The sequence below is a fragment of the Ovis canadensis genome, chromosome 9 (assembly GCF_042477335.2).
Source record: "Ovis canadensis isolate MfBH-ARS-UI-01 breed Bighorn chromosome 9, ARS-UI_OviCan_v2, whole genome shotgun sequence".
Taxonomy (NCBI): Eukaryota; Metazoa; Chordata; class Mammalia; order Artiodactyla; family Bovidae; genus Ovis; species Ovis canadensis.
Window position 1 is genome coordinate 99,953,739 of NC_091253.1, and position 70,604 is coordinate 100,024,342.

At 44.7% G+C, this 70,604-nt stretch overlaps 2 protein-coding genes and 2 long non-coding RNA genes across 9 annotated transcripts; all 4 read right to left on the reverse strand.

Annotated features, from left to right (window-relative positions):
- Window positions 1-8,806: 8,806 nt before the first annotated feature.
- LOC138446001 (uncharacterized) lies at window positions 8,807-23,243 on the reverse strand. Of its 3 annotated transcripts, none has more exons than XR_011259085.1 (5): window positions 23,028-23,164; window positions 19,433-19,631; window positions 15,444-15,953; window positions 13,552-13,669; window positions 8,807-11,141 (listed from the first exon to the last, which is right to left on the reverse strand). It is a non-coding gene; the product is annotated as an uncharacterized lncRNA (long non-coding RNA). The 3 variants fall into 3 exon arrangements; XR_011259086.1 differs by lacking the exons at window positions 8,807-11,141; window positions 13,552-13,669 and adding exons at window positions 13,807-14,715; window positions 22,333-22,378 and having other exon boundaries at window positions 23,028-23,243; XR_011259084.1 differs by lacking the exons at window positions 8,807-11,141; window positions 13,552-13,669 and adding an exon at window positions 13,701-14,715 and having other exon boundaries at window positions 23,028-23,226.
- Window positions 23,244-23,602: 359 nt separating this feature from the next.
- On the reverse strand, window positions 23,603-41,077 carry LOC138446000 (carbonic anhydrase 2). Its single transcript, XM_069600686.1, has 7 exons — window positions 40,557-41,077; window positions 39,192-39,389; window positions 30,376-30,494; window positions 29,330-29,422; window positions 27,917-27,979; window positions 25,624-25,779; window positions 23,603-24,289 (listed from the first exon to the last, which is right to left on the reverse strand). The coding sequence occupies exons 1-7, from the start codon at window positions 40,588-40,590 to the stop codon at window positions 24,170-24,172; spliced, it is 783 nt and encodes a 260-aa protein (XP_069456787.1). The 5' UTR covers window positions 40,591-41,077; the 3' UTR covers window positions 23,603-24,169.
- Window positions 41,078-48,242: 7,165 nt separating this feature from the next.
- LOC138446002 (uncharacterized) lies at window positions 48,243-54,664 on the reverse strand. 2 transcript variants are annotated; one of them, XR_011259089.1, is made up of 4 exons: window positions 54,498-54,664; window positions 52,680-52,948; window positions 50,331-50,498; window positions 49,541-50,205 (listed from the first exon to the last, which is right to left on the reverse strand). It is a non-coding gene; the product is annotated as an uncharacterized lncRNA (long non-coding RNA). The 2 variants fall into 2 exon arrangements; XR_011259088.1 differs by having other exon boundaries at window positions 48,243-50,205; window positions 50,331-52,948.
- Window positions 54,665-56,785: 2,121 nt separating this feature from the next.
- On the reverse strand, window positions 56,786-68,463 carry CA3 (carbonic anhydrase 3). Of its 3 annotated transcripts, XM_069600689.1 has the most exons (8): window positions 68,260-68,443; window positions 67,610-68,149; window positions 66,740-66,937; window positions 64,340-64,458; window positions 62,530-62,622; window positions 61,400-61,462; window positions 59,280-59,435; window positions 56,786-57,769 (listed from the first exon to the last, which is right to left on the reverse strand). In XM_069600689.1, the coding sequence occupies exons 2-8, from the start codon at window positions 67,641-67,643 to the stop codon at window positions 57,650-57,652; spliced, it is 783 nt and encodes a 260-aa protein (XP_069456790.1). In that variant the 5' UTR covers window positions 67,644-68,149; window positions 68,260-68,443; the 3' UTR covers window positions 56,786-57,649. The 3 variants fall into 3 exon arrangements, with proteins under 3 accessions (XP_069456790.1, XP_069456789.1, XP_069456788.1); XM_069600688.1 differs by having other exon boundaries at window positions 67,610-68,463; XM_069600687.1 differs by having other exon boundaries at window positions 59,265-59,435; window positions 67,610-68,422.
- Window positions 68,464-70,604: the final 2,141 nt, after the last annotated feature.

Below are 70,604 nucleotides of genomic sequence, written 5' to 3' on the forward strand. Positions count from 1 at the left end.
CTTCAACCTTCAACCTCTTATTCCTTCCCCACGATCCCACTGCCCACATATCACACACACACACAGAGGCTAGGCTTCACTCACACCCACTCGCATTTTCCCCAGACTCCCAGGTTGATTTTTATTTGATGACTTTACCCATGCCATTCTCTCTGTGTGAAGCTCTTCTCTTCCCTTTTATTTACAAGTTTTCCTGGAGTCTAAACTCAAGCATTACCCTCACCTTTTTTAGCCTTTCCTGACCATGGTCCAGGTTAGAAGTGTCTCCTCTGCTCCCATAGAGCCAGATGCTCATCATCACTCTGGACTGTGTTTGGCTTGGACTTGAGCAGAGACTCTTTCATCTCTCCCCCGCCCCTCATGCTGGGCACAGTTCTTGGAGTACAGTAGGTGGACGATACATGTTTCTCGGGTCAGATGCATAATTAATTAATGTAGAGACATGTCATAAGCAAAGATCCTTGGCGACACACAGCAAGATGGCCCCGGGGCTGATTTTTGGTATCACGCCCATCTGTGGCCTGGCCATGCGTCACTCCGTCCTGCAGGACAATGGCGTCCACCTCCACCCTTGACATCCTGATCCATCATGAAGGTGCCACCCTCTGCCAGCCAGCTTACCATCAGATGCCAAATCTATGTCTCTGTCTTTCACTACTTAGTAGGAAAGTCTTTGGAATGTTGGGCTTTATCTTTTGAAAAGCTATGTAGCACAATCCTAAAGCTGTGTAGTATTTTTCAATAACACACATTTCATTTTAACCATGTCTTAAAATGTGTAACATGTGTGATATGAAAAAGCCATAAAGCATTGAGTGATATATCAGTGTCTTTGGAAATAAATACATAAAAATAAAATGAAAATTAAATAATTGGAAGAGTTTCAGTATTCAGGCAGCCATGCATCTCCATGGAACAACAGGCTGGTTCCAAATAGGAAAAGGAGTGCGTCAAGGCTGTATATTGTCTCCCTGCTTATTTAACTTCTATGCAGAGTTAATGAGAAATGCTGGGCTGGGTGAAGCACAAGCTGGAATCAAGATTGCTGGGAAAAATATCAATAACATCAGATATGCAGATGACACCACCCTTATGGCAGAAAGTGAAGAAGAACTAAAGAGCCACTAGATGAAAGTGAAAGAGGAGAGTAAAAAAGTTGGCTTAAAGCTCAACATTCAGAAAACTAAGATCATGGCATCCAGTCCCATCGCTTCATGGCAAATAGATGGGGAAACAGTGGGAACAGTGACAGACTTTATTTTCTTGGGCTCCAAAATCACTGCAGATGGTGATTGCAGCCATGAAATTAAAAGACGCTTACTCCTTGCAAGAAAAGCCATGACCAACCTAGACAGCATATTCAAAAGCAGAGACATTACTTTGCCAACAAAGGTCTGTCTAGTCAAAGCTATGGTTTCTCCAGTAGCCATGTATGGATGTGAGAGTTGAACTATAAAGAAAACTGAGCACCAAGGAATTGATGCTTTTGAACTGTGGCGTTGGAGAAGACTCTTGAGAGTCCATTGGACTGCAAGGAGATCCAGCCAGTCAATCCTGATGGAAATCAGTCCTGAATATTCATTGGAAGGACTGATACTGAAGCTGAAACTCCAGTACTTTGGCCACCTAATGAGAAGAGCTGACTCATTTGAAAAGACCCTGATGCTGGAAAAGATTGAAGGTAGGAGAAGAAGGGGATGAAGAGGATGAGATGGTTGGATGGCATCACTGACTCAATGGACATGAGTTTGAGCAAGCTCTGGGGGCTGGTGATGGACAGGGAGGCCTGGCGTGCTGCAGTCCATGGGGTCTTGAAGAATGGGACACGACTGAGAGACTGAACTAACTGGACTGCTGCATCTCCAGCGGTCATGTATAGATGAACAAGTGCCACTTAAAGCAGCTCTACAAGAATTACTAATCATAAACCCTAATTTTAACTCTGTCTTTGAATTGGTTGTGACTTGGTTTTAATCTCGCATAGATTTAGATTTCTTCTGTTTATCAAATGAAATGGATTTAAGTGTACCTATTACAATGCATGTTCACCTTCTGCAAAATAAGACACTAAAAATAACAAAACTTACGGAAAGAGTAGGATTGGGGAAGATCGTTCAAAAGCTAGGGAACTTGAAGAGTAGGATTGGGGAAGATCGTTCCAAAGCTAGGGAACTTTTTCAAGCAAAGCACTAATAAGTTAACAATCCTAATAGATGCGTAAGCACAGTTATTTCTCTATTGGTATTTATTCCCTATCAGTCAGTCTTTGCAAGCTTAACCTCTGATGCTGGGGTTTCCCCTGCAAAGTAGAGATCCAGAAGGTAGACCATTCTACTAGACCATGTACTTAAAAGTTGAATTCAGAGAGTAGCATTTTACATTTTTTCCATTGCTCTAATTCAAAGAAATGTCTTTGCATTTTTGTAATACTCAGTTTGTCTTTGCATTTTGTAAACTCAGTTTCCCCAGGAACTTAACATAGTAGAAAGCTTAGGAATTCTTGAAGCCAGAGAACCAATCACTGCCTGCAGTTCTGTAGATTTCCAGTCTCCCTAAGGTGTCTGCAGATCACTAAGGTTTTCTCTTCAATTGAGAGAAAATCTGCCACTGATGACCTCAAAACATTAACCCGATGAAAAAACTCACATAAGAGCCAGTCCATGACTGACATGTTTTAGAGCTGTTGTCCTGTTCACCAAGAGTGAATGCGGTAATTAGTACAAAGTAGCCCACTGTGAAGTAGAACAGCCTGTAGTTCTAAAACTTTATTTAATTCATGAACAAAGCAATCAGCTGCTGCCGCACAAGATCAAGTCAGGAAACTGAAATTTTCACGGGACAAGTTTATTATGCAGCAGTATCCACTGTCTCTTTGGAGCCTCACAAGTAATAATCTTGTGATCACTTCCACTTTTACATTTAAAGGACATATGTTGTTAGTTATGGCAACTCCTAACCTGGCTACCTTCCCAGAAGTTGTGTGCTAAATATACTCAAGCAAAAATAATAAGACTTACTAAATGCTGCAGTTGGAATTCTTTGGGATTTTTCAGGGAATACCTCACTAACTGAGAAGGAAACAGTTGTAAACTCTGCAGGTAAAAACGTTTCCATAGTGGTCTACTGATTTATTTCCCTCTGGGATGAAGATGTTTCAATACCACTGGAAAAGAACTTTGCAGAATCCTGCACAAATATAAATCATTTCTCTCTAAAGTGACCAACTAGACTCAAAAATCATTGGAGGAAACTCCCTTCAGTGGTTAGGACTCTGAACTTTCATACTGAGAGCCCAGGTCTGATCCCTAGTTGGAAACAACAGTTCCACAAGCTGGAAGACGTGGCCAAAAAAAACCCAGTTTGAATATAAAGTGAGATCCTGGGGTGCATTGATTAAAAGGTAAAAGAGTGTTCCAATACAACCAGCATATTTTTAATTTTCTTTTTTAACCTGAAACTGTGTTGCTTTCTGGAAATTGGAAAATAATTATGTGATAGCTAAGTAGTGCTTTTGTGCAAGGCTACTGTTTCAAAATAGGTATTTAGAATTCATGTCCTTCTGGATTAGGGGAAAATCTATTATTTTAGATGCTATGTGCTCTTAATCCATCTACTCATAGAGTTACAGATTTGCAGCTATTAAAACAGATTGAACTTTAGGAAGCGATTTAGGCTTTCCAGGTGGTGCAGGGGTAAAGAATCTGCCTGCCAATGCAGGAGACGCAGGAGACACAAGTTCAATCCCTGGGTCAGTAAAATCACCCAGAGGAGGAAACGGCAACTCACTCCAGGATTCTTGCCTGTGAATCCCACTGACAGAGGAGCCTGATGAGCTATAGGCCATGATGGGGTCACACAGAGTCAGACACATTTGCATGACTGAGCACACGCACACATAGGTTCTTTTCATAGATCACAAAATCAGTAGGAAAGATGATGATGGGACATCACAGCGTGTCTTATAATACTTAACTGGTCTTATAACTTGTGAGCACGCGTGCATACTTAGTTGCTCCGTTGTGTACGACTCTGCGACCCCATGGACTGTGGCCCACCAGGCTCCTCTAAGGGGATTCTCCAGGCAAGAATACTGGAGTGGGTTGTCATTTCCTTCTCCAGGGCATCTCCCCAACCCAGGGATCAAACCCAGGTCTCCTGCACTGCAGGCAGATTCTTTACCAGTTGGGCTACCAGAAAAGCCCACAAATTATGAGAAGAGGAAGCAATTATGATAACTCTGGCAAAGTGAGAGGGCAATAATATGTCCTTTCTAGCTTGCATATTACAGCTGTGAAAAAACACTAGTAGGTATTTGAACTTATGGCACTGCTAGTGGACGCTGAAGGACATGCCTGGTCATCTTTCTCCAATCCATTTAAATTGGGAATTACATTAACCATGTGAATCACCCAGAAAGACATACTGATTGAACAGAGCATTGGGCAAGGACAGATATTGAAGAAGCAATAGTTTGAGAATCAGAAAAAAAGATCATGCAAGAAGGAATGAGGAAAGAAGGAGGACCAAGAGAGATGATTTTCATGACAGATGAGAGTTTTCATAAGAACTAATTGGGCAACATGGTCAAACCCTACAAAATGGTCAGGAAAGAAGAGAGTTGAAGATAACACCCACATCTTGGCAAAAATCAGAACTGGAATGTTGGAGATTCTGATCAGGCTGATTGTGCTGAGCTCAGAAGCTCTGGGGAGAGAGAAGATCTGGGGCAAAGGCAGTTGAATGCAAGGTGGCAGAGATGGCAGGGGAAGCAAAGACCCAGCGGCCTGAGGCATCCCATGCAGGGCACAGCGGACGTGGGCCCTGGAGCGAGCCACGGGAGCCAAGCCTGGGAGGTCTCTGCAAGGATTTGTTCTTTATTTAAGGGCATGTTTTGTTCCCATGACAGGAATCCTCAAACCATCCCCAGGAGGCAGATGACGACATCTAAGCACACTCTTATTCTTCTGCTGAAGATCACTTGGCAAGCAGAGAAGGTATTTATCCTCTGCTCAGTCAAGGCTCCTGTGGTTTGCAGAGCTGACAGTTACTTCTGCAGAATAATTACTATGACATCCTGCCCGGTGACCTTATGTTTATGAACAGATCGCCATAGGTTAGGATATCCTGCAACAGTTTTGGGGGAACACTCCCCTGTCCCCGCACTGCACATCATGCCTCCTTCCCTCTGCGGTGAAGCTGTCTTCCCTATTCCGCAGTGCAGTGGAGAATGAATTAGCAGATGACAGATACGAACAATCTTTCGATAGAGCAGCTTCAAGGAGATTGTGTGGGTTTAAAATCAAACTGCGGTAGGTAAATAAGGAAGTGGAGGTGGTTAGTCAAACAGCTATTTCTAAAAATATCAAGAGAAAAGAAGAGAATGAGAATAAACCTTGAAAGGGAAAGAGGTTAAAGAAGTCTTTTTTGCTGTTGTTCATGTAGTTTTTTAAAACACTTTTGCAAGAAAAAATTTCTAACATACACGGAAGAAGAAGTAAAATGAACCATCAAACTTCAAAGTAAATAATTATCAGTAATTATACTGTCATAGTTATTGTATTTTTCCCTTCTCATTTTTTGAATTATTTTATGACAAATCCCAGATATGCTATTTAATTGCCACATTCTTCACTCAAAATAAGTATTTTTCCTTTATAAATCACTTCAGTTGCTCAGTTGTGTCCGACTCTTTGAGACCCCATGGACTGCAGCACACCAGGCCTCCCTGTCCATCACCATCTCCTGGAGCTTTCTCAAACTCATGTCCATTGAGTCAGTGATGCCATCCAACCATCTCATCCTCTCCCATCCCCTTCTCCTCCTGCCTTCAGTCTTTCCCAGCATCAGGGTCTTTTCCATTGTCAGTTCTTTGCATCACGTGGCCAAAGTTTTGGAGTTTCAGCTTCAGCATCAGTCCTTTCAATGAATATTCAAGACTGATTTCCTTTAGGATGGACTGGTTGGATCTCCTTGCAGTCAAGGGATTCTCAAGAGTCTTCTCCAACACTCAGTTCAAAAGCATCAATTCTTTGGTGCTCAGCCTTCTTTTTGGTCCAACTCTCACATCCATACATGACTACTGGAAAAACCACAGCTTTGACTATATGGATATATGGATCTTTGTTGGCAATGTAATGTCTCTGCTTTTTAATATGCTGTCTAGGTTGGTCAGAGCTTTTCTTCCAAGGAGCAAGCAGTTTTTAATTTGATGGCTGCGGTCACCATCTATAGTGATTTTGGAGCCCAAGAAAATAAAGTCTTTCACTGTTTCCATTGTTTCCCCATCTATTTGCCATGAAGTGATGGGACCAGATGCCGTGATCTTAGCTTTTTGAATTCTGAGTTTTAAGCCAGCGTTTTCACTCTCCTCTTTTACCTTCATCAAGAGACTCTTGATACCTCTTTGTTTTCTACCATAAGGGTGGTGTCATCTGTATATCTGAGGTTATTGATATTTCTCCTGGAAATCTTGATTCAAGCTTGTGCTTCATCCAGTCCTGCATTTCACATGCTGTACTCTGCATATAAGTTAAGCAAGCAGGGTGACAATATACAGCCTTGACGTACTCCTTTCCTGATTTGGAACCTGTCCATTATTCCATGTCTAGTTCAAATGTTGTTACTTGATCTGCATACAGGTTTCTCAGCAGGCAGGTGAGATGGTCTGGTATTCCCAACTCTTTAAGAATTTTCCACAGTTTATTGTGATCCACATAGTCAAAGGCTTTAGTGTAGTCAATGAAGCAGAAGTTTTTCTGGAATTATCTTGCATTTTCTCTGATCCAGTGGATGTTGGCAATTTGATCTCTGGTTCCTCTGCCTTTCCTAAATCCAATTTGTACATCCGGAAATTCTCAGTTCATGCACTGTTGAAGCCTGGCTTGGAGAATTTTGAGCATTACTTTGCTAGAGTGTGAAATGAGTGCACCTGTGCAGTAGTTAGGACCTACTTTGTAGCCTAGCTGGTAAAGAATCCGCCTGCAATGCAGGAGACCCTGGTTCAATTCCTGGGTGAGGAAGATTCCCTGGAGAAGGGACAGGCTACCCACTTCAGTATTATTGGGCTTCCCTGTTGGCTCAGAGGATAAAGAGTCTGCCTGCAATGCAGGAGACCTGGGTTTGATCCCTGGGTTGGGAAGATCCCCTGAAGAAGGGCATGGCAATCCACTCCAGTGTTCTTGCCTGAGAAATCCCCATGGAAAGAGGAGCCTGGTGGGCTACAGTCCATGGGGTCACAAAGAGTTGGACATGGCTGAGCGACTAAGCATTCACCTTTCATTTGCAGTAATTTGAACATTCTTTGGCATTGCCTTTCTTATCTCTCCTTGCTATTCTTTGGAACTCTGCCATCAGATGGGTATATCTTTCCTTTTCTCCTTTGCCTTTTACTTTTCTTCTTTTCTCAGCTATTTGTAAGGCTTCTTCAGACAACCGTTTTACCTTTTTGCATTCCTTTTTCTTAGAGTTGGTTTTGATCCCTGCCTCCTGTACAATGTCATGAACCTCCGTCCATAGTTCTTCAGGCACTCTGTCTATCAGAACTAATTCCTTGAATCTTTTTGTCACTTCCACTGTATGATTTGTAAGGGATTTGATTTAGGTCATACCTGAATTGCCTACTGGTTTTCCCTACTTTCTGGAATTTAAGTCTGAATTTGGCAATAAGGAGTTTATGATCTGAGCCAGACAGCTCCCAGTCTTGTTTTTGCTCACTGTATAGAGCTTCTCCATCTTTGGCTGCAAAGATTATAATCAATCTGATTTTGGTGCTGACCATCTGCTGATGTCTTCTCTTGTGTTGTTGGAAGAGGGTGTTTGCTATGACCAGTGCCTTCTCTTGGCAAAACTCCATTAGCCTTTGCACTGCTTCATTTTGTACTCCAAGATCAAACTTGTCTGTTACTCCAGGTATCTCTTGACTTCCTACTTATGCATTTCAGTCCCCTATAATGAAAAGGACATCTTTTTGGGGTGTTAGTTCTAGAAGGTCTTGTAGGTCCTCATAGAACAGTTCAACTTCAGCGTCCTCAGTGTTATTGGTTTGGGCATAGACTTAGATTACTGTGATATTGAATGGTTTGCCTTGGAAATGAACAGAGATCATTCTGTCGTTTTTGAGATTGCACCCAAGTACTGCATTTCAGACTTTTTTGTTGACCATGATGGCAACTCCATTTCTTCTAAAGGATGCCCACAGTAGTAGATATGTTGGTCATCTGAATTGAATTTGCCAATTCCAGTCCATTTTAGTTCACTGATTCCTAAAATGTTGATGTTCACTCTTACCGTCTGCTGTTTAACCACTTCCAGTTTGCCTTGATTCATGGACCTAACATTCCAGGTTCCTATGCAATGTTGCTCTTTACAGCATCGGACTTTGCTTCCATCACCAGTCACATCCACAACGGGGTGTTGTTTCCACTTTGGCTCAGCCTCTTCATTCTTTCTGGAGCTAGTTCTCTGCTTTTCTCCAACAACAACAAAGAAATATGACTTGTGTATTTGCAAACATTTGTCATATAATATTTTAAATTAGTTACTGAGGAGAAAAGACAAAGCAAAAACAATGAAATATTAACAGTTGTTAGAGAATGATTAGAATATGGACATTTAATATTTTTGGTATTTTATATTTTTTCACTATTTCAAAAGTAATTGACAAATGAAGACTAGATTACTAAATACATAAGGCTGTGCTAAAAATGCAGCTTTAATCAGAATTATTATGAACATGTGCTTTTGTTTACTTATCAGATGCTCATAATAAAAATTGAAATAAAGTTGGAAATTAGAGAAAAATCACTGCTTATATATTTTCATATCCATTTTTCAATGGATTTTTATTTGAGGGGGAGACTCACCATAGTACAAGTTTAAGTAAGTTTTTAATTTAAGAACATGTAAAATTAAAATTACCATTTCATTGTATAAATTTTATAACCATATTGTATTTAAGTATTACCTTATTGAGGTCGCTTCTGGATACATACTGTTACAAATAATGATAGATACATTTTTAAATTAAATTTACTTTATGAAAATATAGATATAATTTTCTTTGGATATTTATGAATCAAAGGGTATGAACATAACTGTTGGAGGTCTTCCTCCAGTAAGTCTCAAAGAGGTTTCTGTTTCCATAAGCAATGTCTGAGAATGTCTGTTTTAACACATCTATTCAGCATCACTCATAGATAACAGATGGCAAATTTTCTAGACCAAAAATGATATTTTAAGGAATTCCGTGGATGTCCAGTGGCTAGGACTCCGCGTCTTCACTGCCAGGGGCCAAGTTTCCACCCTTGGTCAGGGGACTAAGATCCCACAAGCCATGCAGCGCAGCACCCCCAAAAATTATATTTTAAAAACAAGAAGGCTAACATTAGCTAAACTCTTCTCTGCAAGTCCAGCTGAGCACTTGGTAAACAATCCTAAAATATTCCTTGTTTCTCTTGCAACCTAATAGAGAAATTAAAGTATCTAGCCCCCAAGCTGACAATTATTAACTGAAGAAGCCCCTGCTGTGTGCTGGGCACTATGCTAAGTGCTATTGACAGAAAAATATCTTTCATTCTAGACCAGAGAAATACCAGAAGCCAAAACTTATAAATAAACCACTACAATATTGTAAAGTAATTAGCCTCCAATTAAAATAAATAAAATTTTAAAACAATAAAATATCCATTAACAGGGGAAAAAATAAATTAAAAAAATATATAAGATCTGTTTCAAATAGTAGGAGGTGCTTTGCAGAGAATAAAACAAAGTGATATGCAGTGCAGTGACAGAGAGCGAGCTCTGGGGGGCTGTTTGGACTGGAAGAGCAAGGTAAGGACTTTTTAAGGAGGCATCGTTTCAGTTGAGACCTCAAAGGAGAGAAAAAGGTCATTTGAAAATCTCAGAGAAACGCATTCCAAGAAGAAGAAGCAAAATGTGCAAAGCCCTTAAGGCACAAAAAATAGGAGAATACCAGAATGCAGTGGAACCAGAAAAAAGGCTAGCAAGTTCAGAGGCGAGGGCTGAAGCCAAACAGAGTAGGGCCTTGAGGGCACGTCTGGGTTTGCTTGTGGATGCCGGGGAAGGGCTTCATGGAGGAGAGCAATATGATCTGATTTATGCTTTAGGTCTACAGGGCTGGCGTCTGTGTAAGCAGCAAAGAGCAGAGTGGCCAGAACGGAGGCAGAATGGCATGTTGAGATGTTACTGCGGTTGTTCAGGGGCGACATGCCGATGACTTGCACAGGGTTGCACAAAAAATGTGTTAGGGGAAGAGGAATCGGGTGTGAGGTCTCATCCTTGGTGCGAGCGGTTGGGTGGGGCTGTCTGCTGAACCAGGGAAAGCCGACGACAGAGAGGCCTACAGAGCCTGACTGGTCGTTCTGATCACACTCAAGTGTAAGGGGCCTACTAGACATCCACATGGCAAAGCTGCAAAGATGGCTGGGCAAGAAAGGCTGTGGTCCTGGGGAGAGGCTCAAGTGGGGAATAAAAATTGAGCGTCTTCAATATGCAGGTGGCCGTTGAAGCTGAAATCCTGGGTGAAATAAACTAGAAAGTGTAGCTAGAGGGAAAACGGGCCGAGAGTATATTTGTAGAGGACTCCATCCTTATAAGGCCTGGGAAAGGAGCCAGCAACTGAGGCTAACACGAGATAGGAGGTACACTTAGAGGAAAACTAAGGAGTGTGGCATCCTTGAAGTCAACGGAAGTATTCAGTTTAGTTCAGTCGCTCAGTTGTGTCCAACTCTTTGTGACCCCATGAATCGAAGCACGCCAGGCCTCCCTGTCCATCATCATCTCCTGGAGTTCACTCAGACTCACGTCCATCGAGTCCGTGATGCCATTCAGCCATCTCATCCTCTGTCGTCCCCTTCTCCTCCTGCCCCCAATCCCTCCCAGCATCAGAGTCTTTTCCAATGAGTCAACTCTTCTCATGAGGTGGCCAAAGTACTGGAGTTTCAGCTTTAGCATCATTCCTTCCAAAGAACACCGAGGGCTGATCTCCTTCAGAATGGACTGGGTGGATCTCCTTGCAGTCCAAGGGACTCTCCAGAGTCTTCTCCAACACCACAGTTCAAAAGCATCAATTCTTCGGCGCTCAGCCTTCTTCACAGTCCAGCTCTCACATCCATGCATGACTACTGGAAAAACCATAGGAAGTATTAAAAAAAAAAAAAAGAGTGATGTTCCTGTGATCTTTCACCCAATAATCTGATTTAATTTGTGAGAACAGGATGGAATTTAGCTAATTCTCTGCCCAGGTCATTTCAGTACAAGTCTATGGTTTTGCTTCCTGTTCTGGGAGAGCAAAGGAAATTATATGAAGTATTGATTCAGAAGTCTTTTTAAAAAGGGTCTTATCTGAAATCTAGATGTGCCCGAAGTTCCGACACCTAACAAACAAGTTTGAAAATGAATTGTTTCTCCTAAAGACTCAATGAGTTGACACAAAATCAAATTCATGCACTACTTAGTTTATACAAAAAGCATCTTTTCAACTAACAAAGCTATTAGAGCTTTATTTTACCTAAGAGTGTAGAAATTTAATACACTGGTAGCAGTAGGCAGTATTCTGATGTATATAGAAATAGCTTTGCCCCAATTGTAAAAGAACATGTTTTATAACTAAAACTCTGGAATAACAAAGATGCTGGTGAAACACACAATATGGGCAAGAGATATCCCGCTTCCTGAGAAAATGAAGGTTTCTAACAAAGTGCATTTGAAGACATTGGGGATGTGAGTGTAGCTTGATACGTGTTTATTCTTTTTTCACTTTGGCACATAAGCAACTATTCTTTAAAAAGGTCTGCCTCTTGTGAAAGAGGAAAGTTACATACAGTATAAACACATGGAAACTCTAAATTGTGCTTTCTTTTTTCCTCTCTTCTTTTTAATTTTTTGAAAATTTCTGTTCCAGGGATTAAAGCTTGTGATGTATATTCCATTAACTCCTTGAGAAAGAAGTAACATAAATAAGTTTACATCCAAATAAGAGATATTTAGGAATTTCTGAAGAATATAGTTTCACTTTGTCATTCAACACAGATATTATTTAAACGGACATTTAGTAGTTTTATGGGTTAAATTGTGTCTCTCCCTGCTTCAGAAAGAAATATTGGAGTCTTAACCCTAGTACCTCGGAATGTGACCTTGTTTGGAAATCAGGTGGTTTACAGACATGATTAGTTAAGATGAGGCCATACTGGGGTAGTGCGTGCCTGTTCAGTCACTTCAATTGTGTCCCACTGTCTGCGACCCCATGGACTGCAGCCCGCCAGACTCCTCTGTGCATGGGCGTCTCCAGGCAAGAATACTGGAGTGGGTTGCCGTTCCCTCCTCCAGGGATCTTCCCAACCTAGGGATTCAACCTTCGTCTCCTGCACTGCAGGCAGATTCTTTACTGCTGAGCCATCAGGGAAGCCCAAACTGGACTAGGGTGGGCCCCTAATCCAACATGACTTATTTAAAGGGGAAATTTGGGTACAGACACACAGCGGAATACTAACAGGGTTAGAGTTCAGCCGCCATGAGTCAAGGAACTACCAGCAGCTGCAAGAGGCACCTGGGACAGATCTTTCCCTAGTGCTTTCAGAGGCCCTGACCTTGGACTTGGGACTTCCAGCCTCTAAGACTCTGTGAGAAAATAAAGTGCTACTGAAACCACTCAGTTTGCGGGGACTGAGTTAACAGAAGCCCTAGCAACTAACAGAGCTGGAAAACTGCTTTAGGAATCCCTTTCATTCACGGGATGTGTCGGAAGGCTGGGCTTGCAGCTCTGGAGGAGCAGAGCTGGACAGCACCCCGCATGCCTACTGAGATGTGCTAACGCTCGTAAGAGCTGAAAATCTGCCCTTGAAAAAGACATGGGAACCCTGACTTCTTTGGGATTCAAGTTTATAAAAACCTGCAAACTGTGTAAGGTAAGGAGAAGTTGCTCAGTTGTGTCCAACTCTTTGAGACCTCATGGACTGTAGCCCACCAGGCTCCTCCGTCCATGGGATTTTCCAGGCGAGAATACTGGAGTGGGTTGCCATTTCCTTCTCCAGAGGATCTTCCTGACCCAGGGATCAAACCCAGGTCTCCCGCATTGTAGGCAGACGCTTTACCGTCTGAGCCAACTGTGTACATGTGACTAAAACCGGAATGGGCTATGGAAATGATAACGCTGCCAGGGCAAGGCTGATGAAGTCTGAGCCATGGGCTGCCCAGAGCATGAAGCTCAAACAGCCTGGTGCTGCGGAAGCCTCTTGCAGACAGACATGTGAGGAGTGTTGGGGGGTGTGGGACAGAGAGTTCTGTAGTAGGGGGCAGCCCCGAGCAAGGTTAATGCCTCTTTTTCCCAAGAGCATCACCATCCATGTGAGTTGAAGGAGGTCTGCACTAACACCAGGGGACCATCAGGGCTCAAGCCGAAAGGCCTGGCCAGCTGACAGTACCCCCAGGGAGGTGGGGTCCCCAACCCCCACTTCCATGGCAGGTCTCCCCTTTCCGCTCTGGGAGCCGGAGCGCTGGAAAGACACAGAAGCAGAAACCTCAGAGGTGCGTCACCTTTGGAATTTGCCCACGAGGAATGTCTGATTTTCTGCTCTGTCAGCAAGCAATGCCCAAGGAGTAATTTCTGAATAAATGTAGGCATCTGAAGAATACAGATGATCTGAAGAAATATCTGGAAAGAAAGAATCTATCAACACAGATCAAACTTTCTGCAAGTCTATCAGGTAAGATCGGAGCATCAGAGATTTAAACATTATTATAAAATTTCCCAGCTTACATGCAAATCTGGATATAGCAATCTTATTGATATACCTTTAAAGTCAATTTACTGCCATTTATAACATACAAAATTATTTCAAGGACAATGGCATTTTTTACAAAATACATATGGTAACCTTATGGTTATAACAACTATTTTGTAATTACTCAGTAAATTTATGTGAAAAACAGGTAAATGAAAACTTGGCAAAAACACTGAAGGTTTGCTCACTGGCACAGTGGAAAAGGCTGTGAAAATGCTTGGGGGTGGCCTGAAGAACTGTTTCTTAAACACCACAAGATCAGCTGAAAAAATAAACGGAAGAGCCTGTCAGCTCCGACAGCTCTGTGTCTGCACCAAGGGAGGCGCCAGATACTGTGACTTCACACCCTCAGTCCATTCCACAGTTCAGTCCAGTCCAGTCGCTCAGTCATGTTGTCCGACTCTGCGACCCCATGGACTGCAGCATGCCAGGCCTCCCTGTCCATCACCAACTCCCAGAGTCTACTCAAACTCACGTCCACTGAGTCGGTGATGCCATCTAACCATCTCATCCTCTGTTGTCCCCTTCTCCTCCTGCCCTCAATCTTTCCCAGCATCAGGGTCTTTTCAAATGAGTCAGCTCTTTGTATCAGTTGGCCAAAGTATTGGAGTTTCAGCTTCAACATCAGTCCTTCCAAAGAATACCCAGGACTGATCTCCTTTAGGATGGACTTGTTAGATCTCCTTGCTGTCCAAGGGACTTTCAAGAGTCTTGTCTAACAACACTGTTCAAAAGCATCCATTCTTTGGCACTCAGCTTTCTTTATAGAATATAGATATGCTTTTATTCCACAGTTAATGGACCATTTATCTGCTGGATGGCCACCATCGTTGGAGATGTTGAGGTGGGTGTTTCACACATCACACTCAGAAGACTCAGACACTGCATGGAGCTCACAGCACGATCCACGTGTGTTCTGAAATGAAAAGCCCCAACATGGTTGTTGGAACAGCACGTAGGCACCTCTATGGTGATGCATTTCCAGAAGGCTGGAAAAAAAAGTCCATTGGATATCTGTGTGGCTGAGTCAATGAATTTTTACTAACCATGGCTAACATGTATGGAGCACTTGCCATCAGCAAGGGATGGTGATTAGAGTTTTTCCTAGATTATCTCTAAATAACAAGCAGGTAGGCTTGCTCTCTGCATGGACAGGTGAGGAAACTGGAGCTCTGAGGAGTTAAAGACCTGACCTTTCATCCCCTGGTGAGCGATAGCAGAGCCTGTGTTCACCTCGAGCAGCCAGGCCCTCATGCTTCTCCCTTCTGTGTCACGTCAAGCAGCGGAGGCTGATGGGACCCTCAATAAAAAGATGGCCTTAGTCTTGTCTGCTGGGAAGCAGATCTCATTAGAGCATTCGTGTAAGAGTGGCTCTCTCTTGAGCACTCCCCACAAGCCAGGTTACGCTCCTGCTCTTCTTACAAACTCCATTTACTTCTGACATCAACCTCCTGACACATATGATCATCATTCTACACTTGAAGGAACAAGTCTGGATCACTGAGCAACTCGTGCCTGAAAAGCATCTCTCAGTTGGACTCTAAAGGCTCTACGTCCTGCTCTAAACTTTATTTTTCATTTGTTTCTGATACCATACCTATAAAGCCCTATGAATCATAGTGATGCATAGGAAATGCCTCTTACCTCAAAGCTGGTATTTCTATTTTTCGGTCACAGCAGGCTAAGATAAGCTAAGAAAGTGCTCCTGGTAGTAGTGAATCTGCTCCAGAGTGGTCGGTAAGTAAACAACTAAAAAAAGTCCATCTGAAATGGATTCATTATCTCCTTTTCTGGTTGCACAATGTGCTCCCCTCGTGGCTCAGTGGTAAAGAATCCGCCTGCCAAGCAGAAGACCCGGGTTTGATCCCTGGGTCAGGGAGATCCCCTGGAGGAGGGCATGGCAACCCATGCTAATATTCTTTCCTGGAGAAACCCAAGGACAGAGGAGCCCGGCGGGCTAAAGTCCATAGGATCGAAAAGAGTCAGACACCACTGAAGTGACTTAGCAGGCACACAAGGGCTCTCTCGACTTGGAAACAAAGGCAAAAAAAGCGTGTTCTTTGTTTGTCTAGCATCACTTCACAGAATGATCAGGGCACACGAGAGTTCTCGGGGGGATCGTCCTAGAATGCAGCACAGATGGTGTCCTGATCCCTGGGAGAAAGAGAGGGAAGATGATGAACCGAATCATTCATGCTGTCTGCGAGCCGCAGGCTGGTCTGAGTTGGACTAATACTGGAAACAATTCATTTTTAGTCATTTTGGGGGTCTATAACATCTTACTAGTTGTTACTGATGTTTTTGATTGTTTTCTAAGCATGATAGTATTTCTTTTACACAGATTAGCTTCCAAAAATCTCATGTGAGCGCTAGTATTATAATCCTCAATTTACAGATGAGGGAAAGGAGATTTAAAGAGATTAAATAACTTGCCCTAGTTCATGCTGCTAAGAGTTCAAAAGCCAGGCTCTGAATCGAGAGAATCTAATTCCAAAACCCATTGCAACTAACCACAACATTTGTTGCGCTTAAATTCTGCTCGTGCTGGGGATCCAGTCTTGTTTCATGCCCTACCCACCTTTCAAGTGAGACTGTGCGTATCTGTTCTGTCTTGTGTCTGTTTTCCACTGAGAAGGGAAAAGTGAATGACGCAACAGTGGGAAGTGAAAAAGAATGCACATCTGACATTTTAAAAAATGTGATAAAATCCGCATGAAATATATCATTTTAATCATTGTTGACAGTTCAGTGGTATCAGGCCTATCCACATGGTTGTGTAACTGTCACCCACGTCTCTCCCTAGAACTCGTTTCATTGCATTTGACTTTAAAGTACATTTATTCAGCAGTATCTATATGAGCTCTAGTTGCATCTCTGCTCTGAGCCAGGCTCTGCAACGGCCAAGCCTGGCCCACTCCACGTTCTCAAATTCTGCACCACCTCCCCTGCCCTGGAGGCTGGCAGCCCGCCCCAGCGAGTCCTGTTCTTGTGTTTGGTCCCCAAACCTCAGCAATTTGGAGAAAACGCAGGGTTGGGGCTAAGGGTTGACAGCGTCACAGGACAGCCTCCAGGCCACCATCCCTCACACAAGTATGGATAAGCACGTCTTCCTTCACATAGCGCTGCGGAGGCATGACCACAAAGCTTGCGTTTACGACCTTTTCCGCCACAGTTGCTGTGGGAAATCGGATGTACTGAATATTTCTAGTGCCTGAGCCCCCAGCCTCCATTTGGGAAAGAGGCTTTCTTTTTACTTTATTGTACTGACAGCATGGGCTTCCCCTGTGGCTCAGCTGGTAAAGAATCTGCCTGCAATATGGGAGACCTGGGTTCGATCCCTGGGTTGGGAAGATCCCCTGGAGAAGGGAAAGGCTACCCTCTCCAGTATTCTGGCCTGGAAAGTTCCATAGACTGTATAGTCCATGGGGTGGCAGAGAGTTGAACATGACTGAGCGACTTTCACTCACTCACACATTGACAGCATGATAGATAATACATATACAGTAAAATAATTAGAAGTAATGTCATAAGAAAAATAAATATTTGTGATTCTTCTGCCACTTTTAGATGGTAAAGCGTCTGCCTACAAGGCAGGACACCCGGAGTCAATCCCTGGGTGGGGAAGAGCCCCTGGAGAAGGAAATGGCACCCCACTCCAGTATTCTTGCCTGGGAGATCCCATGGACGGAGGAGCCTGGTGGCTACAGTCCGCGGGGTCACAAAGAGTCGGACGTGACTGGGCGACTTCACTTTCACTGTACCCGCCACTTTCATGGAGCATGGCTCTTGAGCTGGAGGAGCTCCCCTCTGCTGACCTTTCGTGCGCTTAAGTGTAGAGCAGCATCGAGAGATGGATATCTGTGTGTGTGCAGGTGTGCACACAGGTTCACACACGCATCGTATGTGCACGCACATACGGGCCTGCACGTGTCTGTATTATGAGGAGGAGGAGGGAAGACGGCACTAGATTGTTCTCCATTAGAAGTCGAGGCGAAAGTGAGGCCCGAGGGAGGCTGCAGGGACACGGGACCGCAGTCCAGGGGAATGTGGGGTCCTGGAGGAAGGAGCGGGGAGGGGGATCTGGGTGGTGAAATTCTATACTGTGTGAGGTGAAAACCTCACTTCTGTTCCCTCTGTAAAATCAGCTTGCATTGGTCAGCAATAGCTGGATTTTCTATTTTCAAGGATGTATACATGAGGAGAAGAATTGATGCCGCTAAACTGTGGTGTTGGAGAAGACTCTTCAGAGTCCCTTGGACTGCAAAAAGATCAGACCAGTCAATCTTAAAGGAAATCAGTCCTGAATATTCACTGGAAGGACTGATGCTGAAGCTGAAACTCCAGTACTTCGGCCACCTCATGTGAAGAGCCAACTCATTGGAAAAGACCCTGATGATGGGAGGGATTGGGGGCAGGAGGAGAAGGGGACGACAGAGGATGAGATGGCTGGATGGCATCACCGACTCGATGGACATGAACTTGGGCAAGCTTTGGGGGATTGTGATAGACAGGGAGGCCTGGCGTGCTGCAGTCCACGGGGTCGAGAAGAGTCCAACACGAATTAGTGACTGAACAACATGCATCAGGAGCGACATGGGAAGAGACGTAGCGCAAAACTCTACTTCACTACTGGGTCCTAAAGGAGCCGGGTGGCTTCCCCAAGAGAGCCGTAAATAAGACACCTTGTACGTGAGAAGCACACCCGGCCAACCATTGCAGCGGGGGGGGGGGTGTATTTAACAAAAAATTGTTTTGAAATTCTATGTTCATACACAGGTCTCAAAACCAGAAGGCATCATTCTTCCTGCCAGAACTTTTTGAGAATAGTCTTCAGATAACAAAGCGTTGAAAGCTTTGGCAGACTTGAAACTTTTGCAAAGTAGAAACTCAGGTGGAGTGAATGGATGGAGAGAAAGACTAGTGACTGAGGGTTGGAGAGCCCTGCTCCAGGAGGCGGTGCTGGCCTCGGCCAGGCAAGCTAGTCTCCCTCTTCTAAAAGGAGGTCCCAGAGCAATACCGTCTCTAAAACCTCGGAGATGTCCAAAGCCCAGAGGCGTGTGGCCAAGACCTGCAGATGCCTGGGGCTGGCAGCCTGGGTGGCAGAGGTGGCAGCCACTGCTCCATGGGGGCCCGTGTGCAGGGGGCTGGGCTCAGTGTCTCCAGTGAAGCTGCAGGACCCTGTCGGCTGAGGGCAGGGCTGTGCTGGGCTCAGCCTCTCCAGTGAGCCTGCAGGACCCTGTCGGCTGAGGGCTGGGATGTCTTTGGAGCCTCCTTCCAGGTGTCGCTCCTTGTAAGTGTGTTGGACGTAAGTCGCTCAGTCATGTCTGACTCTTGGCGACCCCATGGACTCTAGCCCACCAGGCTCCTCTGTCGATGAGATTCTCCAGGCAAAGATACTGGAGTGGGTTGCCATTTCCTTCTCCAGGGGATCTTCCTGACCCAGGGATTGAACCCAGGTCTCCTGCATTGCAGGTAGATTCTTTACCAGCTGAGCCACCGGGGAAGCAAGTCCTCAATAGTGAGGCCACCATGCTCCTCTGCAGAATGTAACTCCATCAGGCATCCTCGTGATGCGATTTCCTCCCTGCCTCCCCACCCGCCCCCCGCACACTCCCGCAGAAGGACCACCAGACCTCAGGGTGTCACACATGTAGAGGAAGTTGTGTGATCCTCTGTTTGTGGAACGAGAACCTTTCAGTTTCAGAGCCTCAGCATTCTCTCATCTCGTGCCATCAAACAGGTTGTTAGAAATCCTAGATGAGAAGTGACGCTGCCACCTTTGTTGACATTTTTAAGCGCTGTTTATCTCACAGTGAAAGCAGGGGTCCCAGACTGAGAAAGAATGGGGAAGAAAGGGGGAGAAACAGGTTAAATATCTTGTAGATTTTTACCAAGTGGGGTAAAGGAACCTCTTGAAGTCTTCAGTAGCAGCATATTGCTGGGGGCAATGTGGATAGAAATGTGGAAATACTTTCTGATGGACCTTCTTCTATGAAACCAGCTTTCTTCATGTGCATTTTATCTGCTACCATGACTCTGGGGAAGGGTCCTGGTGAATGTCGGTTCCAGAAGAAAAGAGAGTATATAAGACAGGGTCCTGTTGTACAGGAAGACGGGCCAGCCTATCTTTCTGGCCAGTGGAAAGAGGTGGAGGGGAGGGAAAGTTAGAAAAGAGGTCGGCTACCCACGTCTTCCTCTCCCCCATCTGCCTGCGGGGTCAAATCTGGGTGATGAGGGGGAAGCAAGGACCGCAGGCACCGGGTCAGAGGAGAGAAGCCGATCCCGTGGTTTTTGCGGTGAAAGGGGCTTCGCTTACACGCTGCGTCCTTTTATTCATTTGCTTGTTTATTCGCGGCTGCGGGGTCTTCCTCGCTGTGAACCATTTCTCTCTGGTTGTGGAGCACACACTCCAGGCGCACAGCCTTCAGGCTCAGCTCCCCGGGGGCACGTGGGATCCTCCAAGACCAGGGATCCAACCCGCGCCCCCTGCAGGGACAGGTAGATTCCCGACCCCCGGGGCACCAGGAAGCCCCTCTGCTTCCTTTGGAAACAACATCCACCCGGGCGCCCCAGGGCTGTAGGGGATAACAGGGCTTTGCCGTCAGGCTGCGGCGGCGGGGGTGAGGTCGCCTGTGGACGCCTCCAGGGACCAGAGGAGACAGGCTCCTGCAGACCCAGAGCGAGGCCAGGGCCGGCCTGGGCGAGCCCCTCCCCGGCAGAGGCCGTGGCCGAGGGGACCTCTTACAGACCCAGGGCGGCGCCAGTCACCAGGCCTGACCTCTGTGTGGGCTGGTGTGGAGCTGGAGAGAGGAAACCTTACGAAAATGAACTGCCTCAACCAGCAGAGACTGAGATGCTCTCTAGGTGCGAGTTTGAGTTTTCAGCGGCCCTGGCACCACGGCTGGGAGGACTGTGGATGAAAGTGGGCCCGGCGTGGGGGAGGCGGAGGTGAGCCTCAGTAAAGAAAGAGCTGCCTCCTCTTTGCACACAAGGGCAGCACACACATCCCTTAGCAGGGGCCCTTCCAACACCCACCCACTGCGCTGGCTTCAGGTCTAGGACAAAGTTCACTCCCCTCGAAGGCTCCCCCTGACTAATTCCATCCCACACGCAGGCGCCAAGCCCCAGCTGTGCACACAGCGCTGGGCAGTGAATGAAAGCTGCCCTCCAGGGGCTCCCGAGGCTGGAAGGGAGACCGAGGTGTCCGACCGCAGTCCCGAGGGGAGGAGGCCATCGGCGTAAAGACCTGATGTGGGAGCCCGGCGTCCACGAGCAGGCAAGATTTCACAGCTAGGGCTGGAGACGAGGAACAGTCTGGGCTGAGGAACGGTTTCCCCAGGCTCGCAGGCTGGACGGAGGAAGCCGCTGACCTCGTTTATTTCCACACGCAGGGTCACGTAATTCCTGCATCAGTATCACGTTCTCATCGCTGCTGTAACAAATCACCCCACGCACTCGGCGGCTTAACACAGCAGGGGTGGTATTTGGCCTGTCCAGAGGCCGGGAGTCCAAAGTGGGTCTTACAGGCGAAGACCCAGGTGTCAGCCGGGTTGGTTCTTTCTCGAGGCTCCAGAGGGGCGCCTGTGCCCTGCCTCTGCCTGAGTCTGGAGGCTGCCCGCTCCCCTGCCGGAGGGCTCATCCCTCCTCTCTGCTTCCGCCGTCCCATCTCCTCCTTCTGCTCCCAACCTTCGTGTCTCCCTCTTATCAGAACCCCAGTGGTTGCAATGGATAATTGCCTCATTTCACAACCCTTACTGTAGCTAAACGTGTAGTCTCTTTTACCAGGTAAGGTAACATTCAGTTTCAGGATGCAGGCATCTTTGGAGGGCCACTGTTCTGCCTACAAGAGTATCATTTAGGTTACCTTCCTTCTTCTAATTCAGTGTGAATAACTGAGGATCCTATTTGTGAGATTCAAAAGAGAAATTCAAATGTAGCTTAAAAATATAAACATACTGACGCCAATTATGATATCCGTTAAAGTAATGAGCCATTTAAAACTAACAGCTGTCCTTGGAGAAATAAATATAATCCAAATCCTCAATATTTAGCTTTAAATTATTCTTTCCTGCCTCTCAACATTACTTTAACAGTGCTTCTCAAACTGGGGCTACCCAGGTCCCAGCAAGTACACCTGATAACCAGAGGTGACAATAAGCTGCAGGATAAACAATACCCCAGTGCCAATTTTATTAACTGCAATAAGCCAGTTGTAACATTTTATATTAAAAATAAACATGGCTATAATAGAGTAAGATGGACATTTTGAATAAATTTTGTAAAACATGAAACTCTAAAGAAGTAATGATCTGCTCTGAACTGTGCCTAAGGAATTTCTTCTCTGCTCTAAAGGATATTTTGATGAAACATCTGAAAAGCACTGGAATAAATTAGAATATTTGTGAGTCTTCCCCCCAAAAAAGATCAAGAAAATAGTATCCCTTGATTACATGTGTTTCTGGCTATGAGTGGTATAAAATATCTTTATTACAAAATTTAGAGATCATTGTACACCAAGAACATCATAACTCACCTATATATAGAACTCAGTGTTGACAAGTTTCTGCTTCAGCATATAACTGAAAACCAATGTGTAAAAATATACACTAGTTAAATTTTTCATATTTAGAAGAGCCCTCTGCAGTTCACCTGGAGTAGATTTAGTTTTAATTCATACACAGTTCTGTTTAAGGTTGTCCTGTGGGTCCCCCACCCAAAACAAGAAACAACAAATTAGAGAAGCCTTGTTCCAGGAAACTAAGTTAACAGACTCACGGGCTTAAACACACACACACGGGCTTAAAATGCATTATTTTCGACCACCTCCTATACACCAGACATTACCTCATATAATATGAATATCCTGGGTGTTATCCTCTCTTTACACCCAGGGTCATAGAGATTGAGAAGGGATTCAAAACAGACCATCAAACTCCAAAGTTTGTGATCTTTCTTTTACAGAAAACTCAGCTCAGTTCTTTAGCAAAGCAGGTGAGAGTGAGTTAGTGACTTCTCTATCTCTGGTAACAAAGAGGTTTCCCCCTGCCCCCCCCCCCCCCAAAGTGTGGAACCTGAGTCGTGTGTTAAACTTGGCTTCCCAGAGTAACTCATTAGCCAGACATCCCAGGGTCTGGGCGTGGAGCTAAATCCAAGACAGCTGTGGGCGCAGGAGACTGGCGTTTCATCTGTTCACCCTGCTTCTTCCCACCTGGAGCAGGTATGACTCACCTTCCGAAGGTTCAGATGACTCTCACTTCTGGGGACCGCTGGGATTCCTCTTTCGAATAAAATGGATTTTTATTTGCTGCATTTCCCAGGAGCATATCTTGATTCAGGAAGTCTCCCCTCCCCCCTCCTGCTGTTCTAGTAGCCACTTCCTCTCCTTTCTCAGGATCTACCCTCATGGAGATCACGTGAGCCAGTGCTCAGAAAGCTCACAAGAGCGAATGGCAAATACAGATAACCTTCAGGGTGTGTCCTTCTGTGGAGACTCTTGATTATGAGTAAGCCAATTATGATGGCTTATTATTTACAGTGAATTCATATGAATTAAAAAAGTGTACATTTGCTCCTTCACCGTTCCCCACTGCCCAGCATAAAATAAAATAATACAAGGTAGAATTCCAGATTTTATTAGAGAATGTATCTAAAATACAGTATTTATTAAGTTATGATATATTATTTGAATGGAAATATACTCTGTATCACAACTATAACAATTTTTATAGATAATTCATTTACATCTCTATAGTTCAAAAATCACTAAATCACAGCATAATTAAAATACCATTGCTACAAATATATACGAATTTAAAGTTTTTCTTTATTATACCATCTTGGAATCACAAACATTTATCTGATTTACATTACATAGGATCAAGACTATTTTCAGTTCAGCTCAGTTCAGGTCAGTCGCTCAGTCATGTGTCCGACTCTTTGCGACCCCATGAATCACAGCATGCCAGGCCTCCCTGTCCATCACCATTTTACCTGATTCATACTACACAGTTCAGTTTACCCCCATATATAGATCTGCACTCAATCAGCCTACCTTCCTATATTTTAAAAATAGCATTTTACTGAACCATCGTGAGTGCTCATTACCCTACATTCTGTGAGCAAAATCTAGGTTCTTATATTCTCTGTCCCATAAAGGCTACTATCATAAGCAAAGCACCAGTCACAGCAAATCTGTCAATCATGACAATTGGCCTAGGTTTTCACATTTTAGTAGTAAGCACGTCAGGTGAGAGATGAAGGGTCTAGAAAGCCAGATGCAAAGCAGCGAGGGCCCAGTTCACCAAGGTGGGCTTGTGCTAAGCTAAAGGGAGGCCCAAAGGCTCTCCCCCTGATGCCGCCCCGGGGCCGCCTTATTTGGGGAAAACTCTGACTTGTCTGTTTTTCAGCGGCTGAGCCGGACGCCAGTTGGCCAACATCAGGAGTTCAGGCTCACCCTCTGCGTTGAAGTTAAGACTGCGGAATTTCAACATCTAAAAGACAAAATTAAAGATAAAAAGCATCAAAAATACAAGTTTCACTAGAGCATTCAATTATCATGCTTGTGTTAAATCCTGAAATACAGCATTCACAGTCTCAGATGGCAATGTTCAAAATTTAATTTGATTCTCAACAGAGATATAATGACATATAGACTACATATATATACTTTTATACAACAAATTAATTTCTACAGAATAAATACAACATCTTGCTGTGATGTGAAGGAAATTTACAATGAGCTTCTTTTTTCCTCTTTTAATTACATAATCAAACATCAAAAGTCTATAAAATATTTCGGAGATGTAAAGTAATAATAACAATTCTAGATCCAAATTAAGGTTTTGTTTTCTGCCCCAGGGAAGATAAACATCAGCATAGGTACAATTAGACAAAGTGACCCCGGGTTTGCAGGCTCCGGGGTGGAATGATGCCTGACGTCTCTGCTTCAATTTACAGACACACAGGATTAAATCTGCCCACGCTGGGATTTCCAGTCCTTATCACTGGGTAGTTCTGATTTCCTTTTAAGCTCGTGTGAGTTCCCAGCAGAGCGACGTGACCCAGGCAGCCCTCCCCCAGCTCCCTCCTCCTCTGAGGCTGTTTCTCAAAGTGTCACTTCCCTTTCACTAAGCATGACTTTATCTAAACGAAGAATGGTGGTTTGGGAAGTAAGGCAGCTGCCAGAGAATCAGTAGCCTTGAATCTGACCTCTTTGCCAAACAAAATTCCCTTGGTCACCTCTGAGGAAGTCAATTTCCGTGCCAGTCAACTATTGTTAACACACACAACCATTGCAGCGCGCTGAACAGCACAAACTACGCTCTATAGGAAATATATGTCTGGTCTAAGCTGCTAACGCAACTTGGAGGGACTTTTAATAGATGCTTTTTATCCAAGGGATGACCCTCAACTCTGTTTGCATTCAGGATGTATTCTGATATAAATAAACCACAGTAAGCTCTTAGGTGAGTGAGCCATCGGCAGGAAATTATCACCCATAGCTATGCACCCTTGAATATAAAATCTCTTTGTTCCAGGCTTCAGATTCCTCCTAATGTACAAAAAAAAAAAAAAAAATGCATGCACTGGGTGACAGACACCTTTCTCAGGTAATCTTCTATGTTATCCAACTTCAGAGTAAAAAGAAGCAATTGCCTAAGGTTACGGTTAGCAATAGCAAGTTCTTGCTGGGTGCTAGCTACATCTGTAAGCACTATTGCTGGTGCCAGGAGCAGCAGGAGGATGGAAGCCCAGGTCTGTCTGCTTCCAAAGGTCCAGCCCTTCCGCCTGGACTAAGCGCTCCCCCTGACTTGAGCAAACGGACCTGCTGACTGCTAACGGAGACGGGTTCTTTGAGCACGACCCAGGTCACACTTTCGAGGAGAGGAGGGGTGGTCAGTGAGCCGGGGTAGGTCCAGTAGTCCAAGGCTTTAGGAAGGAGGCTGCTAGGATTGAAGTTAGGGAAGTCAGCACTCTTACCCTGGAACACAAGGAAAAGACACAGGTTAAGCAACATCACGTGATCAGAGTGGGGGGGGGGGGGACGCAGGAGAAGGGGAAACAGAAACATTCAACTTTGAGAGTCAAACATCTTCCTTTTTTTTTTTTTTTTTTAAAAAAAAGAGACGTTCCATATTCACCAGAAAACAGAATAAAAGAAATTAACAGAAGACATTCGACAGGGAAACTTAGATTAGCAGATATAAGCAAGAGAACCTATCAATTTCCCCTGTCCATTTGCTCATCTGTCCTCTCAAACAATCCCTTATCTTTTTCATTAAGTCATTAACTAATCTTAGCCGGTATTTAAAGTGAAATTGCTGCCACCAAAATGCTGCGATTTTAGGATGTAGGAACAGAATATGTAGACGGTATCCTCGATGAGGAGGTAATTGTCCTGTTGTACTGTTTCGTGGTTCGACCAGAACTGAAAAGCTGCAATTAGCTCTGGACACTGCACTTTAGAGAAACAGCAGCAACAGCAAAGAGTTGTCCGAAGAGTGACAGGTCGCTGCAGAGAGACAGTTATCAGGTAAGACTAGTTAAAGGGGACAGAGATAATGAGCTTGGGCGTAGGTGAGAGGCTTCGAGAAAATGGGCTCAAGCGAAGGATGGTTTAGTTGGTTTTTTGGAGATGTAGTTGACATATGTCAGTTTCAGGAATACAATGTAATGATTCAATATTTGAATATATTATCGAATGATCATAATAGTCTAGTGAACATCTCTCAACATAAACAGTTACAGAATTTCCTTTTCTTGTGATAAGAACTTTAAAATCTACTCTTAGCAACTTTCAAAGTGGCAATATAATGTTATTAACTACAGTCACTATAGCATTGATTTTGATTTACTTATAAGTCAATCCCCAAACATCTTTATTTTATAATTGGCAATTTGTACCTTTGGACCCCTTTCATCCATTTTTGGCCTCCCCGCTGCCACTTCTGGCAACCACCATCGATTCCCTGTATTTGTGAGCTGGTTTTGTGTTTGTTTTCTTTGCTTACTTGTTTAGATTCCACTAGTTCATCTGGGATTTGTTTTTCTTTATCCGACTTATCTCACTTACCCTAATACTCTCAAGGCCCATCCATGTCGTCACAAATGGCATGATTTCATTCTCCTGTACAGCTGAGTCCATTTTATCTCTCTATATCTTGAGCTTAGTCACTTCAATCCTGTCTGACTCTTTTACAAGCCCATGGTCTGTAGCCCACCAGGCTCCTCTGTCCATGGGACTGATTCTCCAGGCAAGAATACTGGAGTGGGTTGCCATGCCTTCCTCCAGGGGATCGTCCCAACTCAGGGATCAAACCCACGCCTCCTGCTTTGGCAGGCGGATTCTGCACCCACTGAGCCCCTTGGGGAGCCCCATCTATCTCTATCTACCCACGTCTTCTTTCTCCATGCACTTGTTACTGGATACTTAGGCTCTTTCTGTCTTGGCTATTGTGAATAAAGCCACAGTGAACATGGTGGTGGCGGTGGTGGTGCCTATATCCTTCTGAACTAGTGTTGTAGGATCAGGTTTATTCTATACCATCAAGGGAGTCAAGCTCAGGGTAACAGGCAAGCCTTCAGAAGATAGATGCTGCTTTGATAAAGCCAGGTTGCTGCTGCTGAAAGCAGTATTTATAAGCAGATGCCCCATGACCTCAGCACAGCTATGCTGTGCAGTAGATGTAAACACGAATTCAAAGAGGTCACAAAGCAGGACCTTACTCATCGTGTTCTCCATTGCATTTCCTAGACTAACAAAGTGACCAGCATATAGTAAGTACTCAAGAAATATCTGCCCTATGAAGAGTCAATAACTGGATCAGGTGGTCCAGCCTCCTTGCAATCATGGTTTTCTCTGACTCTTACATATGGATGTTCAAATGAAGCAAGATTAAATAAATACAAGTCAGAAAATTATACAAGCATTAGGATCAACTTTGGGATAAAGATTAAGTTACATAAACATATGAGCAACATGTTACCTTTATTAAGGGCTCATCTAAGCACCACCCATCAAACCGAGACTACTCAGCTTGAGCAAAAGATATTTTAAAAAATAAGTTTGGTATGGAAGATAGGTACCCTATGCAGGTGTCAAAAAAATTGAACTGTACCTTTGTTTTAATAGAATCCAGCACGTCAAGGACTTTCTGGAGAGCTGGGTTAGCATCACCAACCTACAGAAAGACACAAAGGACAAGACAGCATGTACAGTTGGCGCCACACCGTTCTTTGATTAGGGCAGCTCTAAGGTATAATTTCTCCAAATGGTGAAGCAAAACCCACCACTAGCTACATGCCACCCATCAGTGTTAGTCTGATTCCCCTATTTTCACTGACAACCTGCTTCTGGCCCTGCGGCTCACCTGAAATTACCCTTTCAGATGTCACCAGTGACCTCCAACTGCCAAAGCCAACAGCACTGTTCAAACGCTCGAGTTAAGCTTCATGCAGAATTTTGCGCTACTGTCTTCCCTCCTTTGCAAAATCCCCCTTCTTTCGACCTTTCCTTCTGTCCTCCAGCCTCCCAAATCTCCCTTGACTCCTGTATTCCCCATTGATCATTTAATCAGGGTCTTTCCTCCCAGTCTGCAGTTTCTCAGGGTTGCTTGCTGAGTAGTGTTACCCCCTCTCGTCAGGGTTTCCTTGCATGATCTCATAGACGCTCATAATAGCTCAGCTGGTAAAGAATCTGCCTGCAATGCAGGAGACCCCGGTGTGATTCCCGGGTCGAGACGTTCCTCTGGAGAAGGGATAGGCTACCCATTCCAGTATTCTTGGGTTTCTCTGGCGGCTGATAAAGAATCTGCTGGTAAAGAATCTGCCAGCAAAGCGGGAGACCTGGGTTCGATCCCTGGGTTGGGAAGATCCCCCATAGAAGGGAAAGGATACCCACTCCAGTATTCTGGCCTGGAGAATCCCAGGGACTGTAGTCAATGGGGTCACAGAGAGTTGGACACGACTGAGCCACTTCCACTTCACTCGTCACTTGTGTGTGTGGCTGGCACCTTGACACAGGATTTCCAGGACCACGAATCTGTAGCCCAGCCCTTTCTCCACTGGGTTCATAACTATCCAGGGGGCAGCTCAGTCGGTGTGTCCCACTCACGCTACCTGGATTCTGCAACGTGGAGCCACTGTCCTTCACTCCTCCAAAACCTGGTCTTAATTTAGCATCCTCTATCACGGAATAGTACTACCTAGCTTAAGGCTGAATAAGAAAAAAAAAAAAAAAGTACTAGCATTTATCCCAAGTATTGCTTTTTCTCATTTCTTATTTCATGTGTAAACATCCTTCACATTTACATCCAAATACTACCTAAGAAATACCTCTGGAATTGTCTTTTTGTCTCTATCTCCACTGCGGTTAGCAGATACGTAGGAAAATAACCCCCTAAATACTTCAGAGCCAAAGGCATTTCCTAGGCTTTTTGCAGAAAGTCCTATTTGTCATGCATGTTCTGTCCAGTTCACCTGTTTTGGAAACAGGTGAGGGGGTTGGGGAAAGAATTGGGCTATCAACTAACCTTCAGAAAAACACCCACAACAGCCAGTCCATCAGGCTGTTGCGCTGCTGTTCCAAAGTCCCCGTACTTGGTGTTCCAGTGAACCAGGTGTAGCTGAAGCAAAAGCACAGACAGCAAACGATTAAACGTGGTAAGAGCCTACACAGTCATCTTCACAGCTAGAGCTCACGAAAGAAAGTGAAAACGTGGAGAATTATAAATCTAAACTTGAATTTTAATTCTAATTGTCCACAACTTGGCATAATAGCAAGTGATTCCTTCAACAACTCTAAGACAAAGCGTTGCATACCTTTGAGGAACATTTATTTCTAGATTTTACATTAAAACACGATCCTCCAAGTTGAATTCATTTTTACGCAAATGTTGTTCTTAGGACGTCTTAGAGAAAGCTTTGGGGCATTAACAGTAATATCACAAATAAAGGTTATAAGAAGCAAATATAAAGAGCCTTTGTAAAGAAAATGGTTTGAGCTAAATTTAAGTTATGACCAACCTAGATAGCATATTCAAAAGCAGAGACATTACTTTGCCGACTAAGGTCTGTCTAGTCAAGGCCATGGTTTTTCCAGTGGTCATGTATGGATGTGAGAGTTGGACTGTGAAGAAGGCTGAGCGCTGAAGAATTGATGCTTTTGAACTGTGGTGTTGGAGAAGACTCTTGAGAGTCCCTTGGACTGCAAGGAGATCCAACCAGTCCATTCTGAAGGAGATCAGGCCTGGGATTTCTTTGGAAGGAATGATGCTAAAGCTCAAACTCCAGAACTTTGGCCACCTCATGCGAAGAGTTGACTCATTGGAAAAGACTCTGATGCTGGGAGGGATTGGGGGCAGGAGGAGAAGGGGACGACCGAGGATGAGATGGCTGGATGGCATCACGGACTCAATGGACGCGAGTCTGAGTGAACTCCGGGAGTTGGTGATGGACAGGGAGGCCTGTCATGCTGTGATTCACGGGGTCGCAGAGTCGGACATGACTGAGTGACTGAACTGAACTGAACTAAAATTTACAAATTAAGCTTTTGGAAGGAAAAAAAAGTGTTTCTTACCTCTGCAGCATATTTCTTCCTATCCACAGTATGCTCAGAACCTTGGTCATCAGATGAACCCCAGTGAAAGTGGAATTGAACCAATCTGTAAGTGCCAGTAAGAGGTCCGTCTTTCAGTACTAAAATGAAAAAAAAATACATATAATATTTATGTGGGCTTGCCACATGGCACTAGTGGTAAAGAACCCAACTGCCAATGCAGGAGACATAAGAGACGCGGTGTTTTTGCTCGGACGATCCCGTGGACAGAGGAGCCTGGTGGCACACACACACTTATACACACACAAACTCATCCATATGCATGTGGGACACACACAGTACTGAATGTCACAGTCTTCAATCTTCTTTTATAGTACGAAATTTATGCCTGAGGCAACATTTTCACTCTGTGAAAATTAAATCTAGACTCGGGCTTAGTTTGCAGAGCTGATGAAATCATGGCAACTGTTGGTTCCTTTTTCTTTCCTTTACTTGTACCGACTGGAAGGATGGATGCTTTTCCCATCTGTTTTCTGAGCACAGGACACTTTCCTTCCAGGTTTGTTCGGGAGTCAGAGGTTCAGGTTTCAGAGAGAGGAGATTTTCAGGGGACTACGAATTCCTCTGTGAATCAGTGAGGAGGCGCTGGCAGCCGCCTTCCAACGCTGGGCCATCGCACACCTGCAAACTCAGGAACCTCTGCTCTGCCTCGGCCCAGAGAGCGACCTTCAGCCGGCTTTGCCAACCTCTGATGTCATTTCTCACTAGAATCTGTCAAACAATAAGCATGCCAACAAAGGTCTGTCTAGTCAAGGCTATGGTTTTCGCAGTGGTCAGGTATGGATGTGAGAGTTGGACTGTAAAGAAAGCTGAGCACCGAAGAATTGATGCTTTTGAACTGTGGTGTTGGAGAAGACTCTTGAGAGTCCCTTGGATTGTAAGATAAAATAAGTCAGTGCTAAAGGAAATCAACCCTGAATATTCATTGGAAGGACTGATGCTGAAGCTGAAACTCCAATACTTTGGCCACCTGATGCGAAGAGCTGACTCACTGGAAAAGACCTTGATGCTGGGAAAGATTGAGGGCAAAAGTAGAGGGCAGCAGAGGATGAGATGGTTAGATATTATCACTGACTCAATGGACATGAATTTGAGCAAACTCTGGGAGATGGCAAAGGACAGGGAAGCCTGGCGTGCTGCAGTCCGTGGGGTCATAAACAGTCGGACACGATTTAGCAACTGAACAACAAAGTGACGTATTTAAAAGCTTTTAAAATTAGGGTAGTTCTACTACTTCAGTTTTATTTCTCTAGAACTGGGAATAGAACCCCTTTTGCCGTAAATGAATTTTATTAGTTTGGGCTTATAATTCTGCAGAGTAATGAGTCCAAGATAGCTTCAGCTTTGGCTGAAAACCAAAGGACAAGGTCTTGATGATAAAGTTTGTTTGGACAACTTCACCTAAATATGCTTAACTGGTAGCAGCACACGTTCAACTCTTCAAAGAAAAGATAGAGCTGGCTGGCAGATATCTAGGCGGCTGGACCCTTCTGTGGCTCCTGATACAACCTCTGGCTGACAGCTCTGCCTTACAATAGGCCAGGAAGAAGAAAGAATTTGTTTTAAAAAAAGAGAGAACAAGTTAAAATGGTGTTATAACTATACACAAAAATAAACTCAAAACAGATTAAAGATCTAAAAGTAAGACCAGAAACTATAAAACTCCTAGAGGAGAACATAGGCAAAACACTCTCCGACATAAATCACAGCAGGATCTTCTATGACCCACCTCCCAAAATATTGGAAATAAAAGCAAAAATAAACAAATGGGACCTAATTAAAATTAAAAGCTTCTGCACAACAAAGGAAACTATAAGCAAGGTGAAAAGACAGCTTTCAGAATGGGAGAAAATAATAGCAAATGAAGCAACTGACAAAGAATTAATCTCAGAAATATACAAGCAACTCCTGCAGCTCAATTCTAGAAAAATAAACAACCCAGTAAAAAAATGGGCCAAAGAACTAAATAGACATTTCTCCAAAGAAGACATACAGATGGCTAACAAACACAAGAAAAGATGCTCAACATCACTCAATATCAGAGAAATGCAAATCAAAACCACAATCAGGTACCATCTCACACCAGTCAGAATGGCAGTGATCCAAAAGTCTACAAACAATACTTGCTGGAGAGGGTGTGGAGGAAAAGGAACTCTCTTACACTGTTGATAGGAATGCAAACTAGTACAGCCACTATGGAGAACAGTGTGGAGATTCCTTAAAAAACTGGAAATAGTACTGCCTTATGACCCAGCAATCCCACGGCTGGGCATACACACTGAGGAAACCAGATTTGAAAGAGACACATGTACCCCAATGTTCATCACAGCACTGTTTATAATATCCAGGACATGGAAACAACCTAGATGTCTATCAACAGATAATGGAGAAGGAAGCTGTGGTACATATACACAATGGAGTATTCCTCAGCCATTAAAAAGAATACATTTGAATCAGTTCTAATGAGGTGGATGAAACTGGAGCCAATTATACTGAGTGAAATAAGCCAGAAAGAAAAGCACCAATACAGTATACTAACAATATATATGGAATTTAGAAAGATGGCAATCATAGCCCTGTATGCGAGATAGCAAAAGAGACACAGATGTATAGAACAGTCTTTTGGACTCTGGGGGAGAGGGCAAGGGTGGGATGATTTGGGAGAATGGCATTGAAACATGTATAATATCACATAAGAAATGAATCGCCAGTCCAGGTTCAATGCATGATACAGGATGCTCAGGGCTGGTGCACTGGGATGACCCAGGGGGATGGGATGGGGAGGGATGTGGGAGGGGGTTCAGGATGGGGAACACATGTACACCCATGGCGGATTCATGTCGATGGATGGCAAAACCAATACAATAGTGTAAAGTAATTAGCCTCCAATTAAAATAAATAAATTTATATTAAAAAAGAAAAAAGTTCAATAAAAAAATAAATTTTAAAAAATGGTGTTATATTACTGATCTATTAAGAAACATGAATTTGGATGTATTCAGATAAAATCACATCTCTTAAAACTTTAAAAAAATTACTGTAAAAGTGCTTTTATTAAATCTGATAACAAAGAAAGAATGAAATAATTATCCTTATGCCCCCCAAATAGACTTTTTCCAAGATGAAAATATAATTCATAACTGTATATACCATTAAAAAATACATGTTTATACAGTTTATAAAGATTTAGAATTAGGCAAGAGTAACATGAGCTTTTATTATATAAGGCTTTCTAATACTAAAACAAACAAAAAAAAAGAAATGCCTGAGTGTTCAATGATTAAACACTTTCAGGACTAACCTACTATTACCAGATATCTGTTTAAGCTTCTGTTAAAAGAGACTATGTTACTATGTAGCTGAGAAGTCCACTGTAAACAGTGTATACTGGGTCGCTCAATCATGTCCAGCTCTTTGCAACCCCGTGGACTGTAGCCCACCAGGCTCCCCTGCCGATGGGATTCTCCAGGCAAGAGTACTGGAGTGGATGGTCATTTCCTTCTCCAGGGGATCTTCCCAACCCAGGGATCAAACCGGTGTCTCTTGGGTCTCCTGCCTTGGCAGGTGGGTTCTTTACCACGAGCACCACCTGGGAAGCCCCTACTGTAATTAGGAAAGGTGTTAGCATGTTAGTCACTCAGTCATGTCTGACTTTTTGTGACCCCATGAACTGTAGCCTGCCAGGTTCCTCTGTCCATGAGATTCACCAGGCAAGAATGCTGGAGTGGGTTGTCATCTCCTTCTCCAGGGGACGGAATGTCATTTCCAACTCCATACGGTCTATGGGGTTGCAAAGAACAGACACGATTGAGCAACACCACACACTCATAAAGGCAGCGTGCATCTTTCTACTTGAGAAATAGGAAAGATGAGATTCAAGACAGGAAACTTACACAGTATTCTGGGTCTACTTCCTTTTACTTAATTTGATTGCTCCATGCCATTTTCTAAACTACTCCACTTTAAAAACTCGTTTTTCTAATTAAAAAAAAAAAAGTTTTAAAGAATAGCAGAAATTGCTATTTTTCAAATGCTATTCACGGCATTTTTTCCCCTCTGGAAAAATCCAGCCATTTGTGTGTGTAGAGTCCATCATCTGTTGTACCACAGAAATGTGTTCCACAAGCGATGGAGATAGAAGAATGGGGTTTTCTACTCCAAGACCCAATGTCCTGTTCAAGATGCCTCCAAACTTCATTTAAATCCAAACCACAGAATCAAGAGCCTGAGAAGATTTTACCTTTCATGATCTTCCATTAGTTATACACACTATATATAAAACATAACAGAAGCACTGAATGTAATATTATCATCTGTCCTCATATATGTTACTTACATAAATTATGTTACTTGTGAAAGATTCATTTTAGTAATATTGAAACAAATTAGCTACTAATACAAATTAAAAACTATAAATGTAACATTAACATTTTTTCCTTCTTGATCACTTTAATATTACTTAATATAAGATGTGAGGGCTTCCCTGGTGGCTCAGCTGGTAAAGAATCTGCCTGCAATGCGGGAGACACAGGTTCAATCCCTGGGTTGGGAAGATCCCCTGGAGAAGGAAATGGCAACCCATTCCTGTATTCTTCCCTGGAGAATCTCATGCACAGGGGAGCCTGGAGGGCTACCATCCATGGGGCCACAAAGAGTCAGGCATGACTGAGCCACTAACATGCATACACATGATATAAGATGTATCCAAATCAACTACAGACCTTGCTGAATGTCAATAATCTCTCCTAAATTCAAAATATAAATAAACTATTCCCAATAATCCTTAGATTAAAATTTAAGGGATTCCTATTAATGAAGTAAATAGTCTACTAAAAAACACATTTCTAGCAGGTGAATAATCATTTCTATGGAGAATCTGAAACTTAATCTATTCTGGGGTTTTGGCAGTGGTCAGCCATTCTAGGGCTACCTACTAAGGTTAAAAAAGCAAGTGTCAGTAGAGACAAATCTGAGGGAAAGATGCCCATATTCCATTTCTTTTTCAGTAGTGAGATGTTTCGCTGTTACTTTCACTAACATAACCACAATGAAGACAGAGAGGACAGCAGTTTTTAGTTTCAGGTTTATGGCAATTATTTGACAGCTTTTTTTTTTTTTTTTAAGTAACCCTTTGACATGAACACAATTAAATATGGGGTCTAGAATGCTTTAGTTTATCTTACAGAAGCTTAGGGTTTTGCTCACAACTGTTCATGGGTTGGCCCAAGAATTCGAACTCTGTTTTTCAATATTTGCCTCTAACTTTGCAATACAGCAAGAGAGTTTTAAACTCATTAGTAAAAGTTAATAAGTTAGCAGGAGTTAATAATTTGACTACTATTCTTTTCCTCCCAGATAAAGAATGTAATAAAAGATCTCAACAGGGGGAGTTATTTTTTAATAATTTTAAAAACCTAACAGGATTAACATTTTTTCATTAATTTCAGGTGGTTTCTTTTTAAAGGCACTTAGAAGGTTGAGGAGAGCTTTAACCCAAGTTCCTAGTTAAAGCCTATTAACTCCATATTTAAAAAGAATTCTCGCAAGCTTAAACATAACAATAAATTCTACCAGTTCAGTTCATTATACCCAAGTAAGTGTGGGTAGGTTAAAGTGTGTGCCTGGAATGCGAGAGACCTGGGTTCGATCCCTGGGTCAGGAAGATCCCTTGGAGAAGGAAATGGCACCCCACTCCAGTACTCTTGCCTGGAGAATCCCATGGAGGGCGGAGCCTGGTAGGCTTCAGTCCATGGGGTCGCAAAGAGTCGGACACGACTGAGCGACTTCACTTCACTTCTTAAGAGCATTTAGGATCTATCCGAAAATCTGAGCCTATGAAAAGTTCCTGAAGACTGATACCTCACTGGGTTGCAGGGGAGGGGAGTAAATCAATTGAAGTATTTAAATACAGAAAATAAAGGATATCTTAAAATATTAACACAGTGAAAATAATTCCTAATAGAGATGATAGACTGCAGATTTTAAAAACCTGAATGACCATAATTTTTAGACTTAGAACAGAAAAGTATATCAGTTTTTCAAAGTATGGCATGGGGATGAACACACTAGACATTACCTATGACTGTCATTTAAAGATTCTTATTCAGTTTCCATTTTTTAAGTGGTTGCCATTTAGTCTCATTCCAGCAAACTAGGAAGGAGACGACTAGCAAGTAACCTAAACTCTTGAGCATTCCGTTTCTTCATGTTTATTTTAAGTGGGTTTGCCTAGAGTATCTCCACCGTGTGTTCCAACTTGAGAGTCTAGGATCTTAAAAAAAAAAAAAGTTCAAAGGGTGTTTCTCTGCATGCTATCTTTGGTTGTGTTTTATTTTTGTGTTTTCCCTTAACATCAACATTTAATATATTCATATTCTAGAGAAAAATGCTTCCTTGTTTCATCAAAACACCTGCAAATGCTGAAGAGGTATCAGGCAAAGTCACAAAGGATCCTCTCGCCTGTAAAGGGGAACAAGCCTCTCCAGCGCTCGATCCTCTTGCTTTCAGCGTGCCTCCTGCCTGGCTCTCCCAGGCCCTCCTTGTTTCCTGCTTCCTTTTGCTGGGAGTCTCCTCCAAGACGCTGAAATCCTTCAGGCCTCATCCTTCAGGCTCAAACCTTATTCACCCTGAAAAGTCTTTTCTTACTTGTGCGGGCCAACTCCAAACCTGCTTTCCATGTTTCCTTGGAACACCTTGTTGCACCCGCCAAAGTGACTGTCAGCACCTATTGCTCTTGTCTTCCTACTTGAGGCATCCCCAGCACCGGCTCAGGGGAGGCGAGCGAGGGACCACGGCTCCATCCTGACCTCCGGGTGCCTGGCTTGTCTTACGTAACGGTGGTGCTAGTGAGATTTTTCTTTTCTTTTATAAAAACTAAGTGAATAATGCCTCTGTCTCTAAAGACGTGGACTTGAGCCTCTGTCGTAACCACTTGGTTTTCATCTGTTTCACAATCAAACCCAGCCAGGTGCTTTAGTAACATGTGTGTTATTCACCAGGAGGAGTAGTAAGAAAAAGGCAGCCAGCTCTCATCAGTTACTGCTCATGTAGAAATCCATCAGAACTGGACATATTCACGGTAAAACATATTACTATGTAATGATGTCATATGTAAAATCAGTCCACAGTTTAGCATAATAACTGGCATGTTTGGAAAAATATGGAAGTGTTATAAGATTTTAAAATATCATCAAGTGGTAAGAAGTAATTTTAAAGCAATTTAAAAACCAGTCCATTCTGAAGGAGATCAGCCCTGGGTTTCTTTGGAAGGAATAATGCTAATGCTGAAACTCCAGTACTTTGGCCACCTCATGTGAAGAGTTGACTCATTGGAAAAAGACTCTGATGCTGGGAGGGATTGGGGGCAGGAGGAGAAGGGGACGACAGAGGATGAGATGGCTGGATGGCATCACGGACTCGATGGACGTGAGTCTGAGTGAACTCTGGGATTTGGTGATGGACAGGGAGGCCTGGCGTGCTGCGACTCATGGGGTCGCAAAGAGTCGGACACGACTGAGCGACTGAACTGAAAGGAAAACCTTTACTTTTTTTCTCTTTAATAAATCCTATTCACTAGCTACCATGAAAAAAACAAAACAAAACAAAAGTTTTCATCAGAGGTGCAACAGCGACAGCACTTGCGTAACAAAAGGCAGCCAAGTGGTGTGAAGAGCCGACAACAGCAATGGCCATTTACAGAGGAATCTTAGGTGCCAGGCGCTGGGCTTTATATATCTGTCCCATTTAACCCTTCTGCTGTAACAGATACTCCAATTTTACAGTTAAGAAAACAAAAACGTAGAGAGGTTAAGTTACTATCATTCCCAGGAGAGGAAGAAGGAAGAATTTTTTCAAAACGGTACTGAATACATCGGATACAGAAAAAGGCAAGGCAACTCGACTATAACGATTCTAATTACATTTATATACTCGCACTGTAGGCCATTACGCGAACATTTTGACAGCATTACTGAATGTTGGATCTGTCTCTTCTCCTTCTGCGCAATGCTCCACACACCCCCAGGCCCACACCCCCACCACACATAACGTGTTTGTAGCACCGTGCACTCAGGGCCCTTCAGAGGAAACTCGGGAAAACAGGGCGCTGGCCAGGAAATTGACCACTGGGCAAAGGCTGCTACTGTGTCTGAAGGGGATTGTTCTCCTACTTCTAAGCAAGAAAAAAATTATAAAAAGCAGCAGCAGTCAAAGAGAGTTCTGTAAACAGCACTACCACAAATAAACTACAGTAACTGGTTTTGTCAGCAAGGTATATCCACCAAGTCTAAAGCATCTTCATTTATGGAATGAACTTCTGGGTGGACGCCGAGATACACAGCCAGCTTTATCACCCTGGCCCAAGGCTGAGAAAATATTCACACACACAGTGTTTCTGAGAATTTCAGGATTTTGAAGGAGCAGGTTCTCATCGCCCTTCTGCATGCTACCTTGAAGACCAATCCTAAACAGTCCAGCTTTTGCAAGTCTCCTCATTGCTGATCTCTATTGCCAAGGGGCTCTGCCCTTTTTCGACTTTTCTCAGGCATAGCACAGTTATTCAATGCCCTACATAGAAACCCGGAAGCGGACAGGGAGAAACAGCTCCTGCCACTTCAAAGACATTAGCCTGCTTCCCAGAGGCTGAAATCCAACGAAGACGATCAGTAGTATTAAGCGGGGGGGGGGGGGGGGGGGGGGGGGGGGGGGGGGGGGTCCTGCGCCTGTTAAGCTGGGAAAAGAGCGGCTACTGACATACAAGTTATTTTGTAAACACTGACCTGCTTTGTCCTGCGAGTCATCAAACTCCACGTTGAAAGAGTGACCATTGTTGACCATTCTCCGCGAAGCTGCTTGCTCATAGAGAAGGGCCAGAGGCTTCAGAGCAGGATCGGGAACGACGGCCTTGGTGTCGATGTCAACGGGTGACTGGCGCTCTCCGTTGGCAATGGGGAAGTCCTTATGCCAGTGTTCAGGGCCTGGGATTGAGCAGAGACGTGTGAACCCCCACAATGTGGGGAAGGGCACACCCCACCTCCGGGGAAAGGGCAATGATTCTTGGACCTGCTTGGCTCCAATTCTGGCGATAGCACTTCAGAGCTGTATACAAGGTGGCGCTAGTGGTAAAGAACCCGCCTGCCAATGCAGGCAGACGCAAGAGACGCCAGTTCAATCCCTGGGTCAGGAAGATCCCCTGGAAAAGGGCTCGGCCACCCACTCCAGTATTCCTGCCTGGAGAATCCCATGGACAGAGGAGCCTGGAGGGCTACAGTCCATGGGGTCGCAAAAAGTAGGACACCACTAAAATGATTTAGCAAGCAACCTTGGGAAAACATTTGATCTGTGCCTTAGTTTTCCCCTCTGTATTATGGGGTACCGATAGCATCTGGCTTATAAAGGTTGGTATGAGAACATCAATCCATGTAACGCTTTTAGAACAAGCAGTGAGCGTCACATACATGTTAGCTATTTTTATGCTTCTTTTACTGAAACTGAGCAGCTGACCCTGGGTTTGTGATTAGGATTTGAATGAGCAAGCTTCCTAAAGACTCTCCCGAAGAGGGAGACTCCTTCCTCAGTTCTGCTAGAGGCAAGGACTGAGTCACCGCCCCGCCAGCCCCCTCGCCTTGAAGCGTCGGAATCTCCGTGACTTGACAAGCCCCAGACCCCGCAAGACGCTCAGAGATGCCCCAGACACATCTTGCTCGTACGTCCGCTGGCCTGGGGGAACCCAGACCTGTGGCCCCGAAAAACCGGGTTTCTGGGGACCTCCTGACCTCAGAAGTCAAGAAATCAGGAAAACTCAGAAGTCAGCGCAAAGCACTCAAACCACCAGCCCGGGAACAGTTCATGCTGAGAATCTTAGCCACAGGTGGTGCTGAGGATGAAGCGGGGGGCGGGGGATGCGAGGGGAGAGGGGATGAAGGCGGTGGGAGGGGGGAGTCTCCTAATTTCTCTGCTAATTTCAAAGTGTTTCGCTGCACCCCTTCCTAGCGTCCTCTTGGGTCGGACAGGGTGGTGATCGACCCGAGAGGGGCCGCGCGCGGGTCCCGCGGCGATGCGCGCCCCCCTCCCCGGCCCGGCGCGGGGCGCGGGGCTTCCTCCACAGCGGCCTGGGGCCCCGCGCCCGGGGGCTCCGCACTCACCGTTGTGCTCGCCGTATCCCCAGTGATGGGACATGGTCGCGCCGGGGTCCGGGGGCTGCTGCTCAGGTGTCCGCGCCGTGTGTCCGCGGGCCGCGCCGTCGTCGGCTCTTATAGGCGCCCGCCACCTTCGCGCGTGGGGGCGGCCCCGGGGTGGGGGCCCCGGGCGGCCCCGGGCGCAGCGGGGAGGAGGGCGCGGGCGGAGGTGCGCTCCGCGCGCTCGGGGCGGGCCGGGCGGGCGAGGCTCCGGGGGCGGGGAGAGCGCCCTGCCGGCGGGGCGCTGCGCCAGGTTCCGGGGCTCCGCTCGGGCCGCCCGGCTTCCCTCGGAGCGCGCGCGGGGCGGCCGCGAGGCTCCGCGCTCCCCGCGCGGACTGGGCTGCGGAGCGTCTGCGCGCGCCCCGTGCCCCCGCGGGGCGCGGACCGCTCGGGCCCGGCGCCTCTCCGCCCGCGCCCCCTTTGTGAGCGCACCCCCGGCCCCCGCGCCCTGCCGCCGCGCCCCATCGGCCCCGCGCGCGCCGCGGCCCCAGCCCCGGGGGGCTCGCCGCGCGGGGTCCCGGCCCTGCGCCCGCTAGCCGGGCGGGGAGCGTGACCTTGGGGCGGACGGGGCTGCGGTCCTGGAGGGGCGCGGAGGGCCGGGCGCCGCGCGCCCCCTGCCGGGCGGCCGGGCGCGCACCGAGGAGGAGGGCGGTCCCCCGCACAGAGTCCGCACCGAGGCCAGCGTGCTTCCCCGTCAGTCCCTCGGTCGTGTCCGACTCTCTGCGACCCCCTCGGCCGCAGCGCGCCAGGGCTCCCGGTCCATCACCAACTCCCGGAGTTTACCCAAACTCATGTCCATTGAGTCGGTGATGCCATCCCACCATCTCATCCTCTGTCGTCCCTTCTCCCGCCCTCAATCTTTCCCAGCATCAGGGTCTTTTCCAATGAGTCAGCTCTTCGCATGAGGTGGCCAAAGTATTGGAGCTTCAGCTTCAGCATCAGTCCTTCCAATGAACATTCAGGACTGATTTCCTTTGGGCGAATGCACGGGAGAGGGCCATTTCCTTGCGAACTGTCAGTTCGCAGGTATCATATGGACACCCTGACATCTCTTCCTACCTCCTTTCTTCTCTTTAAAAAATTAACTTGGGGGGAAGAGGGGGAAGATTGCCTAGGCGAGTAAATACTGATTTAAAGCAATCAAGACTTCTAAAGAATCACTCTTCTAACAGGAATTGGGAAAAAAGATGAGAACTTGCAAGCAGGTGAAAACTCAGAAGTGGGCTGCCAAAGGAAACTTGGCATCTGGCAGACCTAAGAATCAATTCAAAGAAATTTAACAGGATATTTTTTGAGGCAAGGCAACATTATGGCTTTTCTGGGCCTTAGGCAGTTTGCCTTTATGGATCCCTTCTTCATACACACACACACACACACACACACACACACAAGGGCACACATACACATACATGAATTTGTTGCTGCATTGACATAAAGATTAATATTTTAATATTATGTATTTTAAACATTTTTTGATATAAATGTTCATTTTTTTCTTCTGGTTTTAAAAGAAAACATTTTCATGGATATCTAAAAGTACTGTGGGCCTGAAGCTCTGTTTCCTAGTACCTAATGCGTAAGTCAGGACTGTTTTCTGGTGGGGGCTGATTTCATTTCCCTCAAGGGGCTTTGCCACAAAAAGAGGAGGATTTTCTGTACTGAGGATCGCTGTGATCTTTGAGAGCATAGTATTAGAGTTAACATTGGGGCAGCTGGACACAGTTTTACACAATCCTATCAGCCTAAACATACTACTTATACAGATAAATAAAAAGATAAATTATAATATTAGTGCCAACTTTTGCAATATTGATCTCAAAAATCATTATTTGCTATTTATTTCAGTCAATTCCGCACAAACAAATATGATTCACAGTTAGATGTACTTGTTATTGTCCTAAGATTCCAAGAGAGTGCGTACCTGTTTGTGCTGGAGTCTTTTGGTTGATGTGGCCATGAATTCTTAGGCAATGAGTATTTTTGGTTTCCAGCACCATCACAATTCTTTCCAGATGCCACAGTGCTAAAGAATCTGCCTGCCACTGCAGGAGATGCAAGAGATGCAGGTTCAATCCCTGGGTTGGGAAGATCCTCTAGAGGAGGGCCTGGCAACCCACTCCAGTTTCCTTGCCTGGAAAATTCCATGGACAGAGGAGCCTGGTGGGCTACAGACCATGGGATCGCAAAGAGTCAGCCATAACTGAATGCACACTCAAGCACATGATCACAAAATGTAGTTTGTAGTTGCAAAGAACCTCTTATTTATGACTCTCTAGCTACATATTGTGGAGTCCAGTAAAATAATTTTGATTCTTTGCATAATTTTCAAATATTTACTTAATTGAAAAGAAGAGGGCCTTGCCGTTGGTATGAGATTCTTCGCTAGGCCCTGGGGATGTATTATTGGTAAGTGTTAAGAGCTGAATACTAAGTCTATGAATATAAAGTGGGTTCTAAAGATTCTGTGAAGGTAGCTAGGTTTTCAGACTTGCTGGAATCCTTGTCTCTTATTTTCTGTGAAGCTACACTGTGGCTTTACTTAAGAAGCACATTTTGATTATTAAATATTTCAAAAACTTCAAACACCACCAAACTGCAGTTCAGGAAAGAGATTCTTACTATTCAAGTGAGTTTCCCCCTTCCTCTCTCACTTCTGGAAAATGACCTCATTTTTAGTGGGGCAGGCCCTCCCCACAGAGCTGAGCTTGGAGAGGACTTACATACTCACTTCAGGCAGAAAATATTTCACCTTTGGATATTCAGTAGAGATCTACTTTTTTTTTTTGTTAACTTCTTTTTTATTACATTGACTGTCTTAGCACTTTTTTCTGTCCTTTTGTTTTTTTAAAGATAGAGATGGCTTTGTGCCTTCATGTAGATGCATTCAGAATGGAACTTTATTTTACTGAGGCGTTCTTAGCAGGCAGTCATGATTCAGTTATGTTCAAAAGACTGCTCTAAGATTGGATTTTTAAATGTCAAAAATATTAGTTATCCTACACTCGTGTTTCTACTGGACAGGAAGACCTGTTCATTTAAGAATAATTCTAAATAAAGAAACTGTTACAGTACCTGAAGAAAGGTACTTTTTTTCTGCCCCAGAAGGAAAAAATGGCAGGCTATATATCAGGAAATTATAATACAAAAATCTTAAAGTCTGTGCTCCAATTATCATAATAAAAAGGTTTCTAACATATTTATCTTCATAAAAATATAAAATAAAATGGTAAAGTATTTGTTCCCTCCAGTAAATGTATTGGGAATATATTTTACAAAGTGAAATATACATAGTTTATTAGACATTTAACTAAAAAACTAATAAGATAATAAATAGTTGACTAGTCTCTTGTTTCTTACAGTTTTCAAGTAAATATCTATGGGGGCTAAGAACTGTCCCCTTCTTGGGGCTCCCATAGGTCTTTGCACGCATATCCATCTATCCTAGTATTTTCCATATCACGTTCTAATCCGACACTGTATTATGATTAGCAGGTTGTAATCTACCACCTCAGTAAGTTTCTGGCTGCTCATTGGTAAAGTAGGAGTAATGACACCAATCTCAGGCTTGTTATAAGGACTTAATTAGGGACTGTATATAAATCACCTGCCACATAAAGGCACTCAGTTCATCCCAGACATTGCTACATTATTAGAATATAATGTAATAAATGCAAAATTAAATACCTGGGCAAGGTTCAGGGGAACAATTAAGAAGAATTGAGGCTCCAGCAGTGTGGGCTTTTTGTAGGGGTAACAAGGAGTGTTCCTGTCATAGAGAAGTCCATTTTAGGACAATTGCATAGTAGTTGTTATTAAACTAAGGCATCTGAAATTGAAAGCTGTATCACATTATTCAACTGTGAGTCCTAGGTATCTATCACTGGTCTCTGGCCTGAGCTCCAGGACGCAAGTAGTAACTATCCAAGTAATGCTGTTTGGAATTACGAAGTCACTGATCCAGATGGAGGCAATAGCAACCTTTCTTCACAGAAGCCGGTAACAAATAACAATGTGCTGAAATTGGACTTGGTTTTGAAACTGGGCTAATTGACTAACTCTCTGACCTCGGGCCAATTGCTTGGTCTTGCAAAGATTCCATTTTCTCATTTGAAAAGCCAAAATAATATTACCCACGTTCTGGAGTTGTGGTAAGGACTAATGTTTAAGGGGACTAATTTGAAAAAAAAAAAAAAAGAGATTTAGCATGGTGCCCGTATTTAGAGCTTGCTAAACCCTAGCTCTCATGACTGCTGTTATGTGTTTTGAACTCCTGTTACGTGCTTATTATTTTTAGGTACCATGTGGGCTGTCAAAGCCATAGTCACCTGTCCACTCATTCATTCAACAAACCTATCAAGTACTGGAATGGGCCAGGCTCAGGGGCTGCAGCCACGAACCAGACGGGCAGGATCCTGCTCTTATGGAGCTTACCTGGGGACGGATAGGTGGATAATACGAGAAATGAATAAGCAACAAGGGACATGGACTTCCAGTGAAGTAGAGAAGAACAAGGCAGTGGATGTTACCATAGGCACTGCGGTTAGTTATGAAGACCTACTGAAGGCCGTGACCTTTCAGAAACCTCTAAAGAAAGATCCAGGGAGGGACATTCCAGGCAGAGGAGAAGTATAAAGGGCCTGATCTAGGACATTTCCAGCGCAGAGACGCTTGTGACGAGAGCACTGGGCTGAGGAAGAGAAGACAAGGCGGGGAGTCAGGGGCAGGCAGGGACAGCCGCCTGTGGGGTGCTAGCAGCCCACTCCCCAGGAGGGACTTTATGCGATGGCGCAGGGAAGCTGCCGGGAGGCTGGAAGCAAGGGAGAGGTGCAAACCGCAGTGACACGATGCTCTTCAGAACCAGCGGGAGTTCCGGGATCATCTCGTTTGGTTATTTTTTATGGATGAGGAAACTGGTAGAGGTTCCCAGAACGTACTGACAGATCCCTCCCTATCCCTCACTTCCTTGCCTTGGACCATCTGACAGTGAATTTTCACAAAAGACTTAAGCTCCTTTTCCTGACCCATGCTGCTGCTGCTGCGAAGTTGCTTCAGTCGTGTCCGACTCTGTGCGACCCCATAGACGGCAGCCCGCCAGGCTCCCTCGTCCCTGGGATTCTCCAGGCAAGAACACTCGAGTGGGTTGCCATTTCCTTCTCCAAAGTATGAAAGTGAAAAGTGAAAGTGAAGTCGCTCAGTCGTGTCCGACTCTTTTCAACCCCATGGACTATATACAGCCATGGACTTCTCCAGGCCAGAATACTGGAGTGGGTAGCCTTTCCCTTCTCCAGGGGATCTTCCCAACCCAGGGGTTCTTTACCGGCTGAGCCACCAGGGAAGCCCAAGACTACTGCCGTGGGTAGCTTATCCCTTCTCCAGGGGATCTTCCCGACCCAGGAATCAAACCGGGGTCTCCTGCATTTCAGGCGATTCTTTACCGACTGAGCTATCAGGGAAGCCCTCAAATGCGATCAAAGGTAAATCCAAACTTTGCCCTCTACTCCGCCTTGGATGATTTGTTTGTTCACCTCCTCAAGTCTGTTTCTACATCCAGAATGTGATAAGAGCACCTAGGGCTGCGGGAGTGTCAGAGGAGCTAGTTCGTGTGATTGAGGCCCGTAAGCTAGCACGATGCCCAGTGTGGCCAGCTGCTCCGTTAAGACTGTCCGCAGCGTGGCACAGAGGCTAGACCTGTGCGGTGGGGATCAACGTCGTGAGAAAAGGAACCCGAGTCCAGAATCCGGCTCCGTCACTCACGGGCCGCGTCACCGTCACCCTGCGTGAGCTTCAGGATCCTTCTGAACGCTACTTATTTAAATTAGTGAGAAATTCTGCTTCTGAAGCATTATGATATGGATAATATGCAGCATAATATGGTTCTGGAACATTTTCTTTATTGAATAAATGGTTTAAGTGTTATTACAGGACTTCCTATTGTAAAATCATGAACTGGTTTTTCTGTTGCTCTAAGTTGGATGAAGAAGCTCACATTTACTTAAGGAGTACATTCGGAGTTCCTTCTCTTACAGAGAAAAAGACATTTTTGGAAATCTGATAATGCTGCAAGCACGATTCTGGGGATTTTACATAGCCTTGAGGCACCGATGCGGCTCAGCCTGCCCCAGGTTGTCCCAGGACAGTGTGGGTTCCTAGTTATCCGCTGGGAGGCCTCACGGTGTCACAGAAGCAATGCGTCCAGATAATGCATGAAGTGCTACTCTGGGAAGGGCCTCCCCGGTGGCTCAGTGGTCAAGAATCTGCCTGCAGTGCGGGAGCTGCAGGAGCTGAGGGCTCGACCCCTGAGTCCGGAAGATCTAAAGGAGCACATGGCAACGCACTCCAGGATTCTTGCCTGGAGAACCCCAAGGACAGAGGAGCCTGGAGGGCTGCAGTCCATAGGGTCGCAAAGCGTCAGACACAACTGAAGTGACTTAGCACACACACTACTCTGTGAAACAAAGTTATATCGACATATTGGTCATTTTTAGGGTTTTCTGCCAAAGCCCCTCTAATCACTGAAGTGGCAGAAGATAGCACCAAGTATACATCTAATGGGGCTTGCCTTGTGGCTCAGCTGGTAAAGAATCTGCCTGCAGTGCGGGAGACCTGGGTTCCATCCCTGGGTTGGGAAGATCCCCTGGAGGAGGGCATGGCAACCCACTCCAGTATTCTTGGGCTTGCCTGGCGGCTCAGCTGGTAAAGAACCCACCTGCAGTGCGGGAGACCTGGGTTCCATCCCTGGGTGGGGAAGATCCCCTGGAGGAGGGCATGGCAACCCACTCCAGTACTCTTGGCTGGAGAAGCCCATGGAGAGAGGAGCCTGGCACTACAGTCCATGGGGTTGCAAAGAGTCGGACATGACAGTGACTAAGCACAGCACAGCGTACATCTAATAAAGGGATGAGTTCAACTTCCCTTAGGAATCTGCTCTTCAGACTTTGAAAGTGTTAGTTCCTCAATGTGTCTTTTTCTTTCATGATAACCTAGTAACATCTCAACTTTTCCTTATAGCTAAGTCTATTTAGCTTTTAAAAGTAGTTGGTAAATTCAAATATTGTTTCAGTCAACCAGTCACCACTGGTGAGGGCCAGTGTGCTATAGGCCTCCATAATGCTGTAAAACACCCTGTAATTCACAGAGCAGCTCCCTGTAACAAAAATTACTCAGTCCCAAATGTTCATAGTACCCTGATCATGAAACCCTGCCTTAAGAGTATCCATAAAGTAATGCTCTTGTAAAAATTATGTATGGGTCCAGCAAGATAAGAGCCCTGGGACAGTTCTTTGCCCACAATATGCCTTCACTCATTTTTCTTGTTTGGATGGGATAGAAAATGTAAAATCTCACCCCATACCTCCCAGTGACTGTTTGTTCACTTTGCTTCAGCATATCTCCAATAACAGCTCTCCTATCTGAGTCATGATAGTTGGGATATGTTAGTAGTGACTTCATCACATGGCTCAACTTCTCATTTGCTTATAAATCACCAGGTTGTATGGGGAATTTTTGACTTCCTTTTAGAAACAAGAACAATTTAATTTTTCCGTATAAAGGGAATTATAGGCATGACAAGTAACTTTTTCCCCCTTACCAAGGGCAAGAGTCAGGCTTCACTGTTATCATAGAGCAAAACAGTCTTTCCCACCCCAAATGTTAAATTTGAATGTATACTTTTAATGACTTTGTTGTTGCTGTGTTGGGCTGTTGTTTAGGGTGCCCTCAAGTGTCTCCACGTAATTTTTCAGCCAATGAGAACCTGGCTTTTATGCCTCCTAAAAGCAGGAGTTAGTCACTGTATGGTTCTGGGGCCTCACTCACGCCAGAATAGCCCGTGGAAGGCTTGTTGTTCAGTCACTCAGTCGTGCCCGATTCTTTGTGACGCCATGGACTGCAGCACTCCAGGCCTCCCTGGAAGGCCGCGATCCAGGTCAATCTGGTTTTCTGAAAACTGTCTTAAAAGTATATAGATGGGAAAAGGGCATTTTTATTACCCTAGGAAATATATAGATAGGCCACAGGATACAGAAATGGTTATATTTTATAACCCTGTAGTTTGTTAATTTTTTACTTATCCGGGTTAACTCTAAAGAGAAATTAAGTCTATTTTATGCAAGGAAAGATATCTTGAAAGTTTTGGACTGCTCAGTGAGGATTTGGGGATAGGAGACAGGCAGTCTATAATCTGAAAAAACCGCCCCTGATGTTGAATCTCCACGGCACTTTCTTTATGCTTCGTTGCTTCATATCACTCGTGAGTTTGCTTTACCACTTCACCAGAACTGTTTCACAGGCCGCAGCGTTCTCAGTCACTCTGTGCGAACCACCTCTGCTGTTCTCAGCACTTCCCCGTCCCTGGGTCTTTCCTTCCTGTTCTCCTCCTCCCCCCTTCCCCTCCCTTCCCCTTTCTCTCTGTTTCTCTTCCACTTGAGCAGGGAACGTAATATACACTTGGATGAATAAGTTTCTGTGCGTTAATATTTTAAGGTAAAAAAGGAACAGTATAGCCAACATCCTTTGATGTGATGGGCTGTCTTCTTCCTCTCTTCCTTGTTTTTTCCCTTTGTCTTATCTTTGATGATGCTGAAAGAGTTTATAACCAAGTCAAGAAAACAAAAAACAACAACCAACCCAAGGTCAAAACTGGTCGGTCGAAACCGCATGCTACACTGCTCACAAGCCACAGCAGGGCCTGTTTGCACTGTTTTTCTAACACCTGTGATGGCTATCCTTTCTACTTTCAGCTCCTCCCCACTCGGGGAGACAGTGAATACAGCAGTTACCTGGGGAGGTTCGGAATTACAGAACAGACAGAGCTGACGGGCTGGCAGGAGCCTGCCTGAGCTGACCCTGCGCGTGCAAGGCCCCCGACCAGCCACCTCGCGTGCGGGGCACACACGTAGGTGTGCACGTCAGCGCCTGCTCCAGAGTAGAGAAAAAAGACTGTTTCTCTTCAGAGTGATTTTTTGGCCCCCTGACAATGTCCACTTTGTTTATATTTTATAGCATATACAGGAGTATAATGCTGTGAGCTTAATTTTATTTTTAGAAATTCTGTATCGGTGGTTCGTGTTCTAAAACTGGGCCCTGTGGCTCCATCAGCCACAGAGAGTCTGGGTCACTGTTGGCTCAGAGGCCCAGGCTGTGCAGGTTGCCTTTGCCCTGGGCCCTGCTATCTCCCCCTCTCTCCAGTGACACTGATATCACTGTTTACTGCATATTTTGTGCCCTGTGTGCTGGGCACCTTGGCCATGCCTGATAAGGCCTTCCCCTCAGCAGCACAGCCACGTTGGCACAGTTTCTCTTGAGCAGCGTCTGAAGCTTTTTGTTTTCCATTTCTTTCCTCCTTGTGACGCTTCCAGGTAGCCCCTCGACTACTTCTGTATCTCGCCTCTATACCTAACTGCTTGCAGAAAGCATGAAATCCTTCCAAGAAAAAGGCTGTTTAGGGTCTTGTGTATACTTTCAAAATTGCACATCAAAGGACTTCCCTGGTGATCTGGTGGTTGGGACTTCATCTTCCAGTATTGCAGGGTGGGGTGGGGAGGGGGTATGGGTTTGATCCCTGGTGGAGGAGCTGGGATCCCACGTGCTCCGCAGCCAAAAATGAACAGAGGCAACGCTGTAACAGATTCGACAGAGACTTTAGAAAACAATACCTGTTAAATTTTAAAAAGTCTCTAAAAAAATAAAATTATACATCAAATATTGAATGCTTTTGCCCAGCCAAAACCACTTCATTCTTACCAAGCTCAAACTTTCTTCTTTGCTCCTTATGGTTATTTCATAATTCCTCTGAAACTCCCCAGCCCTCCTGGGGCCTAATCAATGTTTCATATCAATTAAGCTGCTAAGGGCAAGAGGCTTAGTACACCTCACAATCTTGACAACAGGCCTTCTGTTAGAGAAAACAAACTGAAAGAAATAAATCAGACCTCTGATGAAATATCACTAAAATACTTCTTTAAGTAAAAGAAAAAACAATTATACAGGCAACCAGAGATTTACTCTTCAAGTTATATATTCAGCTGCCTAGTACCATTTCTTCTTCCCCTCCCCATCCATCAAGAGATAACTTGAGTTTGATTTCTGGTAAATTTACTGTCTGGGTAAACTTTTTTTTCCCCTCCAAATATTCCACTCTACTGTAAAATAAGCTCCAAGTAGTAACTACAAGTGCATAAGGATTTATAGGGTATATTTGTCTGTATTGTTTATGGAGGGCAGGACATTTACCAATTTGCTTGGGGTGGGGCAGAATGTGTCAGTTGAAAATGTTTATTGAATTTTCAAAACTATCACACTTGGGTCATTGCTGGCCACACCACAAGCATTTGAGTTAAAGAATTATCTTTATAATGTGTGTGGAATTGCAGTGGGCACAAAGGTGAAGGAAAAGGAGAACTAAAAATCGCAAATAAGAAAATAAAGGCAAATTTATAAAAGTTCAAGCCCTAGCATAAACAGTGCCAATTCGTATCGCCAGAGCCCAGAGTCGTGGGCTCACTGCCAGCTACCTTCAAACTGCATATGAGAAGCGTGGGTGCTAAGAGATAAATGTTCTGGTGGAGTCTCCTTTCATATCTCTTTTATATTATAAAATGTCTCTTCTCTCCCTAGTTAGATTTGCAAGATGATGAGGTTTGGGTGTCTATAAAACAGCTGTCTCTGCCCACTCCCCATTCTCTGTGCAGACACGCCCGGACAGCAGCAGAAACCGCTCTTTTGTCGACACCCCTTGGGATGTCACTCCCTGTCCCTGGATAAGCACAGAGCTCCCGCCAGCTCATGGGCTTGGACCGGCATGCACTGTTTTCGGATCCCCGCTGCCTCCTCCATCTGTCCATCTGTCCATCTGTCCATTCTCTCCTCCTTTCATTCAACAGATAATTCTCAGGCCCTATGATCCAGGTAACTGCTGAGTCCTGGGGCCTCTGCGGTATCACAAGACAAAGTCCTTGCCCTCCTAAAACCTCTTTGCCCAGACTGGTCATCACACAAACACATGTCTGCACACACACACACCAACTTACATTGCAGATAGAATTGACAAGTTAGCTTGTTAACTCTTAAAATTAATTCCTGGTGCGAGAACCCAAGCCCTAAGTTGTCACAGGACTGCTGCTGCTGCTGCTGCTAAGTCGCTTCAGTCGAGTCTGACTCTGTGCGACCCCATGGACTGCAGCCTACCAAGCTCCTCCGTCCACGGGATTTTCCAGGCAAGAGTACTGGAGTGGGGTGCCACTGCCTTCTCCGCGTCGCTGGACTGGAGTTTCCTTATTGCTCAATTTCTAACTGCACATTTTCCTGCTTGCTTCTCAGTTCTTTGCTGGGCTGGACCCCACCCTTCTGTCTTCTCTGCTTGGCTTCTTCAATCTCCCTGCCCATGACAGGTTGCTGCACCGGGGTCTTGTGTCCCATTAAACTAATCTCACACACAGGAGCGAGAAGGGTGAATTCTTTAAGCCCAGGTTGCCTGGTATTTTCAAGGACTTCCATTTGTAATATACTTTCAAGGGATTCAAGTGCCCTTGGGGCAATGACTTCCCTTGAACTAACGTGTTTGGAACCACCCAAATTTCACATGAGTTGAGGGAGTATGGTAGAAATACATGGACATGCTTAAACATTTAATGACCAAAATATTTTTCCTGAGCTTCCAGGCTGCGCTACCTGGGAATAACTTAAATACAAGGGAGAACCTGATTCCTTGTTTACTGCACACAGTCGATTCTCACCTGGCTAAAATTAGCTTTTAAATCACCGGGTTCTACACCGCTGCCGTGCATGCGGTCCCCAGTGACTGCACAGTTACTCTCGCTCTTACCCTGCTGATTACCTGTGATTATCTGCCTGGTCAAGTTGTCAAGTGGCTGCCATTAAATGCCTTCAAATCCAAAGGACTTAATTGGCTCTCTCATCATCTCCCGGATCCTGGATTTTATGCCTTGACTGTTTTGCTTCCTTCCGTACAATTGGAGCTGAGTTGCCTCCTGCTGGATGGATGACTTGTGCACCTCATTCAGGATTCTGATTTTATGTCATACCCAGACAAGCCCCAGATTAATTTCATGGCAGGAGATTTTCCGTACTTACCACAAGGAGAGATTTTCCACTTTACGGAGCACTCCAAGGGACTATATTCTGCCAACATTGCTAAGTCAGCAAAGCAGAATGACCATCTCGGTTCCCCACCTGTCTATTTTGGTTTAGTCTTTGAATGTTTTGCTAATCATACGTGTTCTCAGAAGCTCAGGTGTAGAGATTCAGAATGGAACCTTCCTCCAGAAACATTTTCTGAGCCTTCCCCAAATCACTCCTTCTAGCTTTGCGCTTGTTTTCAGTGTGGCCACAGCTTGGTTTTCCTGCTGAAAAGAATGTGACAAGGGTTATCAAACAGCATTTTCCCTAATGCCATGCACAGAGGAAACTTATTAGGGGAGCTCACTATAGTAACTCCCAAGTATCCTCTGAAATGCCAAGATATGGATTCATGACCTTACATAAAGAAAGAAGCATGGTTTTAGGTATTGAAGAAGCCGTTGGAATTTTTTCTTGGTTGAAGTAAAATTAACTCACAGAAAATAATGGTTAGTGTTAAGTCTCTTTAGTTGTGTCTGACTCTTTGCAACCCCATGGACTGTCTCGGGCTCATCTGTCCATGGAGTTCTCCAGGCAAGAATGCTGGAGTGGGTTGCCATTTCCTCCTCCAGGGGATCTTTCTGACCCAGGGATCGAACCAGCGGCTCTTAGTTCTCCAGCATTGGCAGGCGGGTTCTTGACCGCTAGAACCACCTGGGAAGCCCCTTAAGATGAAAGTGAAAATCACTCAGTTGTGTCCAACTCTTTGCGACCCCATGGACTGTACAGCCCATGGAATTCTCCAGGCCAGAATAGTGGAGTGGGTAGCCTTTCCCTTCTCCAGGGGATCTTCCCAACCAAGGGATCAAACCCAGGTCTCCCACATTGCAGGTGGATTCTTTACCAGCTGAGCCCCAAGGGAAGCCCAAGAATACTGGAGTGGGTAGCCTTTCCCTTCTCCAGGGATCTTCCTGACCTGGGAATCAAGCCAGGGTCTCCTGCACTGCAGGCAGATTCTTTACCAACTGAACTATCAGGGAAGCCCAAAGTTTTGTTAAATGCCAGAAAAGTTACTGAAGAATTTTAGGTATAGTAACTCATTTAATTCTTAAAATAACCCTCTAGCAGTTACTATTATCATTCCTGCTCACAGACAGGAGAGTGAGGCAGAGAGAAGTTAACTTGCCTGAGGGCACGTATCTGGGGAGTGCTGTGTGCCTTGTGCCCAGGTCTCCAGAAGGCTGAACGGGGCTGTAAAAAGCTCGTTTCTCATATGTCTTAACTTCAGTGTAGCAACTACTAACTCATAGGCTTCACAAAGTGAAAGTGTTAGTCGCTCAGTCATGTCCGACTTTTTTGTGATCCCACGGACTATACCTCTGTACATGGGATTCTCCTGGCAAGAATACTGGAGTGGGTTGCCGTTCCCTTCTCCAGGGGATCTTCCCGACCCAGGGATAGAACCCACATCGCCTGTGTCTCTTGCACTGTAGGCAGACTGACTCTCTGCCTGCTGGGCCACCGGAGAAGCCCGGGTTCAGGCTACGAAAATTCTCAGAACTGTGTGAGACCCTCACCATCTTTTCTGTTGCAGATAGGTACTGATGGTTAATGCTGAACATTTGAGAAAAGGAGATAGGATGTTCAGGACTTAAAAATAAAAACCCTATCGCTCTACGAATGGCATTTCATTTGCCATTTTTGTCATTATTCTGCCGCCATCTAGTGACCCAAATGAAATTTTTAATATGTTGCTGCCATCTAGTGATCGCAATGAAAATAACACGCAAATGATTTTGCCTTCTCATTTGCATTTTAAGTCTTAAGTGTTACCTTGTTGAAGTTGTTTAGCCCCTGAGTCTCGTCTGACTCTTTGCTACTACGCGGACTGTTTCTTGCCAGGATCCTCTTTCCATGGGATTTGCCAGGCAAGAATACTGGAGAGGGGTGCCATTTCTTTTCTTCAGCAGATCTTTCTGACCCAAAGATCAAACTCGTCTCCTGCTTGGCATGTGGATTCTTTACCGCTGAGCTACCTGGTTAGGAGTCATTTTTTAAAAAATCATTAAATATTCATATACTAAATCCAAAATTCTAAAAAAATAACATCTGCAGTTTTTTCTTACTTCTCACTTATTCTTTCTCTGCTAAAATAATGTATTTTGCTCATGTCCACAGTCCATTTTAATTTGATATTAAAATATCAAATAAGCAGGTTTTAGAGGAGACACTAAAATCTAATTAATTTTATTTATGCGTGGTGTCCGATGTGGTTTTGGATTGTATGGTTAGAACGATTTTGTTTGCACCTATTCTTGCTTGAGTAACATACTAATTTTCCATATCTCTCCAAGCTTGTTTACAGTTGATCAATTTCACCCATATTTATTGAATTATATAAATGATTGTGGTTAGACACTGAAATCTGCCATTTTACACGTTCCGTGTAGAATTCTTGCCATTCATCTACATAAATATTCACCGATTGCATGTAAAGAATTCAGAACCAGTGGTCCTGAACAGTTATTTACCTCTTCATAAATATATTCTGTCTCCCCCTTAAATGGGTGGGAATTATATTTGCAGCCTCCAAAGGTAACAAAGCCCTATATTCAGTAAATTCTTATTGATGCCCCACTCATAGACTTTTAAGGTTGTCATCATCTGACTATTATAACACCCTTCCTTAAAATTACTTTTTGCCCTTTGTTGAAGTTTTAAAATACCTGAAATGATTATGTCCTCAAGAACAAGAGTTCACAGATGTGAAACATTTTCACCACAGCAGCTCCTACCCAAGTCACCTCTGTAGGTTATATATGCCTAAAACGTCTTTGTTTGGAAGCCTGTCCATGATCAGAAAAAATGATCCTCCCACTGAATACAGACTACAAGTGTGGTTTCGATGTTCTAGTGGACATTTATAGGAACTCAGCACTGTTGAGTTGCAGGCAGAAGTTGAGAGGAAGTTTTACGTTGAGTGATAATTGTGATCATTGGCAATGACGGGGAATGTATATTCTACTGGAAAGCTACGACCTAAAGCTATAGAGATCACGTTCCAAGGAGACCCAAACTAAATGAAATGAAGAAAAAAACAGTATGAATCTTCATCCTGTGTTGTTCAAGAAGCTAAGTATTTGTCCTGGGTTTATCCATGTTCATGACATTATTTATTCACCAAATATTTGCCGAGGGCTTATTAAGTGTCAGACACCATGCTAGGCAAAAAAAGGGGGGAATGTTAGCATATGAGATTCAAGTCTATGCCATCAGGGAGCTCGTGGTCTAGGGAGATACCTTTCCTGGATTAGATATTTCCCCTCAACACTGTTGCAGCTTTGTCCAGCCCATCCTTCAACAAGTGCCGCTGTAGCTGGAATTAAGCCCTACGTTCCTCCACCACAGTGTTTTTGCAGTGCTCCCTGCATTACCAAGTAAGTACCCTGAGAGAATCAGCTTGTGTATTACCACTAATTGATGAAAACGCCACACCTCCTAATTTCAAGGGATTTAATTAACACCCAGTTTGCACTGACCAACCTGGTTTCACCTCACCCAAGTGGTAATCTATTAAATAAGTTAGCCTCCCAGGGCTCTGTCACGTGACTTGACTTCCAGCTCTACAGGACTCTCCTGACCCAACAGCATTCTCATTCCTTAGGGTAATTCAATTACTGCTGCCCTTTTCAAAAGTAAGTTAACAGATTAGCCAGTGACGTGATGAGAGTTCATCAAGGCTACTAACGGCAAAATTGGACTTTATGTCTAACGATATTTCACTTTTGAAGGTCTCAAATGTATGGATGTTTGCAGTGTCAGACAGACGTCATCTCAATGCTCATTAAAAAAAATAATGACATAAAGGCTACAGTCTGACGATTCCATGCCCCTAAGTTAGCAACTGGTGCTGATAAGGACCCCCTAACCTAACCAGTCCACACTGTCAAATTTGTGGCTACACGAGCCCCTTCTGGTCTGCAGTTTCCTTGGAAGGCCCCCAGGAAGTGCTTCAGCCACTCTTCAAGGAATGCAACTTCCAGTCAAACTCAGAATGAGTCCCTTCAGTTATGAAAACAAACTCACAAAGTTCCCCCTCCACAAAAGACACGACTCTCAAGTGTCTGCATCCGTGTCTTTATTAGTCTTGATGATCAGCACAACTGCTTTTACTTCAAGGGCAGTCATTCACTCCTGCGAGCTCTAGGGCTTGTTAATCCCACCCTCACGTTGGAAATACATCAGAGACATTTTTTACCTTAAGAAGCATGCAAAGATAAAAGTAATAAAATGAAAAATAAATGGCCCTCCTTCAGGTAAAGAAAAATATCAGGATAAAGTTGACTATCTTCATGAAGAAAACATTCAAATAATGGGTCAAATTTTAAAAAGAATTCCTGGTCAGTGTGTTTTACTTTCACTGATAATAAAAACCAGGCAATCTCTACAGCGGTTTTAAATGTTAATAAATGAGGCACTTCTTATTGGTTTATTTAAGGGTTAAAACACATAATCATCTCCATCCTTGATGTTCACAGTCACTTTAATTCCTGCTACAGGATCTGCAGACCCCTCTACACCCACATATAGAAGTACTATTTCTTTAAGATGGACAAGGCGTCATACATAGGAAAAGGGTCGCCGGAAGTTCTGTGAAATTTAAGATGACACAGAAACGGTGCCCAGGAGCCACTTTTTCCCTGTCTTTACTCTCCTCACCCTGCTTCTTCTTCTTCTTTGAAACCTTACTAGAAATGCTACTTTTATAGGCAAGGTGATTATCACAGAGGCCAAGCGCTCTCACATCAGATCCTGGGAATAGTAGCTCTGATTTCCTGGTGATGGCGTCTCTCATCCGCTCTGCTCTGCGTGGAAACACGGGGATGGACCTGGAGTATACCGGAGTCAGAAGCACCAAGAGGAGGCGAGGGACCAAGCTCTGCAGGGTCGGCTTCCTTTCCTGAAGAGGGCGAGCTCCAGCAGCCTCACTTGAAGGAGGCCTTCACGATCCTGCCCTTGATGGGCTGCGGGGGGCGCCAGTTCCTCACCAGGGGCACCGGGGGCTCGTTCTCCGCGCTGGAGTACAGGGTGCGCAGCTTGGCTATCTGCAGGCGGGAAGGGGAGAGGTCACACCAAGTCCAGCCCCAGCGGACGCTAAGCGTGGGACAGAGATCGCTGGCTTTCTGAACGAGCCAACCACAAAACCCATATCCAGTGTTCAGTCTAGAGTCACTGGTTGCCAGTTCCCGAGTAAGAACAACCTCTTTTTGGTAAAAAACAAACAAACAAACAAAAAACATTTTTCTTCCTTTTGTAGAGGATCACTATGCCCTGTAATTAAAACCTTTTCATCTGGAATTCTGAAACAATTATCTTAATCTGATGAATTATATATGAGTGGAAGACAGTGTTAGGGCAAGTAATAAGCTCAACTGGCCTTCACTGCATAAGTTGATGGAGTCAATTTGCATGACTGTAATTTACAGGAAGGGAAGCCTGAGCAGAAGACCAAGGGCATTTGAAAGCAGACAGAGGGGAGGTGGAGTCTCAGATGTTACCCTCGGCTGTGTGGTCATAAGCAAATTACTTAACCTTTCTGGGCATCGGCCTCCTTAGCTGTAAAACTGAGGAACTAGTTGTGTCTGACTCTTACAATCCATGGACTGTAGCCCATCAGGTGCCTCTGTCCATGGGGTTTTCCAGGCAAGAATACTGGAGTGGGTTGCCATTCCCTTTTCTAGGGATTCTCCTGAGCCAGGGATCGAACTCGGGTCTCCTGCATTGCAGCCAAATTCTTCACATTCTGAGCCACCAGGGAAGCTGACACCTCACAAGGATGTTCAAACTCTTCCCATGCTTTCCCCAAGGCTGTATTTACCATCCCATCTGCTAAGCAGTCCTCAGTATTTAGGGTTCTCCAAATTAGCAAGGACGATGAGATGGTTGGATGGCATCACCAACTCAATGGACATGAGTTCCAGCAAACTTTGAGTTGGTGATGGACAGGGAGGCCTGGCGTGCTGCAGTCCATGGGGTCACAGAGAGTTGGACACGACTGATCGACTGACTCAACAGCACCACCCACCATCATTTATAAATGTTGTGCACTTAGCCTGGTACCCTCTGGAAGCTGAGTTTTAGGAAGTAAACAGGCTGATCGTAATTAACCAGGCCAAACCATGAAAGCGGCAGCGGTAGAGATTGGGTAAGCACCTATTTAGCAGCTTTATATTTTCAGAGACTTCCACACACACACTCCGTCTACTCTTAGGGATTCCCTGGTGGCTCAGCTGGTAAAGAATCCGCCTGCATTGGGGGAGACCTGGGTTTGATCCCTGGGTTGGGAAGATCCCCTGGAGAAGGGAAAGGCTACCCACTGCAGGATTCTGGCCTGGAGAATCCCATGGTCAGAGGAGCCTAGCGGGTTACAGTCCATGGGGTCGCCAAGAGCCAGACAGGACTGCGCGCCTTTCTCACACACACACACACACACACACACACACACAGACACAGACACAGACACACACGCTTTCCGGTTGGCACCGGCACCCCGCGGGGCCCTGCAGACCCGGAGCCCCGCGCCCCACGGCGGGCGCTCACCTGGCGGGCGCTCACCTGGTCGGAGCTGACCGTGATGGGCTCCTTCAGCAGCAGCCACACGATGCACTCCTCGCAGGGCGGCGTGGTGAAGGACCCGTGGTAGGTCCAGTAGTCCCGGCAGGCGGGGAACAGGCAGGACGGGTTGAAGTTGTTGAAGGGCGCCTCCTTGCCCTGCGAGAGAGCTGGGGTGAACAGGCGCTCAGGGCGCCCCGCATCTCAGCTTGAGGCGGGTGGATTTCAAAGGCAATGGAGAAAACAAGCTTGGGATCAAATCCATGTCTTTTAGAAATAAAAGGGGGGGGGGTGGAGGAGCTGGGCAGGTTTGCATGACATGACTTTGGCACAATCATTGTAATATTTTATCCCTTATTCGCTGTCTGTAGAACTATAAATCTACCATTTCTCAAGAAAAAAAGACAAACTCATTCTAAACTAACAGAAATATTTCATATAAACTAATGCTGTGGTTCCTGATGATATCAAATAGGCTTGCACTTTTATCAAATGTCATCCTCAGAATACTTTACCTAGTGGTAAAACTGAAAGTGATGACTAGAACAGTCTCAAAGAATTAAAGTGAGTCTGTAAAGCAGAAGAATTTACTATTAAGATTGAAAATATACAGGTGCAATCCAGGAGAGAAAGGGAAACACTAGGACCCAAACATTTAGTACCTCTGCAAGTGTGTAAGAGTGTGTGTGTGTGTGTGTGTGTGTGTGTGTGTGTGTATGTGTTGGGCAGGGAAACACCACTCAACTTCTCTCTCAAACATTTCATTAAAAACATAATTATCTGACAGATTGACTATGAGGATTAAATAAGCTTATATGTGTGAAACTGCTCTAAAACCAGCAAACCACAAAAATATACAAACATAACAGCATTTATATTTCTGCTTTATTGACTACGCCAAAGCCTTTGACTGTGTGGATCACAATAAACTGTGGAAAATTCTTCAAGACATGGGAATACCAGACCACCTGACCTGCCTCTTGAGAAATCTGTATGCAGGTCAGGAAGCAACAGTTAGAACTGGACATGGAACAACAGACTGTTTCCCAATAGGAAAAGGAGTATGTCAAGGCTGTATATTGTCACCCTGCTTATTTGACTTCTATGCAGAGTACATCATGAGAAACGCTGGACTGAAAGTAACACAAGCTGGAATCAAGATTGCCTGGAGAAATATCAATAACCTCAGATATGCAGATGACACCACCCTTATGGCAGAAAGTGAAGAGGAGCTAAAAAGCCTCTTGATGAAAGTGAAAGAGGAGAGCAAAAATGTTGGCTTAAAGCTCAACATTCAGAAAATGAAGATCATGGCATCCGGTCCCATCACTTCATGGGAAATAGATGGGGAAACAGTAGAAACAGTGTCAGACTTTATTTTGGTGGCTGCAAAATCACTGCAGATGGTGAGTGCAGCCATGAAATTAAAAGACGCTTACTCCTTGGAAGGAAAATTATGACCAACCTAGATAGCATATTCAAAAGCAGAGACATTACTTTGCTGACTAAGGTCCGTCTAGTCAAGGCTGTGGTTTTTCCTGTGGTCATGTATGGATGTGAGAGTTGGACTGTGAAGAAGGCTGAGCACCGAAGAATTGATGCTTTGGAACTGTGGTGTTGGAGAAGACTCTTGAGAGTCCCTTGGACTGCAAGGAGATCCAACCAGTCCATTCTGAAGGAGGTCAACCTTGGGATTTCTTTGGAAGGAATGATGCTAAGGCTGAAACTCCAGTACTTTGGCCACCTTATGCGAAGAGTTGACTCATTGGAAAAGACTCTGATGGTGGGAGGGATTGGGGGCAGGAGGAGAAGGGGACGACTGAGGATGAGATGGCTGGATGGCATCATGGACTCGATGGACGTGAGTCTGAGTGAACTCCGGGAGATGGTGATGGACAGGGAGGCCTGGTGTGCTTCGATTCATGGGGTCACAAAGGGTCGGACACGACTGAGTGACTGAACTTGAACTTGAACAGCATTTGCTTTTGTATGTACGCCTAGCATAGTCATTGAACAATTTACTAACGGATTTTAGGTGAAAGAAGCACACTTGAAAAATGTAAAGAGAAAAAAATTGGCATAACCTGACTTTTTGTTCTAAGAGGGAAAATGACATTTTTTACCTTCGTCTTAATTTTGTCCAGTGCGTCAAGGAACAGCTGGAACTCGCCCTTCTCACGTCCTATCTGTAAAAAGAAAAAGAGAGAGAGAGAAAGAAAACTAACGATTATATTTTTCTCTTCTCCATAATTTAGGATTGTCTTAAAAGCTGATTTTAATCCATCCCTCTACAACCAGTGTTTATAAATCTGCCAGAATATATTGCATGAAGCAAAAACATAAGTTTATCCCTCCCCCGAAATTTTAGAGTATGTATTTTCTGAACTAAACTTGGACTCTGGGTCTCTGAAATACAAAACCACAAAATTACATGTTGATTTACATCTAAGTCCTTGACCTTCTCTGTGAAATCATTCTGCTTTTCTTTTTAATATAATTGCAGCTAAGAGGACTCAATGTACCTAAAACTAAACCTATTGTCTTTCTGCTCAGACCCACTCCACTTCCTGTAGAGTTGTGCTCAAGCGCTGAAAAGGACCCAATGAATTCAGAACATGAAACAAACTAGGTCATTCAAAAAGAAAGAAGCCAGATTTTCGCCTCTGGCTTAAAACCTAGATCATGTTACCACTAAATTCATGTGTTAATGACACTAAGTCCTCTCTAAACCAAGGCTGGCTCAACAACACACACATTCCATGTGCTATCTTAGCCTGGGATCATGTGAGTGGTGGCCACCCTAAGCTGAGAGGATGTTCAGCCAGGGACTTGGCATCACCGTGATTTCCAACACTGGCTTTTCTGGTTTCCACTGCAACTGACGTGGAGGAGCGAGAAAGCGTCATGAATAAGGCTGCCCTTGCCTTCACTGCCGCTGAAATAAGCTCCTTCGAAGGCTCCATCCCCACTGCCCCAACACACACACACACACACACACACACACACACACACACACACCCTGCACCTGCACCTTGAGAAAATTTAGAAGGGCTAGGGGGACCGAAGTATAGCTAAAGGTACTCTTTTAAGGGAGAACAAAACCTTTTGAGCTGATCTTATCGGAAATATCTTGATTAGTTGAATGAATCTTGAACTTCATTCCTCTCTCCCCTATAAATAAAATGATGTGAAACCTAAGGATTGATAAGGAACTAAACTTTGAAAAAAAATATGCATTCAATTTTTACCTTACCTTCAGGAAAACACCAATTACAGCTATACCATCGGGATGCTTCAGAGCAGTTGCATAACTGTTATACTTTGAATTCCAGTGAACCAAATGAAGCTGAAACCACAGAACAGAGGTTAGGAGGTATATACCTAAAATAAGGAAATAAGTGTGAAATTATTCACAATAAACCCAACGATTTTACAGTCTAAGATTGCTGAACACTCATAGAAGTTGACAGAATTCTAAAAGTTAACATGAGATATTTTGGCAAGACTTTTGACGGCTCAAATAAAAAGTTATGACAGGTAGAACTGGTGAAAACCAAACTGTCGCTAAATCAATTCATAATATTATGTTAGCTTTGTATAATATTAGTCCTTTCTCTGACCAAATCAAACAATGAAACACAGAGCTATAAACAGGAATCTGCTAACACTTTAAAGTCACAATTAACTGGAAAGTAGGAGAGGAAAAATAAGGGGACAAATTCTTGGATGTTTTTCATGCCTCTCTCAGTAACAAGCGCTCTAGAACCAGTTGGTAACCTTATCTTAATAAGGTTAAGATGCTTACATATGCACTAGTTAAATTAGTCAAAATTTCCACATTGAATTACACAGAATAGCAAGAGAATACCATTGTTCATGGCAGCTTAAAAGTACTGTCTTCAAGAACAAAACTGTGATAATCCCGCATGTCAAGACCAAACTGCAAGGCTTGGCCCTATTGAGAAGGAATATACTAAATTTTCCCCCTTTTGTGGGGAAAGACATCTGAAAGGCATTCTCAATTAATTTATCCTGTCACTGGCTGTCTAGATGGCCTGCAGAGAAACAGAATGGTCACGGGGAAGTCCTCTGAGTCTCTCACAGTTCAGTTGAGCTGTTTTGTTAAGTTGAGTTAAGCTGCCTTATGATTCTGCCCAAGAGCGTGTCCACAGATGGCTCAAGGTCCCTGCCTCCTGTGTTGACCAGAGCCCGCCTCTGGAAGAGGCTGGCAGTGCAAATGGAATTATCCTCACCTCCAGGGTGCGCGTCGCCCCTTATAGGCTTGGCTTTATACAGAGAGCATGCAGGAGGCTTGTCTCCTTGTAATATGATGCCTTGATCTGAGCTGCAATCATGCGCTCCCTTTAATGGGTTCTCAGGAACAGAGTATATAGTATCTGCTCATTTTAAATTGTGTGTATCTATAGCTAGCTATCTCTCTGCGTGCATAAGTCCACGTGTACATATAAAATCACACGTATACCTATACTGACGCACCCCCTTCCTTAAGAGACTAGAGCCTGGGCATCAGCCAGCATTGCTAAGTGCTATTTTTAAAGCACCACACTCTCATAAAAGAGGCGGCGTAGGGCGCTGGGCAGGATGATGAAGCCAGTCAGCACGAAGCAGAGCACCAGTCCAGCACCGATGCTGTGTGACTTCTTTACGTGACCTTCTGGCACCTCAGTTTCCTCACCTGTAGCCCACCCCATAGCATGCCAAGAGGATTACATGGGTTAATACCCGCAGGCACTGAATAAGCATTGGCTCCCCTTCTCTTTTCAGTTCCATTCAGAGCCCTGGTTTTATAAAATTATTATTATTAAGCAGCCATCCAGTTTCTAAATATAACCTTGCACGTCTTCAGGCAGGACACTAACTCACCTCCACTCTCTCAACTGTCTAACCCAGAATGTCTGGCAGCTTCGGTTTATGCTAAAACTCCTGCAGCTCTTTTCATAACTACAGGCTTGAAGGCATGCCGTGGATGCTCTTCCGTCGCGACCTTTCAGCTCAGCTCTCGCTGGGTGAGAGGCAGAGTGGGTCTGGTCAGGTCCCCTTACCTCTGCTGCGTACTTGACTCCATCCACGCTGTGCTCCGAGCCGTGATCGTCCGAAGAGCCCCAGTGGAGGTGGAACTGGCGGAGCCGGTAGGGCGCAGCAAGGGGACCACCTCTCAGCACTGCGTGTCAGAGAAGCTAGGTCAGCAGTGAGCTCGCACTTCTTGGACAGAGCCCTGCTTTAAACAGCTACCTTAGAGCCAAAGCTTGATGGGCTGGGCTGGTGGTGGCATTCCCAAGTACACTGGTCTCTTTCTCACAAAGTGAAGCCTTGGGGTGGGTCAGAATAAATGCTTTCTTTTCTCTTTCTGATTGTGTTTGCTTGTTTTGTGATTTTTTACATGTCAATTTCACATGCATGAAAATAAAATTAAGCCAGCAGATGGGCAATGAAAACAACTAAACCCTAAAATCAAAATCAAAATCTGTTGTGGGCTGCACTGGGGAAAACAGGACAGTTAAGAGCTGGGCAGACTCAGGGTCCAATCCCAACCCCATCCCTTGCGAGTTGTGTGATCTCAGGCAAGTTGCTAAACTTCTCTGAACCTGTTTCTGCATCTCGCCAAAGGTGATAATAATACTAACCTTTCAGAGCTGCTGTGAGGATTAAATGAGATTAAGGACTTTAAACTGCTCATCACAGTGCCTGGCACAGTCGTCACTGAGCAAATGTGAATTCCTTCTCCGTGTCTTGCCTCCAACTACACTTTTCTTCAAGACTACAGACAAGAGCTCACATCCACAGCTAATTCAGACTGTGTTTATTCAAATGAGATGGAATGGAAAATTCTGAGGTTTCCCAGGGAATCAATCAATGTTGACCCTTAAATGAGAAGATTCTCCATAGTATGAATATGAGTTTGCTGTCCAAATATCTCAACTGGGCACTGAACTCGGTTTCACTTCATTTAGCCTGGAGAGTGATTTAGAAGTTCAAATATTTTCTAAAGGATACTGGAAACTATACAGAAGCCCTAAAGTCAAAATTTACCAATGTAAGCTAGATCAAAATAGAATTCAGACGATAGCCATTCTAGAGAAGACAGAGCAACTATTGGTGCTGAAATGGCAGACTGAACGTCATGAGACAGGTCTAAACTGAGAGAACGAGACTAGGTGAGCTTGTTCACATAGAAATGAGTGTTTTAATTGCGTTTTTTTTCTGTCCATTTTTTCTGTTTGATTAATTGCTCTTTGCACTTTTACCATCCACTAAGAACCGTTATAATTCAGTGATATGAGTCTAATTTATTAGGATGAATCATATGAAAGTGTCAATATTCAATCATATTTGCTTACAAAACGGCTTCTTCATGTGATTCAACCTAAGAGATTCCCGTTTAATTTTATTACTCATCCTTCAGAATGGAACTTGATTTAAATGGAGAAAAAAATAACAGATACCAATGAGATAATTATGTAAAGAATATACATGTCTATGATATTCCTTACCTGGAACCTGCTAGTAGGTAGAAATTATAGCTATTACTCTTTAATTACAGGATCACTGAAAATATTCATTCATGTACATCAGTAAGGATAATTTTAACTTTTTTACAAATGTGGTTATAGGAAAATATACATTGTATTTCAAGGACCAAAATGCTAAAGGTAGATTCTTACCTCATTCACAGTAAAATAAAGTATTTCTAATTAGCCTTCTTTTATTTCACTGATTTGCTTAATGGTTATAAATGAAATAGACTTTTTTTTAAAGCATGTGACTTTCCATTTTCAGTTCAGTTCTGTTCAGTTCAGTTCACTCAGTGGCATCCAACTCTTTGTGACCCCGTGGACAGAAACAAATCAGAACTCAAGGAGAAACTGTCAGTCTTCAAAACCCCTCACCAAAATACCAAAATGATTAATCAGGTGAGCCCCACTGAAGGCCCGTCTTCTTGCTTCTGCCATGGGTCTGCTCTCTCCCTCGGACTGGCCCCACCCCCACACCAGCAGAAGAGAATACCTACTTGGTTCTTGGCCATTTCTTGCTCTGCAGGATGGAATCTATGCCACATCTGAGAATGCGGGCCTTGCTCTCCAGCCTTGCATCTTCGTTAGGATGCAAAACCCCCCTCAAGTATAGACATCAGAGCCCAAAGAACACTGCTTTGGACTCATTACCAGCACCTCTCTACTAAGCTTCATTTCAGGGGTACACTGCCAACTTTTAGCTTGGGCATTGGGCCATTTTGGAGCAGCCAGCGTGACCGGGGTTAAAGAGTGAGACATTCTTCTTCACTGAATAAATATAATCCTTCAGACGAGCACAAAGTCAAGTGTCATCTCCATTTTCAGATAAGAAGTGCCCCCTTGTCCCACCGATTCTGTTGCTGTGACATAAATCACATTTTGCCAATACAGCCATGGAAAATGTCCTCTCTACCTAGGTGTCATACTTACTTGACCTGTCATAAGTATCGTCAAACACAACTCTGCAGGTCTTCCCATTATTCAGGATGGTTTTGGCAGAGCCTGGGTCATAGGATGCTGTCCATGGCTTCAGGGAAGGGTCGTGGCTGATCTCTTTAGTGTTCAGTTCAATGGGCGACTGGTTCTCTCCCTTGGCAATCGGGTAAAGTTCATGCCAATGGTCAGGACCTAGGAAATCAAATTGAGGGGATTCATTTATCTGGTGGCGCAATCAAAGTCCTCTCTCTAAGTGACTAAATCAGCAAAATACACGGAGGCTGGGCAGTGATTATGAAAAGGTCTTGGATATCAGATTGGGCAATACAAGGCTTGGGGGCAAAGACCTGTTCATAGTGTTGTTAATAGCATACCTGTAAGGCTATGTTTAACTCTGTGTATTTCCCCAAAGCGTTTCTGTATTGGCTCAAATACAGCCTAAAATACTTATTTTTGAAGTGAACTTCATCGCATGTTTCACCAATGCCCTCTCCTATCATAGAGCTGGAATCAAACAGCACTGCCCCAAGTGGGTTTCAGAGCATCTCCGTATCCCTTTCCCCTTGTGGAGGCAGAAACTGCAGGCAGAGCAGCTCGTACCAACACCAGGCTCAGAGAGGTGAAGAGCTTGCCCAGCCAGTCTCCGAGAGAGGGGGACCCCCAGAAGCGGCCCTGGGTGGGTGGGCTTCTCCGTCAGAGGCACTGAGATCTGGGCACGTTACCGGTTCCTGCGGTGGGCATACCAGCCGCTCCAGATGAACGCGATCAAGGTGAGCCGGCCTGCCGTGCGGGGTCCGAGGGAAGGGCCGGGCGCGAGGGGAGCGCCCCCGACCCCCGCGCCCCGGCGGGCAGCCGGACACTCACCGTTGTGGTCGGCGTAGCCCCACTCCTTGGCCATGGCGGTGCCGGGCGCTGCCTCCGCTCCCGCCGTGCGCGGCCCGCCGGCGCCCCTTTTATGCCGGGCCCCCTCGCTCCCTCATGGCCTTATTAGGTCAGCGAGGGTGGGCGGGGGGCTAAAGAGACCGGGGTGGTGCTCGGGAGGCGGGCTGGGGGAAGCCAATGAATTCCACGGGCTGGACAGCTGTCGGGATGGGGGGAGACGGGTCCCCGCCCCCTGGCCCTGGAAGGGGGGCTCCCTCGAGGCTCCCAAAGCGCCAGGCCCCCCTAACCTGGAGCCGAAGTGCAGAGGCCGGCGCTCTCGGCCCCCCTCCTCCAAGGCCCCCCACCTTTTTTTGTGGGGTGAGGGGCGGCCTTTGCGCTTCGCCTCCAAACTGAAAGCTGCGCCCCGAGGGCTGGCGCTTGCAGCCTTGCTTGGAAGTTGCTTTCAGCGCTGCCTGTCTGGCTGGCTGCGGTCTCTGGATGCTTCTGCGGGTTGATTTCACTCCAGCGATCCGGTTACTGTGGCTGGAAAGAACACGTTTGCCTGACCCATGTTTGACTCCTTCGCAGGCAACTTGCAAAATCCTAGGCACAAAGGATGGGAAAAAGCAGGCAGGAGGGCAGGTTCTCTCAACTCCGTTATCCTTAAGAGAGAGATGGTGCCAGGTCCCTGGAACCAGACGTTTCTTGACCTCGCGGGTCCCCTCGGTCTGCAGGACGCCGGGGGCTGGCTCTCGCGAATCTAGGTGAGGACTGGACCCAGGTTACTGAGGAGCAGGAGCCTCGTTCTGATCCACCGACTCGGTGAGCTGTACCTCTGCTCACGAGAAGTCCAGAACATTCTGGAGTGTTGGAGAGTCAGGAACATAAAGGGAGTGATATTGTTTAAAATGTATGACCTTATTTTCCAAGGCATAGTGAAAGATTCGAAGAAAAGAGAGGGAAATTTTTCCAAAATTGCTTTGTATTTTTTTTCTCCTCCTCCCAACTTGTTTTATAGCTTGATGACCCATGCAAAAAGAGAATAGAACTGGTATACGCAGTGTGCACATGTCAAAGACGTATTTGTAAATATCTGGTTGTAGTTCACATCAAAGAACCAGAGTAGTAGATATTTACAATTTTGAGAATACATTGTAAAAGAACAATATGTTTTGGTTCCAGGTCAGTATTAATTTTATTTAAAAAAGAACAGGCAGCAAGAAGAGATAAACCTATTTTCAGTGCTGTCTTGAACAGGGTTGTAACATAACACTTTTTAAATTTCTTTGACTTTTATTGATGTTAGGATTTTGTGTTTGGGGATTACAAAACTTGAAAAGGAAATATCTTATCATGGTAAAGATAGCTCATGCCTAAGGCATGTGGAATGACTGACTGCACTCATAACCTGGACGCCAGGGGAGTCACTCCCCCAGCGTATTTTTGTGCCCAGGGATTATTTGATCCACACAATAGCGGCGCTGAATCAAGAACTGACATGGTTTGGAAAATCCAGGCAAACAGCAATGCAAGTGCTCTTAGCCTCTGAGCTCAATTATGTCAGTGTTGGATTAGAAAGGCTACTGAGTTGGCATATCTGGGCCAGTTTTCTGCTTTAATGTGATTAGTTGTGTGCTGCTGTAGTTTGTAGTTAATGGAGGTTATATTCTACATAATTATCTGTATTAGTAAACTATGATCCTGTTCCAATTCATTAAATTGTTTCCATTCCTCTTTTTCTGCTATATATGGTTAGAGGATTGGTAACTAAGTTTCAAGTCATTTGATACAGCAATGATACAGATAAAGTTTTCAACAAAGTTTTCAATAAACTTATATCAAGCAAGGCCAACAGTATTGCTTTGTTGGTACTGGAATTCATCACACTGTTACCATTTCTGCATAAAAAGTGTTTAAATGGGTTTTCATTAATTAAACATTTTAAAAGACTGTACACAGCACATCAATAGCAAACACTTGCACAGTAGCACAAATTTTCACATCAACACTGGTTGGAATTTGCAAAGTGAAATATTTAATTGTTTGGGGTTTATGGTTTTGAAAACTGTTGACTGGTTTTTCATTCCACTTTCTTATGAGAGTTAAGCAAAACTGAAATTTCAAGACAGTTTTTAGACCATAATATGTTTTTCAAAAGCCCCAAATTAACCATCTGCATTTTGATTCATTTGCTTGGGCATATTTGTCCACAAATTTTCAAACTTCTGTATCCATAAAGCAAAGAGAAAATTCTAAATTGTGTCCAAGACGCTGAGATTTCTGGAGCTGGCTTTAAAAAAAGAAGATTGTTAGGTTCTACACCAAGGGAAAAGAATGCCAGAAAAAGAGCCACAAATTATCCCTGAGCATGAGCACAGGATTCTTCCCAGCACTAGTACTGAAAAGCTGGGGTGCTGGGCAGTCTGTAAGATGAGTGTGTTCATGCAGAGAACCAAAGAGGCGGGGAGAGAGTAACCAAGTAATTTGGGTCAGCAAAATCACTGGGGGTTGGGAGTTTCTGGATGCAGAAGTTTCAACTAGGTGATATACTAAAATTATAAACTTGAGAGCTCTAAGGTGATCAATTTTGAGCCTATTTTTAGTCTTGATTTAGCATTTTATTTTGCAGGATGCTAGGTAATATAAATCTTCTGCAAGCTGATAGCCATGTGGTGTTTCTAGTGCATTAGAAATCAAAAAAAAAAAAAAAGATAAATTGCCTGTTTATTCATGTCTAACTAAAACTGTGAGTCGCTCAGTCATGTCTGACTCCTTGTGACCTCATGGAGTAGTCTTCTCTGTCCATGGGATTCTCCAGGCAAGAATACTGGAGTGAGTTGCCATTCTCTTCTCCAGGGGATCTTCCCGACCCAGGGACTGAACCTGGGTCTCCTGCATTGCAGGCAGATTCTTTACCATCTGAGCCACCAGGGAAGCTCCATCCTGCCTTTGTGCGTGTCATGGAGCACAGAAGCTAACCCACAGACATCGCAAAGGA

What these genes read in the sequence shown, in the direction of transcription:
- LOC138446000 (XM_069600686.1), bottom strand. Translation starts at nt 40,590, where the DNA reads ATGTCCCATCACTGGGGATACGGCGAGCACAACG. An exon ending in TGACTCGCAGGACAAAGCAG is followed by an intron (nt 30,495 to 39,191) that starts GTCAGTGTTTAC and finishes TTTTCATTTTAG; the next exon opens with TACTGAAAGACGGACCTCTT. An exon ending in GGAAGAAATATGCTGCAGAG is followed by an intron (nt 29,423 to 30,375) that starts GTAAGAAACACT and finishes CTTTTGCTTCAG; the next exon opens with CTACACCTGGTTCACTGGAA.
- CA3 (XM_069600687.1), bottom strand. Translation starts at nt 67,643, where the DNA reads ATGGCCAAGGAGTGGGGCTACGCCGACCACAACG. An exon ending in CGATACTTATGACAGGTCAA is followed by an intron (nt 64,459 to 66,739) that starts GTAAGTATGACA and finishes TCTGACACGCAG; the next exon opens with TGCTGAGAGGTGGTCCCCTT. An exon ending in TGGACAAAATTAAGACGAAG is followed by an intron (nt 59,436 to 61,399) that starts GTAAAAAATGTC and finishes GCTCTCTCGCAG; the next exon opens with GGCAAGGAGGCGCCCTTCAA.